Raw genomic sequence first — 72,089 nt, 5'->3', positions numbered from 1 at the left:
TTCGTCAAAATTAATAATTTTTATGTGATTATCCACATTTTAAACTATAGGTTATATACCACACAATTTTAGTGGAGTCTTGGAAATGCTTATAAATATTTAATTAACTTCGAAACCACATGATATTTTGGTTACCCGATTAAATAGACAATAACATAAGGCTTACTAAATTCATGTACATTAGAATGCCAGTTGAACATCATATTTTCGATATGATACTCGAACTCACAATATTACGTCAGTTTATACCATATATGCGTTGCAATCGTCTAAAGGTCTTGAATTTCAACTTTTAACTAAATTTACTTCCAATATTTTATAAATTTCACCATTATTTTTCTCTAATACAATTTTCATTTTCATATATATATATATATATATATATATATATATATATATATATATATATATATAGAGAGAGAGAGAGAGAGAGAGAGAGAGAGCCTAGTTGGTGTTCTACAAAAATATGTAATATAAGAGAAAAGATAATAGCGAAATTTCAAAAATATTGAAAGTAATCAAGTTAAGATTGAAGTTTAACAACACTATAATACAGAGATGGTACATAACAACGTATTATGATTGGTTTATGTTTATGCGTTTATATATCTTGAAGGGTATATTTATTTTTGTCTCATATATATATATATATATATATATATATATATATATATATATATATATATATATGATTGTGACATGTTTATATCAATATATAGATTAAAAAGAGATTATCTCAATAATATATTCAGATTGATACGAAGCATTACGTAATAGTTATGACAGAAAATCAGACGGAATGCTTCGTATCAATCTGAATATATTATTGAGATCATCTCTTTTTAATCTACATATTGCTATAAACATGTCACAATCATATATATATATATATATATATATATATATATATATATATATATATATATATATATATATATATATATATATATATATATATATATATAAAAGAGACAAAAATAAATATACCCTTCAAGATATATAAACGCATAAACACAAACCAATCATAATACGTTGTTATGTACCATATATGTATTATAGTGTTGTTAAACTTCAATCTTAACTTGATTACTTTCAATATTTTTGAAATTTCGCTATTATCTTTTCTCTTACATTACATATTTTTGTAGAACACCAACTAGGCTCTCTCTCTCTCTCCCCCTCTCTCTCTCTCTCTATATGTATATATATATATATATATATATATATATATATATATATATATATATATATATATTCTAGTGTATACCTTGTGTACCTACAAATAATGATCATATCCTTGGAATTCTATAAACTTATATAACTATAACTAGTATACATGATTAGTTTGCTTAAAACCTTAAAAAAGTTAGGTGGTGTCAACAAGATTTCTAGTTATACTATAATCACTTAATTAAATTTCACAATAACCTTATGTTGGAAATAGTATATAAAGTCATTAATTGTTTTGATAATATTTCTAATAATAGGAGGATTTTTTAGATTGACCTCATAACCCAAATAAGATAAAGAAATGGAGATAAGTAAGTTGTTAATTTATTAAGAAATTAATAAATTATTTAGAAGTTATTTTGGCAATTAGTTAAAAGGTTTTAATTAATTAAAATGTTTGAATATTAATTAATCAAAAGGATTAATTGGAATATCCAGAAGCCTATAGAGGCTCTATGGGGACGATTTTGGTGTCCCTTGGATAGAGATGAGACTTATTGGACTCAGATAAGGATAAACCTTAACTTTTGTATCCATTATAATTATTTTTGTTACATATAAATAGACTGTTAGGGGTAAAATCTATAGGGTGCTTATTCACTGTCCTAAAGTTGTCCCTACTCTGCCTCTTTCTCTCTTTGGGCAAGATTCAAACCTCTATCCTAGGGTTGGTGATTTTTTGAGTAAACCTTACTCTTTGGGTTCTTTTTTTGGTTTTGGCGTCGTACGTCTGAATCCATTAGAGGGGTTCTACGTTGGATCATTCATCATTGCAATGAGTTGGCTCGCACAAGATCACACACAAGCAATCCATACATTAGTAACTCTTTCTATTGTTGATTTTTAAAGTATGTTGTTATAACTAGAAAAAACTAGATTCTAGGATACATGTATGTGCACTTAGATAAATCTTTTGATTATTCTGCTATCTTCTAAATAGTGTACTTGATGCATATAATCTTCAACAATGGTATCAAAGCGTAATTGGTTTTATTTAATAGCACAAACTTTGTAAAAATCGAAAAACAAAAGAAAATGTCTAGTTGTAGGTGCAACACATTAACATGCTGGCCACGACGCGTCAATGAGGTGGACAAATTATTTTTTGAATTGTTGGGATAAGCCTCTTGATTAAAATATTGTTTTAAGTATTTAAATCTGAATATACGAATTTAGTAATTAACTTGAAATATTGTTTAATTGAAATTGAAATTTGAATATCTAATTAGTTAAATTTGAATATTATTTAAATATGGATTAAAACATGAAAATTTATCTTGAACTTTTTTTAATAAGAGAATTAAATCAGAAAAACAATATTATATATTTAGTAGGTTTAAATTTAGTAGATGGTATAATGCAACTATACATATTGCAATTGTATCATATGTGTCCTCACATATTAATAAAAACATTATCGTCGAATCAAGACTAGACTAACCCACTGTAACGTCATGAAAATACAACCTAAAATTTTGTGTTTTAACATTACTAAAAAACACAACGCCAAATGTTATATAGTAAAACCATGCATTATATGTCTCAAAATGTCATATTAAATGTATCAAATAAAAACTGAAGTCAATATCATATCAAAATATCTCAATAAAACTCCCAGGATAAAACTGCAATAATGGTGTGGGTCATGTCATCATCCCGATCTCTTACCCTTGCTAGTGGAAGTACCTAAAACCAAAACTGAAACTGTAAGCACGAAGCTTAGTGAGCTCCCCCCAAACTACCACATACCATACAATAACATATAAAGCAACTACTGGGTCTTGCCCACTGCATCAGACCGAAGTCACGAACTAACCAGGGCCTTGCCCTCTGCATCAGACCGAAGTCCGGAAACTGCATTGGACCGAAGTCCGGAACTAACCAGGGTCTTGCCCTCTGCATCGGACCGAATTTCGGAAACTGCATCAGACCAAAGTCCGGAACTAACTGAACATAGCATAGCATAGTCATAACTACTAGCATAAACACATATACTGCATATTGCATCGGACCGAAGTCCGGAACACATAACACAGAGACAAGCTTGAATCACAAAGACATCAAGCACACTGAACTACTGTATCGGACCGAAGTCCGAAACTACTGCTAACTAAACGGGTCGGCATTGTGGCCGTAGACCCGTTCCTACTGGAAGGAAACTCACCTCGTAACGTTGGCTGCTGAGATGCTAAATCTGAAACTGGCTGTCTGCTGCTCCGGAGCTCCCCGACTACAAATCCTATAAACACTAAATCAGATATTGGTAACTGTTCTCAGGGTAAAATGACCAATTTACCCCTGGTCAATGTCAACCTCCTGGTCAAAGTCAACTTTCAGTTGACCGGACTCGCCGAGTTGGGCCGCCAACTCGCCGTGTCCCTAACACCTTTTCTAATCCTCTACTCGCTTCAACTCGTCGAGTTTGGCAACAACTCGATGAGTTCTTCTTTCGTACTAACATCGAATCTAACTTCATCCGACTCGCCGAGTTGTATGAACAACTCGTCGAGTTCTCCTTCATCATAAGAACACGTCCAGATTGTGACTTGTCGAGTTGTATGAACACCCCGTCGAGTCTGTTCTTGAGGCAAGAAGATTGCCTTGGACTCGCTGAGTTGAGCCGCCAACTCGCCGAGTCTCCTGCATGCCATTACTATACAATCGATTCTAGTCGATTTCAGTGCATCCAATTCATAGATCTGGGCTTTTAGGGATGGTTTTGCACGTAAAGTTTCCAACTTTACGTGCATGCACACGAGAAGGGGGCTAAAACATTAAAATCATCCAACTCTAAGGACTTAGGGTTTAGAACAAGGCTATATTTGCATAAAGGTAGTTATATTGAGTTTCTAGAGCTCAATAACATTCAGATCTTTGGTCTCCATTCAAAGGAGAGCTCAAATCTCGAGTTTGAATCATATAAAGCTCCAAAAGAGACATAAACAAGCTTAAAAAGGGTTTAATAGAAGAATAAGCAAGGTAATAACTTTATTACTAGAATATGAAGCAGATGGAAGCTAGCTCTTGGATCTCCTTTCTCTTCTATTGATCTTCTTTCCTTCCTTTTCTTCTACAATTCCCAAGCTATCACAAAACACTCAAGCTCAACAATGGGGACTAGGGTTTTATAGAGAAATGCTCTAAAGGTGCTGGAGGCTGGGGTGGGAGGCTATAATGGCGTTTAAATAAGGTACAAACCCTGGGATTTAGGGTTTCATCCAGACTAGTGGACTTGCCGAGTTCGGGATGCAGACTCGTCGAGTCGCCTACTAAAGACGAGTGCAAAACCCGTTTGTACTCGACGATTCGGGCTAATGACTCGTCGAGTTTCTCTTAAGGAAGGAAAATAGTATATTAAAATTACATACCAGAAATTGGGCGTTACAATTCTCCTTCACTTATCTTAGACTTCATCCTCAAAGTCTGCAGCTACTGGTCCTGAAAATAACTTCGGATAGTGCCCCTCATCTCTTCCTCAGTCTCCCACGTCCACTCTAAACCCTTCCTGTGTTGCCACTACACCTTCACTAACTGAACCACCTTGTTCCTCAAGGTCTTCGTTTTCCGATCTAAGATCGCAACTGGTCTCTCGATATAATTCAGGCTGCTATCAGCCTGAATATCCTCCAATGGAACCACTGCTGACTCATCCTCTAAACACTTCCGTAACTGAGAAACGTGGAAATTTTTGTGGATCTGGCTAAGCTCTGCTGGAAGATCCAAACGGTAGACAACCCGACCCACCCGGGCCAAAACCCTAAAGGGACCAATGAACCTAGGGCCCAACTTTCCCATCTTCTGGAACATGATGACACCCTTCCAGGGTGACAGTTTCAGGAGGACCATGTCACCCACCTGAAACTCCAAGTCCGAACGCCTCCTGTCGGCGTAACTCTTCTGCCGACTCTGCGCAATCTGCAGTCTGCTACGGACCTGCTGGATCAACCCTGTGGTCTTGAGCACCACCTCAGTGCTCCCGTTGACCTTCTGGATGACCTCGCCCCAACAAATCAAGGTCCTAAACTTCCTCCCGTAAAGCATCGCGAAAGGAGGATGGTCAATACTGGCGTGGTAACTGTTGTTATACAAAAATTCCACTAATGGAAGATACGTATCCCAACTGCCACCAAAATCTAAAACACATGCCCGCAACATGTCCTCGAGAGTTTGAATCGTCCTCTCGCTCTGCCCGTCCGTCTAAGGGTGGAAAGCGGTGTTGAAGTCAAGACGAGTCCCCATCTCGTCATGAAACCGCTTCCAAAACCTGGAAGTGAACCAGACGTCTCGATTTTATACTACTGATACAGGCACTCCATGCCGTGCCACTACCTCGTGCACATAAATATCGGCTAGCTTTTCGGCCGATATGCTCTCCTGAATCGGTATGAAATGCGCGCTCTTGGTCAGCCGATCCACTATGACCCAACCAATAATCGGGTCGAAGATGTCTGTGCATCTTCGTCGCCCCTGGGTGGACGGAGAACCGAGACTTGTGGGCCTCATCCATCAGCACCCGTCGTACTCCTCCCCAGTAAGGTACCCAAACTCTCCCATGAAGGGTCAAAAATTCTCGACTGCCATAGTTAAAGGAAGCTACTCGGCCAACAATCCTCTCACACTTCTGCCTCTCCTCCTTCAGGCCCTCAACCTGTGCCTCTCTAATATGCTCCAACAATGGAGTAATCACTGTCATCCTCAGACAAATATCCATGATTGGGGCAGCTACCGCTTTGCGGCTCAGGGCGTCGGCCACTACGTTGGCCTTGCCCGAATGATAAAGGATCTCACAGTCATAATCTTTTACCATGTCTAACCATCGGCGTTGCCTCATGTTTAGATTCGGCTGATCCATGAGGTACCTCGAACTCTTGTGATCCGTGTAAATGATACAGCGGACCCCATAAAGGTAATGTCTCCAAGTATTGAGGGCGAACACCACTTCCCCCAGCTCTAAATCGTGCGTTGGATAGTTAGCCTCGTGAGGTTTCAACTGTCTAGAGGCATAAGCTATCACATGCCCTCGCTACATCAACACTGCTCCCATACCTGTGATCGAAGCATCACAGTAAACTATAAAATCCTCTACTCCCTTTGGTAGGGTAAGAATCGGCGCTTCGCACAATCTCTGTTTGAGGGTCTCAAATGTTGCCTGCTGCTCATGTAACGCCCGTAGATCCGGGCTAGTCAATTTAGAGGCAATAGGGGTCGAAAACGACTTTTTGACAAAAGATTATTAAGAATAAATAATCTCAACCAAGTTTTAATATATGTTACAAGGTTTTCGTACATATAAAGAGCGTCGAAATACGAGTTATAACGAAGAAGTTATGACCCGTCGAAGTTTCGTGACGGAACCGACACGATACCGGGAGGCGTAAATAGTGAATTTACGATAGAGCGAGATTTAGCCTTAGCGATCTAAACGAAATTCATAGTATATGTTAAACCGATAGTGTGCATAAAAAGAACATCCAAATCTGACTTCGTATGAGGAGGTTATGATTTTTCTAAGATTTAGCATAGCAGTGCACAACCCGAAATCTGATTTTTAGATCGGTCGATTTTTAGCCAAAATAATCTAAACGATAAATGAAGATATCGTTAATAGGAGTTAAACGATAAAAAGACAGTCGAAAACGAAGCTCGTATGAGAAAGATATGGACGAAGCTTAGTCCCTACTCTTCGAGCGTTGCGAATTCGATACAGTTTTGTAAATCTGAGATAGAGTGAGAATTAGCCGGCAGGATCTAAATGAAAGTTGTAGTACCCGTAAATACCAACGCATGGATATAAAGAACGTCGATAATAGATCTCGTATGCGAAAGTTATGGACGAAGCTTAGTCCCTACTTTTCAAGCGCGGCGAATTCGATACAGTTTTGTAAATCCGACATAGAGTGAGAATTAGCCAACGAGGTCTAAATAAGAGTTGAAGATATCATTAATAGGAACTCAATGGTAAAAAGACAGACAAAAACAGAGCTCGTATGTGAAAGTTATGGACGAAGCTTAGTCTCTACTTTTCGAGCGCGGCGAATTCGATACAGTTTTGTAAATCCAAGATAGAATGAGAATTAGCCAAGAGGTCTAAATGAAAGTTGAAGATATCATTAATAGGAACTCAACGGTAAAAAGACAGACAAAAATAGAGCTCATATGCAAAAGTTACAGACGAATCTTGGAGACTACTTTACTATACAATTCCTATAAATAAGAGATGAACTCTTCATAATTTCCTCACACCTTCAAACCTTTCTTTCTCCCTTTAACTTATCTCTAACCTCCCTAAACCCCTCCCAAGTATAGGGAACCTCCCTATCACAAGAAGAAAGCCCCGAAGCGCCCGACGGCTCCGAGAAGAAAAGCTTTTGGCTCGGAAACGCTGCTTCAGCGAAACCCGGTTTTTAATAAAAACCCGTTGTAAGTGAGTTACGCCTATACTATATTTAATATAGCTTTTATTTAATTATAGTAACATTATTAGGACCATAAAATAATTATTTGGGCTATTATTATGAGTTATATTGAGTGTTATTTAACGCTTATATAATAGTAATAATAGCTAGACTATTAATTAGTCGCGATTAACGTTAAAACTAAACTCTAGTGGTATTAATACTAGGTTTTGGTCAAGGAAAAATTGTTTTGAGTTAACGAAGTGCTTTTCAAGTACCGAGTCACCACCTAATCAAGTGTGTGCATAATTACTTTCATCTTACACATAGATATGAAGCATTTTATATAAATTACATGCTAAGTGTGCATATTATTTGAGTACTTGTTGTCTATGTTGGATGAACGTTTTTATGCCTGTTTTAAAGGTTTTAAACTGTATACGTATTTTATATATACGAATATGTTGGGTATGACATGGGTGGATGAACGATGAGAGATAAAAGATGATGTGAGTAAACATTGGCAGCTATGGACTTAGTGCCTAATAAACATCGGCAGCTACGGACTTAGTGCCTATTGGACAAACACCGGTAGCTATGGATTTAGTACCTGCTAGGAATTGGTAGCTATGGACTTAGTATCTATTAGATAAACACTGGCAGCTATGGATTTAGTACCCGATGAATAGACTATAGCAGTTGTTGAATTAGTGCTTTACGAACGAACATTGGCAGCTATGGACTTAGTGCCAGTCCTATAACCCTGGAAGTAAGGGACTTCGGAATAAACAAATGCAGGATAGATGACTCTTAGGTTAAATCCTTAAGAGTAAAGAAGATAATGGGGATGGGTAAATGGGTTGATTGTTTGATTGTTTAAACATAATAATTATAATATTGTGGGTTAAAAACCCTATGTACTCACCAGGTTTCCCAACCTGACCCACTCAGTTTATTTATATCACAGGTGTTGATACGAAGTCACATTACACTGAGGGATTAAAGAGATGTAGATCATTAGTGTAAATAAATGTAAGTTCCGTTTATGCTTATGTTTATGTATTGACGATGACATCCCAAACATTTTAAAATGAATAAAATACGTTTCTTTGAAAATGTTTTGATAACGTATTTATCGTGTTTTTCTGGGAACAAATTCCGCAACCTTTTTATGAAATGAAGTACTTTGATTTTTATAAAGCATAAACAAAATCGGTCTTTTCTGGCCGTGAAAATTGGGGATGTCACAGCTCAGGCCTCCAACGAAACACCACCGACTTCTTAGTCAGTCGGGTGAGTGGAACTGCTATCTTGGAGAAACCCTGGATCAATCTCCTATAGTACCTTGCTAGTCCTAGGAAGCTCCGAATCTCAGATGCAGACCTCGGGACCTCCCATTGCATCACGGCCTCTATCTTGGTCGGATCTACTAGTATACCCTTCTGGTTGACGAGGTGTCCAAGGAATTGCACCTCGCGCAACCAAAAGTCTCACTTGGAGAACTTCGCGAAAAGTCGCTCCTTCCTCAACGTCTCTAGCACCTCTCTCAGGTGCTCCTCATGCTGCTCCAGAGTCTTGGAATAAACCAAGATATCATCAATGAACACTATCGCTGACCGATCCAACATCGGTCTGCATACGCGATTCATGAGATCCATGAATGCGGCTGGAGCATTGGTGAGCCCGAACGACATCACCACAAACTCATAATGACCATAGCGGGTCCTAAAAGCGGTCTTCTGCACATCCTCATCCCTGACCCGCATCTGGTGATATCCTGACCGAAGATCAATCTTGGAGAACCAAGATGCTCCCTGAAGCTGGTCAAACAAATTGTCTATCCTTGGGAGTGGGTAACGGTTCTTCATTGTTACCTTGTTTAGCTCCCGGTAATCTATGCAAATACGGTGCGACCCATCCTTCTTCCTCACGAATAGGATCGGGGCTCCCCATGGTGAAGTACTCGGTCTGATGAACCCCTTGTCCAGCAGCTCCTGCAGCTGCGTAGACAACCCCAACATCTCTAGAGGAGCCAACTGATATGGTGCTTTGGCTATCGGAGCCGCACACGGAACCAGGTCAATCCGAAACTCAACCTGTCTTTTCGGAGGTATCCCAGGTAAGTCCTCTTGGAATACGTACGGATACTCTCGCACTACTGGTACATCGTCATATGTCACCTTACCCTTCTCCCGGGAATCTATAACATAAGTGATGTACCCCGCGCAGTCCTGCTGAACGTAGCGTCTCGCTCTCGCTGCTGAACAAAGAACTGCTCCGTGCTGTGGTCTCTCGCCCTGAATCACTAACTCCCCCCCACTGGGAGTGCGAAACCTCACTAACTGATGCTCACAATCAATCAATGCCCCATTGGGGCTCAGTCAATCCGTACCCACTATAACCTTATTCCTTCTCAGGGGAATAGGAACCAAGTCCACTGAAAACAGCTAATCAAATAACTGCAGCGAACACCCCCTATGTAATCTCGCGACCCTGACGGTCCTATCATCTGCTATCTCAACCTCGAGTAGACAATCCATCTCCACCGGAGCTTTACTAAACCTCTTGCTAAGCGCAAGTGAAACAAATGATCGGGTGGCCCCCGAATCAAACAATACTGTAGCTGAAATGTCGTTCACTAAGAACGACCCTATAGGAAAACATATAACTGTGAGAAACAAAAAATATCAAATAAGTGACAAGAGGAAAAATACATACCCGTCACCACATCAGGAGTTGCTCGCACATCCTCTGTTGTCATCTGGAAAGCTCTACTCTTCGCCACTGGCGCCTCACCCCGGCCCTGACAGCCATCTGTAATCCTCAATGTAGCAGGGGCAGGTGCCGCCACCTTCCCTGTTGCTGCCAAACTCGGACACTGGGACTTTTTATGTCCCCTCTGATTGCAATGGAAGCAAATCAGATCAGATTTTGCGGTAGTGGTGGGAGTAGCCGTACAATCTCTGCTCATATGCCCGGTCCGGCCGCACTTGTAGCAACTGGGACTCCCTGCCTTGCACGCCCCATTGTACAATCTCCCACACTTTCCACACTGACTGTGGCTATGCTGTCCTCTAGATCTGTGATCCGATACCTTGGGGTTTTTGCCCGAACTCCCTGTACCAGATGCCGCCTCTGGCTTCCTCTTCTTCTGCATCTCCAAATCTCTTTCTCTCGTCCTCGCAATCATATCATGCAGCATTTTACAGCTGGACCGGCTCACAAACTGGCGGATATCACTCCGCAACATCTCATGATAGCGAGTCTTCTTCATTTCCTCATCAACTGCGTACTGAGGAACAAGAAGAGCCCTCTCCCTGAACTTGGCGGTAATCTCTGTCACTGGCTCTGTAGTCTGGGTGAGATCCTGAAACTCCCTAGCTAACTGCTGCACCTCAATAACCGGTGCAAACTCGGCTCGGAACCTGGTAGTAAAATCAGCCCAGGTCATCACATCAAGAGCTGTGTCATCTCCGATAACATGCCCGATCTCCTACCACCAATCTCGTTCCCTGTCCGTCAGAAGATAGGATGCTAGTCTGACCTTGTCCCCCTCAGAACATTTGCTGGTGTGGAACGCATTGGCAACATCCGCCAACCACCTGGTACTCACAATGGGATCCCGTGCCCTATGGTAGTCTGGAGATTCAAAAGCCCGGAACTCCCTTAAGGTGAGTGTGCGCGACCCTATCATGGTCGCCACCTCAGCACAGAATGTGCTCAACCTCTTTTCCATCAGCTCTAAAATACCCTCCTTGATCGAACCGAAGATCACATGAGTCTACTCAAGTATGGTGCGAGTAACCTTTGAAGAGAGGAACTTTGTGGTCTGCTCATCTAGATGCTCGGCCCCCGAGCCTAATCCTGATCCCTCGCCGACTCCTGAACTGCCGACTGCTGGCCTAGGGCGTAAAACCACTATTCTGAAATCACATCATGATAAGCGTCAGAAACACTGATATATCTTGAGGGATCGCTACTACTTACAAGCTCCCTGGTCTCATCTCAGGCTTCCTTGGTTCAAGTACAAATCCAGAAATCCTCTGCTTTCAATAGTACGGGCCCATACTACCTTCCACATCTATCCGTACTTTCCTCAAGAACTCCTTGACGCCACCAAGTCACTTCTACTGCTACTGATCTCTGTTACTCTCATCCTAGGCTTGCCCTAGGGAAATCTCTGACCTCACCCAACCCAGTCCTCAGCTGCTGAAGGCCTCCTTGTATTGCCACTTAGCCATCACCTGAATACCATCACATGTGACGAGGCTCAAATAATCCTTCGAGTAAAAGAATCGTCCCTACAACAGTTAGACTCAGACAAGAGCTGCATAATAGGGCCAAATCCAACATTCTGAGATTATTCAACCCTGATCACATGTGACGTGACGTATTCACCTATGGCTAACTCCCATCACTCAGAGTCCCACAAAGCACAAAGCGAGCAGAATTCAGACACAGGAAACTTCTCCAGCAATTCTATCCTCATAACAAAAATTGTACTAGCATACAATGCTAAGCTCATACTATCAGGCATAACCTAAACAGTCTATCCTACTACTGTCTACTCAATACTAGCATGCAATTCTCATAAAGCTGAAACAAATATAGTAGACACATAAGGCATCCTCCGAGATCCTTAGTCCTATTCTAGCATGTTGTTCTACTGAAACTGAAACTGATAATCATAACATAAACTTGTATGGGTAATTTGGGAGTACTTACTAGAGCTCGGCTGATCGCATGCACCACACCCTTTTTTTCTCTTTTTTCAAAAACTCTTTTCTTTTTAAGTTTTCTTTTTCAAAAATTCTTTCGAAAACATTTTTCTTTGGAAAATCTTTTTACCATTTCCTTAGTTTGAGTCCAGTCACACCCGAGAGTGTGCCTGAATCCCTCAAATCAAGGCTCTGATACCAACTTGCAAGGTCCCGAAAATACAACCCAATTTTTTTTGTTTTAACATTACTAAAAATCACAACGTCAAATGTTATATAATAAAACCATGCATTATATGTCTAAAAATGCCATAGTAAATGTATCAAATCAAAACCGAAGTCAATACATATCAAAATATCTGAATAAAACTCCCAGGATAAAACTGCAATTGTGGCGTGGGCCATTCCATCATCCGGAGCTCTTCCCCTTGCTAGTGGAAGTACCTAAAACCAAAACTAAAACTCTAAGCACGAAGCTTAGTGAGCTCCCCCAAACTACCACATACCATACAATAACATATAAAGCAACAACTAGGCCTTGCCCACTGCATCAGACTGAAGTCCGGAAGCTGATCAGACCAAAGTCCAGAATTAACTAGGGCCTTTCCCTCTCCATCAGACCAAAGTCTGGAAACTGCATCAGACCGAAGTCTGGAACTAACCAGGGCCTTGCCCTCTACATCGGACCGAATTCCGGAAACTGCATCGAACCGAAGTCCGGAACTAACCAGGGCCTTGCCCTCTGCATCAGACCGAAGTCCGAAAACTGCATCGGGCCGAAGTCCGGAACTAACCAGGGCCTTGCCCTCTGCATCGGACCAAATTTCGGAACTAACTGAACATATCATAGCATAATCATAACTACTAGCATAAACACATATACAGCATACTGCATCGGACCGAAGTCCTGAACACATAACACAGAGACATGCTTGAATCACAAAGACATCAAGCACACTGAACTACTGCATCGGACCGAAGTCCGAAACTACTGCTAACTAAACGGGCCGGCATTGTGGCCGTAGACCCGTTCCTACTGGAAGGAAACTCACCTCGTAACGTTGGCTGCTGAGATGCTAAATCTGAAACTGGCTGTCTGCTGCTCCGGAGCTCCCCGACTACAAATCCCATAAACACTAAATCAGATATTGGTAATTGTTCTCAGGGTACAATGACCAATTTACCCCTGGTCAATGTCAACCTCCTGGTCAAAGTCAACTTTCAGTTGACCGGACTCGCCGAGTTGGGCCGCCAACTCGTCGAGTCCCTAACACCCTTTCTAATCCTTTACTCGCTTCAACTCGTCGAGTTTGGCAACAACTCGTCGAGTTCTCCTTCATCATAAGAACACGTCCAAACTGTGACTCGTCGAGTCTGTTCTTGAGTCAAGAAGATTGCCTTGGACTCGCTGATTTGGCCCGCCAACTCACCGAGTCTCCTACATGTCATTACTATATAGTCGATTCTAGTCAATTTCAATGCATCCAATTCATAGATCTGGGCTTCTAGGGCTGGTTTTGCACGTAAAGTTTCAAACTTTACGTGCATGCACACGAGAATGGGGCTAAAACATCAAAATCAACCAACTCTAAGCACTTAGGGTTTAGAACAAGGCTATATTTGCATAAAGGTAGTTATATTGAGTTTCTAGAGCTCAATAACATTCAGATCTATGGTCTCCATCCAAAGGAGAGCTCAAATCTCGAGTTTGAATCATATAAAGCTCTAAAAGAGACATAACAAGCATAAAACAGGGTTTAATGTAAGAATAAGCAAGGTAATAACTTTATTACCAGAATATGAAGCAGATGGAAGCTAACTCTTGGATCTCCTTTCTCTTATGTTGATCTTCTTTCCTTCCTTTTCTTCTACAACTCCCAAGTTATCGCAAAACACTAAATCTCAACAATGGGGACTAGGGTTTTACAGAGAAATGCTCTAAAGGTGTTGGAGGCTGGGGTGGGAGGCTATAATGACGTTTAAATAGGGTACAAACCCTGGGATTTAGGGTTTCATCCAGACTAGTAGACTCGCCGAGTTCGGGATACAGACTCATCGAGTCGCCTGGTAAAGATGCGTGCAAAAACTGTCTCTACAAATCACATTTAGCAAAAGATGTTAATTTTTTGGTGCATTAACACTAAATCACATTTAACATAAGTGGTTGGTTTTTTGTTGTTAATCTTCATAGTGACTATATGTTCATATATTTTACCTACATGGTATGTGTTTGGGTTGCAATTAAGGTTTTCATTCATTTCTAGGGGCTATCTATTTCACTACAAGATATCGTATCGACATGAGACATGGATTATAATCATTCTCTCTGTCCAAGGTTTGTTTCTCGACTTCCGACTTATGACGATTGATTCAGACTAAAATTGAAGATTTTATGATTAACTTCCACTTAGGGAAACATTTCTATATTCCCATTTTGACTATCACTTCTTTACAAGAGTTACCTCTTTCTTAGAACATGTCAATATGGTCCTTCCAAAATCATACTATACTTCCAACTGTCCATAAGCGAACAATCTTTGGTAAACCTCATATTGTCCTCGAGAATTGCTTAACTATTTTAGTCATATCTTGTTCTAGTCCCATTTTTCCTTTCAACACCCTAGGCATTTGGAAAATGAGAACATATTAATATTATAGCATAACATAATCAATCCTATATATCAAGCATATGGGATTTGATACATAATGTCTCACATAAAGACATGATACTTTATGAGTCTCTTGCTACATTTCCATATATAGAATTTCCTTATGTCGAATCATTTCAACATAACATTCATATATATATATATATATATATATATATATATATATATATATATATATATATATATATATATATATATATCCATGACTAAGTTCAATTAAAATTTCAATCTAAGCTTTTAAATTCGAAATGAAGTATGAGTATCCTCTCCCTATAACCTTTTATAGTGAAACAATATCCAAACTTGCAACTTTGCAAATTTGTAACTTTTGTTTCCTATAAATTGTATTACAACCTTGCAATACTTTGTATAATGGTTGTGCTCCCACTAGCTTAACAATTATACTCTTTCTAGCATAACAATTACGCTCCTACTAGCTTTGACATGTACCCAGAAATCAGATGGACTTCTAGAAATCAATACTTATTGAATTTCTTACCAAAGTTCAGATTTTTGATATTTAAGCTTCTCAAGCTTATACACCTTTCATTAGAAAGCTCATATGTGTGTCTAAACTATTTCAGAAGCTAGAGCAGTAAGTCCCAAATGTTCTGACTATTTGCCATTTTCTCACAATTCGAACTATGAAGAGGGATGTTGTAATCATATTCGAATTCGGGAACGCAATTAACACAACTGCTAACTCCTTAAAATCTACTTAGTGAAAGCATTTCCTGATAATCATTTTCATGAAGTGGAGAGAAACCTTTTTCCACTTAGATTTTATGGTGTATGTGATCCTATCCATATAAATATGTCATTTCTAACAACTATCATATGGCAAGTTTTATGACAAATTCAAACTCATATTGACTGAACTTGTTCAAGCTTAATTTCTTTCCATCTGGTAGCACGAGGGTCCTACCATTGCTTCCAAGTTATTTAGCAGCTCACCCCTACAGATCAATGTACTTTCCACTGATTAAGGTGTTTTGCCTTATGCGTTCAAACGAGAACTCATAGAACTCACATGTATAGTTATCTTAAATGGAATGACACACAAACAAGAATATGTCAATCACGATAGGTTTTAAACCTCAGATAGTGTGCTAGTGATAACTTTAAGTTTATTCCTGATTAGTTCTTGAAACTATTCTAGACCATTAAGACTCCCACTGGACTCTTGACATATAAGATTCTCTGTCAAGAAACATTCCGTAACAAACATATATTCAAGATTTAGTGTGAGATCTTATCAAGACAAAACTCCATGTAATCAGTCTTAGTTGATCTTTTTTTTTTGTCCAAAAACATTACAACTACCAATTTCAGATGTGGAAAAGTAAAACATTTCTAGTCCACATTTCATGATGTGTTATAAACCTACTTAACATGTTACTCAAGGCACAACTTGATGCAACTAGATTATGACTTGTAATCTCGATTTTGGAACGAAGTATGATTCATCTTCTTCATTTAACCATTTCAACAATTCTTGATTCCTCTTCTTAGCCATACAAGTGTACTAAGGTGTTCTTAGAGGATTAACTGTGACATGGTTCCATAATCAATAGGATGATCATAAAACACGATACAAAAGTATTCTCCTTTCCTTTCAGATTGGAGAAACTTTTATCTTTCTGCCTAATTTGATTCTTCTTATTCGTTCTGCTATACTTTGAATTTTTTCAAGGTATCAGAATTATACTTAATCTTTTAAAGATAATCATATTTACTGAGCTTTCAGTAAATCATGACGAATAGACTTTATCGTCCTTTGTGGTGTATCTGACCATTTCACATCAATGTGTACTAGATCATTTGGTCTTTCACTTGACTTACATACATATGTAAACAACGAATTAGTCCCAATTTTCCCCAAGTACCAAGATTTCCATACATCACATAATTCAAATCATATGATTCCAAGTTTCTGTCCAATTGAAACTTGGGCGATGAGAATCTTTCCTTAGAAAATTACGACACTCCCACAATCGATATAGCTAAGAATCAAATATTTTCAATATTTCTATTAATAGAAACATATAAACAAAAATTTTCACTAATTCCATTGAAAGAAAACTTAAAATAAAATAAAATCAAATTTTCTTTATTTATAAAATGCAAAAAAACTTGTCCTTACAACGCAAATACATATAAAAACTATGTTACTAAGTATTCCTAAGCAATTTGTCATAACTCTAAGTAGTAGCTTCAAAAATCTGATCATCAAACCATGAGATCGAAATCCATCTCTTCACGATCAGACTCAGCTTACTCTTCCTTTAAGCTTCATTTCTTTTCTTCGATCGTGCAAAACATCAAAATGTAATCTTATCGCATCATGTATTAAGAATCTATGAAGAGGAACTTAATAGAGTTAGATAGTGAACTTACCTGAAGTAGAGCCATACAATTTGACGTTACCATCTCTTAGATCTCTCAGGTAGTCAGGGCAGCTTCGCTTCCAATGCCCTTTTTTTGGCAATAGAAACATATGGACTCTTTAGGAATGACAAGAGGGATTATCTCGGAATTTGCCTTTCTCTTATGATCAAACTTTTCGACCATGGCTGATTCTTTCCCTTAAGAGAGTAAATCCTTTATGGGATATCATTGGGATTACCAATGTCCATGGAGGTTTAGTAAAGCCCCCCTTTATATATCATTTTCTATTTCCAGCTTCTTCCCCAATGTTCTTCACTGTTCTTCCACAATGACTATTTTCTTCCATTTCTCCTTGCTAGCCTGTAATCGACCAATGGTGGTTTGTTTTTGTGGAAAGGTCGATTTGGTGAAAACGTCTTGGACACCACTGAATCCCGGAAGGAGGTTTTATGCGTATCATACTAAGGATTCTATTTGTGGGTTTATTTGATGGGTTGACCCACCTATGTGTGCTAGGAGTAAAATCATCATACCTGGTCTTCTAAGAAACATCAATATGTTGAAGGAAAGGTGTAATGGGCTGGTAAGAAGTATCAACGTGTTACATGAACAATGCAATGGACTTTTAAATAGGAACAACATGTTGGAGGCAAGGTGTGATGCATTGAAGGATGAAGGTTTCAAGTTGCAAATGTATTTATGTGCAAGTTGGTTTATGTTTGTGATTGCTATCTTTAGTATTTGGTCTATGTAAGGGATAGGGTTAGAAAAATGTGGGGTTTTTTGTTGATCAAGTGACGCAGGGTAATGAATTCCAGTGTATTGGTATAAAAATGGTATCATTTTGTTGTAAGTTGACTTCATCATGTTTGTAATGAATTCCAATGTTGTTAGTGATATAAATGATAATGTAGTGTTAAAATGTGTATCAATAGTCAAATATAAGAACATAAATAGATCCAAAATGTAACAAAAGTACATTACCAAAATACGTGTCATAATTTGACATTGCATCTTTTTTCCTTGCATCTAGGATGTCTGTTGTTGTAGGTGTTAGTGGACCTTTAGCCTTCTTCATTGCCTTCATGACATTGCATATCCTCTTCATTAGATACTCCCTAATGAACTCTAAACATGAAATTACAGGTTTGTCCTTGCCTTTCTCTATCTTCCCATTAAACACTTCACACATGTTAGAAATCAACACATCAGAAACTGCTCTTCTTGTACATTACAATATGCAATTAATGCTGATAAATAACTAAAACACACAAACATGACCATATGGAAACATATACAATTACCTGAGAAATGACTATTCGCCCAATGTACAGGAGGAATCTGCTTTAACCTCTGACATGCCTCTTTATCATACTCACTAAACTCCTTCATCAATTGCTCAAACTCAGGAATGGTGGTTGCTGATGCACTCATGCACACCTCCATAAGTGGTCCCTATTCTCAGTTTCCCCCACTTCTTTCTCATATTTTCAAGAATATATCTGATACAATATCTATGCTCAACATTGGGAAACAATTGATCAACTGCAATTTGTAAACCTTACATGACTCAAAAGTCAATAATTAGAATTAATTAACAAAAAAACACAATCTAAATGACCAATTGATGAACTGAAATTTACCTTTTGACTGTCACTTATGAAAGCATAGTTTGAGTTGCTCCCAAGCTCCAAGTCATCTCCAAGGTTTTCTAAAAACCACTTCCAGCTAGATGTGTTTTCAGACAATAATTGCATAGGCCAAGGGATAAATTCCATTGTTGGAATCTAAACCAACTGTTGTAAGAACCTGACCAGGGAATGGGCCTTTCATGAAGGTATCATCCAAACCTACTAAGTCCCTAAGACATGCCTTGAAACCTTTTTTCAGTGGACCCAAGCATACATAAATCCTTCTAAACTGCCTTGTTGGGGAAGTGGGGTTGCCATTAGGACACACATCTATTTTGACTGTTGTGTATGGGTTTGTATCTTCAAGTTCAAGAGCATAGTCCCTCAACAATTCAAAGTGTTTTGTGTAGTCCCTATTTACATGCTTTCTTGCCATATCTTTTGCCCTACACACCTTGTCCATTGAAATACCCACCTGGTAGGTCTTTTGAAAGTGATCTTGTATGGCTATCAAATGAATCTTTTGATCTACCTCAACTTGATCTATGATTTTCTTGCAGATTAACGAAGCAGTACAATCCCTGAGTTTCCTTGTTTGTAAGCATGTATGAGTTTGGTTTAAAGTCCTTATAAACCACTCAGATTCGGGGTTTGACCTAGATGCATGTATATACCAACCATATGTTGCTTTTTGTGTCTTTACTTCTTTGCCCTTGCTTTTTGAAGTGGTAGGTTGAGTTCCCACTTGACCTTTATTGATGACAGGTACAACTCCTCTACACTGTTCCCTAAGCCTTACATTGTCATTTTTTTTAAGAATAGATTCCTTATTGTTTCTAGTGCATGCACATCAATTAGCTCTTTTAGTTCTTTTTTATTTTTACACTTTTGTCCAACTGAGAATGACTGTATATGTATTGACCAAAGGCTCCATCTTTTTTCTTTTCCCAAATTTTTTATAAGAGCTCTTCTTTCTCTGTCTTGGTTTGATCCTTCATACAATGATTCAAACTCTTCATTGTTGATCACTTCCATATCTTCAGGTTCATGACCATGAACATCATTAATACATGCTCCTTCAACGTCAGTTTCAACATTTAGACAAAAGTCTGCCATGTCCACATCAAAAAACTCGAGGTTTGGACCAAAACCCCAAAAAATGCATAATGCATACCATAGGGACCATTTTTGCAATTTTGTCTATATATATGTAGTTTGGTATATTTAGTTGAATCGGCCCGAGTTTGATCTATTTGGATTATAAAAGAAACATTTTCCTTTCACTACATACATTTGAAACTCCCATGATTTTTCAAATTGTTTCCAATGATACTTTAAAAAAAGTTACATAATGTTATATAAATATAAAAAAACATCTACCCAAAAATAAAATTATAATTGTTTGAAAATTCGATTTGATCAAAAGCACGAAATATATATGCAGATTATATTTTATAAATGAATTCTTTTTATAATGAACTTTTGAATCTTGAAAATACATATAAGCAAGCTTTCTATATTAAGTAACTAACTGAATTTACGATTTTAGAATTGAACAAAAAGTTATCCAATAAGAACTTACTTTTTTGGATAGCAACTTACGAGATTATAGAAAAATAGAACTATTAAACAATAAAGAAAGGGTAAACAAGAGAAAGGGTGTTTTACTAAATAAGTTGAATAATGTTTTATTAACAAAAAAACGTGTTTTATTATGATGTTTTCATCCCACATTGATGGTGAGAGTAAACAAGAGAACGTTTCCTCTTCTATAAACAGGAAAGGTTGTGAATTGTTTCAAAGGGACCAAACCATGAGAATTTCCTTATGCCTACCTTTTTAGGATGTTGAGGGTATTTCTTGGTGAGATTGTCTTTATTGGCAACTGTCCATCTAAGTTTCAAAATTCCGAAAATGGTTTTGAACTATATTTTTTTAGGTTCAAACGGAGTTTCAGATGAAAAACCGTTATGTAGTTTGGTATATTGAGTTGAATCGGTGTGAATTTGATCAATATGGACTGATTAATGAAGCATTTTCCTTTCAGCACATACATTTGAAACTCCCATGATTTTTCAAATTGTTTCTAATAGTATTATAAATAAGTTACCTAAACATAAAATTATAATTGTTTGAAAAATAAATTTGATTCAAAAAAACAAAATATATACAAACCGGGTTTCAATAGAAAAAAACGTTATGTAGTTTGGTATTATTAAGCTGAATCGGTCCGAGTTTGATCAATTTGGACCGATAAATGAAACATTTTCCTTTCACCACATATATTTGAAACTCCCATGGTTATTCAAATTGTTTATAATAATATTATAAGTTACATAATGTTATATAAATATAAAAAAATCTACCTAAACATAAAATTATAATTGTTTGAAAAATCACTTTAATTCAAAAGCACGAAATATATACTCGATTATATTTTATACACAAACTTTCTATATTCAAAAGCACGAAATATATACTCGACATTTTGAATCATGAAAATACATATACACAAACTTTCTATATTAAGTACCTAACTGAATTTATGATTTTAGGATTTAACAAAAAGTTATTCAATAAAAACTTGATTTTTTATAGCAACTTACTAGATTACTGAAAACTGTAACTATTGAACAATAAATTTTCTGGATAACGTTTTATTTTTATTGTTTAATATTTTATTTAACAAAATGAAATTATTGGAAAATAAAGAAATGAGTTTAATTAAAATGTCTTTTTCCTACATTGATCGTGAGAGTAAACAAGAGAATGTATTCTCCTCTATAAGTAGGAAAGATTGTGAAATATTTTAAAGGGACTAAGCCATGAGATCTTCCTTGCATCTAACTTTGTAGGACGTTGAGTGTATCTTTGGTGAGATTGTCTTTGTCGACAAGTGACCAATTAAATTTCAGAATTTCGAAAATGATTTTGGATCATATCTTTTAGATTTGGATCGAGTTTAATAAGGATCCGAGTGTCTTCTCGCTGAGTTAGGCAAACTCGCTTCCATTAGAGGCCAAGTTTAAGTAACATGTCGGGTATTTGGTTGTGTTAGCCAAGTTTTACAACCATGTATGTAATACAATTTAAAGTTTTAACCTTATAAAAGACGTCACTATTATCATATGTTCTACATAATTATGGTAACATTTATGATACAAAACATTTTTTTTACTATTTAAGATAAAAAGTTGTCTCTATTATCATATGTTGTACACAATGATAAAATTTAAGATAGATAAAAAGATGTCTCTATTATCGTATTTTCTACATAATGAAAATATTTAATATAAACATTTTAATTTAATACGAAATTATTATTTAATAGATAACAATAACAATTTATTTATTTTTAAAAATCATTTTTTTTTTCTATTTTAATCATATAACATTGTATATGCAAAACAATTTCAAGTTCCAACTTTATCTCTTATAATATAGTTCAACATAATAACAATACTAAAAATCATTTTTTATATTTTTTATGAATTTTTTTTAATTGTTAATAACAATGATTTAGTTTTTTTTTTAATATAAAATATTTTTTTATATCCAACGCAACGCGTGGGCATTCGCCTAGTATATATATATATATATATATATATATATATATATATATATATATATATATATATATATATATATATATATATATATATATATATATATTCCAATCGAATGTTACAACTCTCCAACTTTGTTAATTGCATTTAAGTATTAATTTAATATTCCAACACTTCAAAATCCAATTACATGTGTTTAGAATTAAATGAAAAAGGTTTCGAATTCATTATACTTAAATAATGATACTTTGATACTTAATTAATTAAGATTAAAATATTCAAATTATGTTTATTCAATTAAATCAATAATAATCATTTAATTTCTAGTCCAAATATTATATCAAAATCCTTCAAACCAATTACTAAAAAATTAATTATGTGTCTTTACTCTTTTGTGTGTATTTATTTATATAAGAGTGTGTAACGACTGCGTTTCTGGCTAAGCATTATTATAATGATGTCATAGTTAAGGTCAACAATTGTAACATATTTTATGTAATTGAGAAGAATTATTTGAGTATTATGTAATTTATTTGCAATATATGTGCTCACTACTAGAAAAACAGCCTTTTACGACGCTCATTGCGCGTCGTAAAAGGCTCAGACGACGCGCAAATGCGCGTCAAGGAAGGCCCTGTCATAAAGAGAGACGACGCGCTTTTGCGCGTCGTCTATAGACGACGCGCATTTACGACGCTCATTTACGACGCGCAATTACGACGCGCGTTTACGACACGCAATGCGTATCAAGGAAGGCCCTGTCATAAAGGAAGACGACACGCACTCGCGTGTCGTAACCTTACGACGCGCGTGTTAATGACACGCAATGCGTATCAAGAAAGCCCTTGTCAAGAAAGGCCATGTCATAAATGAAGACGACACACATTTTTGCGTATCATAATTTTAAATGTTTAAAAAAAATATTATTTATAGATTTACTTATTTTCAAATTAAATTTTTATTTAGTGTTTCATAATAGAAAATAAAATATCATATACAAAAAATAGAATCCATTGCATAAATTTAATGTCATACAAATAATCGTTCCATGGAAAGATAAAACAAATCAATAGAAGTTGTAACAAAAATTTACAAACGAATTAGATACAAAAAATACAATCCATTGCCCCTTTGCTTATTCAAGATCAACCTACAAGTAGCTAACTAATATGTACAAATTCACCTTTGTTTCTAATCAATTTCTTAAATACTTTACAAACATAATTCATCCATAGTACCTGAACTATAGTTGCAGCCTTGTTTCTTCTTCTTCTTCTAAACTCATCTCTTGCAACCGTTGCTCTAAGCCTAGTCTGAATAGATACAATAGCTCCTTGTCAGTTATGTGAAAAAGAGAATTGATTTGTAGAGAAAAGGGATGCATAATTAACAGCAACACATAAAGGTCTAGGAGCATAGATTAAAAAAAAGAGGCATCAATCTCTCCAAAAGTGCCTTTGACAGATGAAGAAGTGACTTCTAATATTTTGTCAACAACAAATGAACATTGTGCATGCTCATTACAACATTCTTTGACAGTAATCTGAGTGAATAATCTTATAATGAAAATCATGCAAATCAGATTTATATAATATATTTCATCATATTTTCTTGCAAAATTTATAAAAATGTATGTTAGACTAAGTTACATTAGAACCAGAAGAATTATCAGTCAAAACCTTATAAAAATCAGATTTACTTTCCTTTTTATCCAGAGTGACAATTAATCAGCACAAAACATACCACCAGACCTGGAAGGCTGCCCTAGCACATAAGCACTGGTTGAAAATGAAATCTTTTTGTCCAACACATTCATACACATTGATTATTGGTCATTAGATCCATGTTGATAAGATTAAGAGGATAAAAGTGTTACTTGCCTCTTCCTATGCATACTGATCTGCCCAAGAGGTAGAAGAAGGGCCTACATTTTATTGCTAATGATATTCATTTGCCCAATCCCCACTTGCAGGCTTGACCTGGTTATCCTCAATAGTCAATTCCCCATGACTCATCTTTGAAACAAACTGAAGGAACTTGCAGTTCTGCATATTATTTGCCAAACCAAATAAATAATATACTGATTATAAAATAAAATTAAAAAAAAGCATTTTAATTCAAAGTAAGTAAATTAACCTGAAACTTTGGATTGGTGTTCTGAGCTAAAGTGTGTGCTAGCATTCGGGTCTGCTCCATAGCAGCCAAAGATGGAATGTTTGCACCTGCCATTCGGTCCACAGACATCATCTGCGTTTGCTCCTGAAATCAATAACATAAGAATTAATAGTAAGTCAACATTTAACTATTATTTTAATTATTGATGTGAAAGAGCTCATTAACATGCTGGAATTTAAAAGCCCAACCCCCAGTACCATGTTGTCGCTCAAAGGATAAAGCCCAAGCATTTGAGTCCCCACCGTGTTGTTGGGAAAATTCATCAGCCCAGCAATACTGATCCAGCTCTGCATATCTACCAGGCATGTGCTCCCTAACCAACCCCCCATGATTATCGATCTCTAAAGAAGATAACAGAGCATTCACCTGAACAAGTATTTTAATGTAATAAACAAAGAAATGAAAGTAAAATTGCTATTTCTTGCATTTAATTATAATCTTTAATACCATGTTATTGTTGAGTTGGAGTACTTCATGGACATCATAAAGGAACATGATGTCTTGTGAAATTGAAAAGAATTTGGTGAAACATACAGAGAGAAAATGGTTTCTTGTAGCATCGATTCCCTGAGCCAAAATCACATCTTCAATGCTATCTGGATGGCTTCTTTCCCAATCAATCATATAGACCTGAAAAAAGACATGTCACTTGCAATGAAAAAAGACATGTCGTATCGACGAGAAATCTCACAACTTAAATCTTATAGACCTGAAAGAGGGTATTTAATTTTTTTAGTAAAAGAAAAAATCATTTTACTATTTTTTTTAAATAAATTGACATTAAGCATATAATACAGGGTTTTCATTAACCAAGAAGATTACCATACTAAAACTCAAACACCCCACCCATGCAAACTTGTAAACAGCCGAGTACCCAAATACCGGAAATACCTGAGCTGATTTGATAGAGTCGCGATGAAACTGACATACTTTTCCTAAAGCATAAACCGCATTATCATATGCCATTATATTATCAGGCTGGAGGGCATTTGGGTGTCTTATTACAAAATTTAGCCTTGAAATAACCTCTGAAAAAATCAATAAAAAAGTCAACAAGTCAATATAGAATGGAAAGAGAAAGGATTTGCAAGATCTAATTTACCTCCAACAAGAGGTTTAATTACAGAGCCGCCATGTTCTGCACACACGCCAAGTCCATATAAAGTTGCCTAAAAAAAGTCAGCAAGTTAACAAGTGTAAAATCGTAAATATGAAATTATATACACAAATTCTGACCTGTCGGATATCTGGATTCTCATCATTGCATGCGTCAACAAGGAAAGGGATCTATGTAGCATAATATCTGGTTTGTAATTAAAAAAAATATTAAAAAAAATATGAAGGTTAAAAAGGTAATTATGGTAAGTACTATGCAAGGTAATGTACTTTAAAGCTGTTTGCGACACTACTCTGCCATGTTATCAAAGATTCAAATAGCAATTCATCTCTCTTCTGTTGTCTTATCCTTGCCCTTCAAAACATTAAAAATAATAAATCTAATTGCTTTAAAAAAATGTATAATCAAAATAAGAAAATAAAAAATGAAATTGGGATTAGAATACTCAATACTTACCCACATGGGCATTATTTAAGATGATAACTCATCAAAGAAAGGTAAAAAGGAAGCTTTAAATGTTTCCACTAAAGTTCCCAAAATTTCACCAACGTCTTAACAAAAAATAGTCAAACAGATAAGGTTTATAAGATTCATGCCAATAGTAAAAAAAAATGGTTATTTGTTGGGAAAAAAGAAAAGTCAACAAACTTGGTCAAAGACTTCTTCTTCTTGCTCTTTTTCTTCTTTAAGAAGCCCTCCTTCTTCTGCATCAAAATCTTCAGCATTTGTCCTTTCAGCTCTTTCTTTTTTTTCTGCTTGAACTTGCTGTAATCACCTGTTTTATTTCATCAACAATGCTTCTCACTTGATTTTCATCTAAAGAAAATGTCAAAAATTGGAAAAAAACATAAATCTAATGTTTAAAAATTTACCTGTTCTTGCAAGCCAACCACAAGCTCTCTGAGCATGAACTCACCATGTTTCTCTCTCAAGAAGGTAAGACCTGAAGGAGACACATTGATGTTAGATCCACCCAAAAGTAAATGTAAATCACATAGGACTTTTCACAGCTTATCTAAGAAAAGTTTATATAATTTGTGGTTCTTTATTTATTACTAATGATAGATAGCCAACTACAGTCGACAACTTTATACTTTCCTCTTATAAACTTTCATCTAGTGAAGATCAATTTTAGCTGATCATATGAATGATGTGTTTTTCATCACTTACACAATAAATTCAGTTTTCTATCAAGTACATAAAGTAAGCTTTTTTTATGAGGAAATGAAATTCAATTGTATATATAGTACATCAATAGTGACTATTAATTCAAAAAACAACACCTATCAGAGAGAGAGAGAGAGAGAACCTTTGAGAAATAATAACCTTCAGGCACAAATATTTGAAGGCTTAAGTTGCCCTCATTGGAAGAGCCACCATCAACTAAAATTGTTTGTGTGTCAGCTGAATTTCATTTTCTAAGGTGAATTGGAGATCTTGATTTTGGTACAGGAGGCTGAACTCCTTTTAGCTCAAGTGTAACAACTTATGCATCTTCTTTGTACAGATCCAAATATCTAATGAGACTGTTGTTTGCATCAGCTATGAATAGTCTCCCTGACAAACAACATTAAAAAAGTTTAATGATATGTACTCTATAATTAGACTGTTGTTTGGAGACTTCAGATATAATAAGAAATCAATTGAACTTGGGAATTAGGAGAAAGAAGAAAAGAACACAAACCTTTGCATAACAGTTAAGCTACATAACATCTGGAATATTCCTTGAGCATGAAAAATTCCCAACATAATCAAACCCTAACTTACAGAACCATGAAATCAAAAATAATAGAGATGCAAAATGAGTATATTCAAAAGAAATTGAAGGATTTCCAGTTAGCAATGGAGTAAATCGTACCTGTAGATGTCGTTATTTAGATATGTAGAGAAGAAGAGAGGCAAGTCATGGCGTGTGAACAGATAAGCCGATATTAACATAGAATCTTCAAGAGGATTACTCGGTGGAGAAAACCTAAAACTATCGATGGAGATTTTTGTGAGGAGTGATAAAGATGGAATCGGGGAAAAGTTGGACCAGGGATTATCGTGAAAGTCAACCGTTAATTCTCCCATCCTTCTGCTTGAATTTGAAACCTAAATCGTGTTTGAACTGGGTGATATGGAAATGTTCAGACAAAATATGGAGAACAAAGGCAAAAGAGAACGAGATAGGGTTTTCAAAAAAAATGGGATTTTACTTTTTCCCCTTTCTACTACCGAGTACAACAAGGGAATCAAAGCCGTTGCAGACATAGTTATAAATCACAGAACAGGGGAAAAGCAAGATGGAAGCGGGAAATACTATATCTTTGAGGGTGGAACTCCAGATAAACGCCTTGATTGGGGATCTTCCTTGATTTTCAAAGACGACGACTATTGTGTTGGCAATGGAAATATCGACACAGGAGATCCCATTACAGGTTCCCCAGTCATCGATCACGTAAACCCTATAGTCCAAAAGGAGTTATCTGATTGGATGAATTGGCTCAAGATTGAAATAGGGTTTGATGGGTGGCAATTTGATTACGTAAAAGGGTATTCCTCGAGTTTCACCAAGATCTACATGACCAACACCTCTCCCGATTTTGCAGTTGGAGAGCTATGGAGCTCGTTAGCTCATGGGCAAGATGAAAAACCATATTAAAATCAAGATAACCATAGAAATGAACTTATGAAGTGGGTGGAAGAAAGGGGGGTTTTGGCAGGGATGATCTAGGGTTTTCAGCCAGTGGAAACAAAGCGGGCTTTTTAATTTTTGGATTTCATTTCCCCCTTGGAATGAAACGCGCGTTTCATTAAAATTTATAAAGCGACATGGTTAGACGACGCGCATTTTATTTAAGGTGCCCTCCGTTTTTTTATTAGACACTAATTTTAGGGCACGCAAAAATGCGCGCCCTCTATGCTTCATATTTTGGAAAACTGACATCAACTTTTAGGGCACGTTCAAATACGTGTCCTCTATCAGCGCGTGTCATTGATTGCGCGTCGTAAAAGGCTGTTTTTCTAGTAGTGGCTTATAATGATATAATAAAATAGGAATAAAATATGCATCTAAAAAAAATTATAATTAGACCCAATATATTTGAATAAAGTTGAATTAGTCGTAACAAGGATTCTAGAGATATAAGGAATGCTGAAATCCGACTTATAACGACATTGCTCCGTGTATCGTAAAAAGTAAAATTTTTATGAATTATTTTTTAGCCTTAGCGATCTAAACCAAAATCGTAGTAGACGTTAAACCGAAAAATGTGCATATAGAGAACGTTCAAATCTGACTTCGTAATAGGAAGTTATTATTTTTCGAAGTTTCAGCGTTACTGTATTCAACTCAGAAATCGAATTTTAGATTGGCAAATTATTAGCCAAAATGATATAAATGAGAATTGAAGATCTCATTAATAGGAGTCAAACGATAAAAAGACAGTCGAAAACGGAGTCCATATGTAGAAGTTATGAATTTTACACGGTCGTTAACATTATAATCTTCTTAGACTGTTAAATTTAAAATTGGTTGAGAATTAGTCAATAGGGTGAAAATGAAGGTTGTAGTACTTGGAAATACCTACGCGTGGATATAAATAACGTCAAAAACGGAGCTCGTATGCAAAAGTTAAGTATTTTCTAAGATCAGTTGTTTTACCTGCGTCTGGTGCCACGTGTCAGCACCAGACGAAGCCTTGGTGCCTATGCAAGCTCACGACGTGAGAGCCATGTCTCACGACGTGAGAGGCCCCTGGGCAGCCTATAAATACAACCAAAATTCACTCGCTTCTTCACACCTTTCTATCCAACTCTCTCCTAAACCCCCAAGGTCCTAAGACCTTTTCTCTAGCACTTCCTAGGTATTAGTAGCGAGCCCGGGGCGTCGGAAGGCCCCGAGAAGAAGAGTTTTTGGCTTAGAAGTTCTGCCCATGCAGAGCCCGATTCCTCGCTAAACCCTCTGTACGCGAGTTATGCTTACCATACTTTAAGTATAACTTATGTTTAAGTTCATTATCGTTATTATGAACCTATAAGCAAGATTTATCAGTGATAAAGTCGTTATACTGATTGATCTACTTATGGGAGAGGTGTCTAGAACGGTCAGGTTGGCTTGGTTGTTGGATTTCAGAAAGGCTATACGCTGAAATGGTCCTACATCCCAACTGTCCTACCTGGCTGATCCTTACTTGATAGATCTTGAAGTAGACTTTGAATTAATGATGAATCTAGACTAATAATTAGTCCTAATAAATAATAGACTAAGACTTAGTGATAATGATACTAGGTTTTGTCAAAGGAAAAGACAATTGTTAGAAGCGAAACGCTGCCCGAATTTCGAGTGATCACTTTATCAAGTGAGTGCATAGTTACTTTCATCTTACACATAGATATTAAGTATCTAATATAAATAATGTGTTATATGCGCCTATTATCTGTGTTCTTGATATCTATGTTGAATGAACGATTTATACAGGTTTTATTTGATTTAAACTGTATATGTATTTTATACCTATAAACATGTTGGATAAAAATGGGTAGGCGAAGGATGATGAAAAATAAAATATGAGATAAATGATGAGAGGCCTTGATGTTAAAACTGATCCAGTCGTCTAGCGGATTATAGATGACGACCACGAACTATTCTAGACAGTCCAGTGGAACGCTGGCAGGCTCACAACCTGTAGGTGTCTGTGAATGATGTGTTCACCAAGTAAACTCCACCCCCTCATGGTTGTCTTACATACATATATTGTTGAGGAATGCCCTAAGCATTATTGTCAACGCTGAAGATAATCCTTAGGCTAGGTCCCTTAAATTAGATGCTTTATGGACAGAAAGTGAGGATAACGGGAACAAGTAATATGGTTGGAAGATTTGATGAAAATAAAGAATTTAATTATTATGGGTTGAAAACCCTATGTGCTCACCGGGCTCCCAAGCCTGACCCATTCAGTTTCTTGTATTACAGGTAGTAACACAAGAGCACATGTGTGATGAACACATGCGAGATTTTTGGACTATAAGCCAGTACAATAATAGATGTTTGCAAGGCCTATGTTATTTCCGTTTATGCTTATGTAATGTGTATTGAAGAAGACAACCCAACGTTTTCAATATAATTAAAATACATTTCTTCGGAAATGCTTTGGTAATACCTTTATCATATTTTTTGAAACAAATTTCGCAATATTATTCTTAAAAAGATACATATACACAATAAAAATTTGATCAAACTCCAATTTACTTACATTCAACATCTTCATCATATCATTTTCATATAACAAAAAGAATATACAATAACTTTTAAGAATATCGACATGAACATAATGAAGACTATGAACAAATGACTTAGCTTATACAAATTGACATCTTCTTATCCCTTTCCCATTCAATGTAAATACATGTGCCACAAATAGATCTTTGTGTGTTCTCAAATCATATTTATTTTTATATCATTCTCTAAACCCAATATATATATATATATATATATATATATATATATATATATATATATATATATATATATATATATATATATAGAGAGAGAGAGAGAGAGAGAGAGAGAGAAAGAGAGAGAGCTAGGTTCAGGTGTTTAAACTAATTATTGTATTATTGTATGCATAAATGTGGGCCAATCAAAATTAAATAAATAATTTAATAACTAAATAAATAAATAAGGTTAATAAAGTAATTTTGTAAATAACTTCCACAAATACTTCTTATAATTATGCTAGTTATTTTGACTTTGACCTAATTTCTTCTCATTCTTATATACGACGTTCACTATCAAAAACCCTATTCCAGCATAAAAATCTTCTATCGACGACCACCCCCTCGATTTACAACAACGCCTCACCACTTCCACCGATCCCCATCAACAATCTTCTTTGTACCAAAGATCATCATCGCCATCGTTCATAATCTCGAAGAATAGAGGAAGGTCAGAGTTGGCTTCCATTGCCGACTGAATTGTTGCATGTTGTTGTTCTTCACACACTCACCCCCTAAACTCTCTATTTCATCCGTACCTTTTATCTCCACAGTCGGCATGGCGTCGATCGACATTTGAGGTGTTGGTGGCTGGTTTTCCTTCCTCATCAGATCGTTCATCAGGGATTCGAAACCAGTAGTTGCGCCACCTCCGATCACCACCATTCCTTGCGTCATCGGGTTGATCAGGATGATCGAGTGACGAACCCTGATGATGAAGACTGTTTGTAGATTCGTGATCTGGATGTTCGGAATCGCGACTTGAATCCGATTCTGGCCTGGTGGTTGTGAAGCCTGAAAGGAAAGGCATCTCCATGAGCCTCTCGATCAAACGAGATACTAATAACTCTGGTTCTGAAGCCATTTGAGCACAAATTTGTAGTGTTTAGTGGGTGTTTGAGTGTTTCTGCTACTAGATCAAAATTGAAAAAAAACAGTAGAAGTGGAAGTTGAATTTGAAATGGGTAATTTTTTGGGAGAGCTTAAAAACGAAGGGGAAGAAGGGTGTAGAAGGCTCTCGAATGTTGTGTGCAGACATGTTTTTTTTGCTATAATACGCCAAGGGGTTTGGTTAACGCTTTGGATAAGATGAATGATGATATTTTTGTTGGAGTAATCCAGTGTGGTGGCGTGCTGTTGGTACAAACAAAGATGATGTGGAGGAGGTGTGACAACCCGAAATTTATTCCGTCACTGTAACCCATTTATGTTAGTGAAATTTACTTTTATTGAAATTTTTCCGTTAACTTTTGGGTTAGGCAAATCAGTTAAGATTTTTATTATGATTTCTTAAGTGTCGGAACGAAATAAAAACACGTGTAACACCCTCGATATCCCTTGTAAAGTTTTTTTATAGTTTCAACCAAGTCGGGTTACGACCATTTAATCGGGTACGACCATAAGCTCCGTATAACGTCGGTATTGGGTAGATCCCCACCTAGCCACAAACTCAAACCCTATATAAGGGTTAAGTGGTCATCTTTTGAAGCCTTTTGCCCACCCTCATAGCTCCCTCTCTCTACAAGTCGATTTTGATCCAAAAACGCCCCTTTCGAGCTCCAAAATCGTAAGTAATCCTTCCTAGCTTATTTTTTAGCTTGGTATTCATGCAAATTCGTGTTTAAATCATCCAAAACACTCAAAATCATGTGTTTACGGTTGAGGAACACCCTCAAAACCGTAAACACCCATAAGTGGGTTTTGAAGCCCCAAAACCCTTCCAAATCACTTCTAGTGCATAGCTATGACTTAGGGACTTGCATGAATGAGTTTAGAACACCAAAAACATGACATTTAGGGGGTAAACATGATTTTACATCCCATGAACATTCATGGACCGTAAACACCCATTCATGGAGCGTAAACACCTTTTTAAAGTGTTAAATTGCCCTTAAACACCTCCTATGGCTTGGATTAATGTCTAGAACCAACCAACATCGAAGTAGGGACCTTAAACATCAAAGAAACCAAGAACTTAATGAGATTACGGCTGTAAACCCCCAAGGAATTGGTCCCTTGGCCGTAAACTCCTTAAGGAGGTCAAATGGTTCCCTAACTTCCCTCCATGGCTTGTATAAAGGACTAGAAACATGTATGCTTAACCTAGAACCATCAAAGCATGAAATGAGGGGGAAAGTATGAGTTTACGGCCGTAAAATCTATTTTTACAATCTTGAACTCCCCTAAATGGTCCATTTGAAACCTTAGTCACTTACTATGCCCTAGAATTGAACCTAGCTTATTTCCTCAAGTGATATAAGACCTTTGAGCAACCAAAAACATCCCACCCATGAGTTTATGGCCGTAAAATCATGGGGATATTATCTTTGGGCCATAATCTTCCCTAAGGGTTTACTCTTGAAGAGTAAACCCCTAACTAAGCCATACACTCCTTAGATGCAACCCGTATCACTTCCAACACTTGAGACAAGGTGTTTTCGAGCATCGGAGTGTATTATCTTACTTAATTAGTGGTTCAATGTCTAATTAGATACAATTATGTATCACTTCATGTTACATAGGACCCTCGCGTGTGTTCAAGCCCTAAATTGACACCTAGAGTCCTACCCGACACATCCTCGTCTGGTGAGTTCATACCCCTACACCTTTTTCCGTGTTTTTCATGTTTTCAGGGGGGGGGGGGGAATACAAGCAAAACTACAAGGGGAATTGTACTCAAAATCCTTTTATTTCGTATTAAATGTTTACATGTTTAGCATGCTTTTAACATAGGAAACCGTATTACCAACCGTTTAACTTGTAGAGTTTGTTTTCGAAACTAAAACAGAGGAACTTGTGAAACTCATTATAAAATGATATATTTTATATTTCGCAAAGGATTTCATGCCATTCATAAAACATGATTTTCCATATTATTACTTGTAAATTCGTTATTCTTAAGATTGGAGACACGTCCTTGGTAACACTTCCCCGGATTTGAGAGTGTAGGACTAACCTTGTAACCAGAATCTCCTGGAAGGAGAACGTGACTTGTGTGTATAGATCTATACGGGACTTACTACCCTGCACCTTGCTGCTAGCTAGAGTGGGACCGGCAGGTCTACGGGTGACAAAGTCATAAAGCGATACTGGCCCTATTACGTGTCATATCTAGTTTATTGTATGGTTATAGAACTCGCAACTTAGATAATGGAGATTTACTCTTAAGTGATAATGAACCTAGTGAACTAACCTCAAAGTAATAACAGTTTTGATTACTAGAGGGTATCGGTAATACCCTCAGGTATTAGTTCACAACTTACTGATTAGTTTCATATAAGTGTTAAAACTAATGTACTTATCAAGGATAACCAAACTTTCAGGGAAAATTTGCCTAACGATACAAGTATGGTAGATATTTGTACATTTCATTCCGTATCGATAAACAACCACCAACTTTTAAGGAAAATAAGGGTTTTTCCTGGGATAACATAACTTTTCATAAACAGGCTATTTAACATATGGGTAACCAAACTTCTTTTGTAAGAAAATATGGGATTTTCTTGGGAAACAACTTTTCGTAAACTTAAAGGAACATTTTCTTTCACCAGAAACAAACCACTTATGAACTCACCAGCTTTATGCTGATATTTCTAAAACTGCTTGTATTCTCAGGTTCACGTTAGACAGGTATCCCGCTTTCTTTTGGAGAAGATGGAGTGTATAGAAGTCTCGTCTTTACTTTTGTTAAACTGATGTATATATAAAACATGTATTACTTTGCTTTTAAACAAATGTAAATATCCCTATGTAATGTAATGGTTGTGTTTACTATACTTACTATGTACATTGGTTGTGATACTTTACATGACGTCCTCCGTCCCGGAACGTTTCCGCCATCGGTTTCGGGGTGTGACAGGAGGCTATTGCCATGGTAGGTTTATTTCAGATGACATAAACTGATAATCACAATCCATATTTTTTTTTTCCTTTGAATTAAGTTGATAAAAACGTTCATTTTTGATGTTTTTGATTAGGTTGAAGCTTTATCAGGTCAATTGACACAAACGGAAGGAGAGTTGGTTCAAGAAAAGGCTAAGCTTAAGAAGCTTGCAAGTTTTCTAAAGCAGATTATTTTGACCACTATAATTGTTTACATTTTACTTAATGCTTTTTAATTATTGAAAGCTTTTTATCATATTCTATTATATTATGATAATGTTGTGCAAGACTATCCATTGTGTGGGTTCCTAGAAAGACATATTGAAATAGATGGATTTGATGTTTTATTTAATATGTTCAATTTGAAAGTGTTTGCAGGCTTTGACAAAAACTAGGCTTATGAGGTAATTCCAATTTGTTTGGCTGCATTTTATGAATTGATTCATATTACAATTTATGTTTTTTTTTTTCTTTCTGGTTTAACACTTCATTTATGTGGACACTGTAGGATCTTGACAAGGTTGAATTCTGAAAAGGTATCAAGTATGTTTATGTAGATGATTCAATGGATGATATTGGTGAGATTCCAATTCTATTGGAATGGAATCACGTATTCCAATTCTGTTGGAATGGAATCACGAATTCTTATTCTGTTGGAATCATATAAGTTGATGCTTGAAGAACGGACCACAAAATTGAAACGGACCACATTATTCTTTTAGAATGTATTAGTCGTTGTTAGATTTTGATGTTTTCTTTCCCGTTTTGAAAGTTTTTTAGTTTTATTCTTTAACGATAAATGTAATTTTTAACAATTTTTACCCGTATTCTAAAAAAAATAATGTGTTTTTTGTTTTTATTTTTCAATTTATTGTTCAAGAATTTGTTATTCTACAAGAAGTTTTTAAATTCATGATCAACAATTAATTCAAAAATATTTTTATTATTTATGGTTCAAGAATATTTTTATTTTTGAGTAAATAATCAAATAAATAAACATACTCTGTCAGAATGTCCGAATTAAAATAGTTATAATTCATAAAATCGGATTTTTAAAATTAATAGAATCTATGATCCCTTAAAATATGCAATTTTCCTTTATTAAATCTATATTAATTGACTAAAATATTATTGTAATTAAATTAGATGATATTTTTTAATTACATTTAATTCAATAGTATATATTAATCACTTTCTTAAAATAAGTAAATTTGATTGGCTCACAGTTATGCATATAATAACACAATAATTATTTTAAATAGAATAACCTAGGCCGATATATATATATATATATATATATATATATATATATATATATATATAGAGAGAGAGAGAGAGAGAGAGACCATTCATGTGTCATAAGTACCAATTAACTATCATAAGTTGAAAAACTTTAGAGTTATATTATCACTAGGCGAATGCCCGCGCGTTACGCAGAAACACCTATATAGTTGATGTCTTTACAAATATATGGTTTTTTTTAAATATAACAATAACGTTGTTGTTAAATTTGATATAATAATTTGTATATACTAAGTTGATATAACATATTGATTATTTTGAATTATATGATAATATATACATTTATTATAACTTCATAATCTCAATTGTTTGAATGACTTCTATCCGCGAGTTACACATGAATAAAATTAAATATAATATATGATTTGATGTTATTTATAGTTGTTTTTATTGTTAATTGATTTTTTTTTAAATTTATTTGTTTAATGTTTTAATTTCTATCATTATAATTATTTAAAACATCAAACATTGTTTTTTTATTTTAAAGCTAACAATGTAATCATTTATATAGAGTTGTTTTTAACTATTGTTATTGTAAGTTATTTTAAGCTAACGATTATAAAAATATATTTAAGAAATATTTTAGTTAAATTGAGATTACAATTTAGTTTTTTTTTTCTTTTATCACCACAATTTATCACTTTTTCTTATTTACAAAATATTCTTTAGTTTTTTAAATGAAACTGAAATTTATATTTGAGTTGACATTGTAATGCGCAGAAACACTTATATAGTTGAAGTCTTTACAAATATATATATTTTAAAATATAACAGTAACGTTGTTGTTAAATTTGATATAATAATTCGTATATTAATTTGATATAATATATTTATTATTTTGAATTATATGATAATATATACATCTATTATAACGTTATAATCTCAATCGTTTGAATGACTTCTACTCACGAGTTACACATCAATAAAATTAAATATTATATATGATTTAATATTATTTATAGTTGTTGTTATTTTTAACTAATTTTTTTAAATTTATTTGCTTAATGTTTTAACTTCTATCATTATAGTTATTTAAAACATCAAACATTATTTTTTGATTTTAAAGGTAACAATATAATCATTTATATATAGTTATTTTTAACTATTGTTATTATAAGTTATGTTAAGCTACTTATTTGAAAATTTTTAACGATTATATAAATATATTTAGGAAATATTTTAGTTAAACTGATATTCCAATTTAGTTTTTGCATTTATCACTATAATTTATCACTTTTAACTATTTACAAAATATTATTTGGTTTTTTAGTGGAACTGAAATTTATATTTAAGTTGACACGGTAATGTTATAGTTAAATTAACAATTTAAGTATTTTGTCCAAACTGTTTAAAAGTTGTAGTTTTAAACTGATAATTGTTTACATCCAACAATATTTTAAATCAAATAAATTAAGTATAATATGTTAAAATTTAAAGACATAACTTGATAAATAGAAGTAAAAATATTATTTTAAAATTGAAATTTAGTCTATTTATGATTACACTTTAGGTTTGATATTTATTTAACCTTATTAACCAACTTATAATCATTATTAGAAAGACACTACAATTTATCACTTTTAACTATTTATAAAATAATCTTTGGGTTGTTTAAGTTAAATAAAATTTATATTTAAGTTGAGCCTATAATGTTATATTTTAAATAATAATTTAAGTATTTTATACAAATTGTTCAAAAACTATACCTTTAAAATGATAATGGTTTACATCCAACAATATATTAAAACTAATAAATTAAGTATAATATGTTAAAAGTTAAAAAACATAATTTTATAAGTAGATTTAAAAATATTATTTTAATATTGAAATTTAGTTTATATATGATTACACTTTAGATTTGATATTTATTTAACCTAATTAACAAATTATAATTATTATTATTATAAAGAAATTGAAAAGTCATGGAAGTTTTAAATGAATGTGGTGAAAGGAAAAAAGAATGGGGGTTTCAAATGCATGAGATTCAAAAAAAATGCTAGTTTTATAAGTATATATGATTTAAGTGACATAAGTTGAAAAGTTTGGGAGTGTCAAATGAATATGGCTCAAAATAGATGATCTATCTTAAAACATATTCATTTGAATGATCTCGTTTATAAGAGATGGATATATAGATAGATTAGAATCAAACATAACTCTCCCACTTGATTAAAAAAACATATATCTAACTTTATTGGTTCGTCATCGCCCACTTTGGCCTTCGATATTGCAAGGATTAGGGGATGAGTCACATCTGGCGATGAAACAAAGCAGTCCCTTTCGACTCGTCGCTATAGCTAGGTTAAGGGGAGAGGACTCGCCTTTGACTATGATACTAAGTAACCTCTATCACAACTACACCGCATACCATTTTTCCTACCCACCTTTGATTTTAATACCCAAAGTTTAAACTTGAGACATCCCTTATAGGATTCCCAAGTGTTACTCGATGAGACAGTAAGGTGTTGGTTGCCATATATCTCACATCTCACTTTGTAAAATAATATATGATATCACAATTATCACTAAACTAACAAATAGGTTTTTTCTAATAATTATAAGTTATAATCAAGATCTCGAACTTTTAACGCTCAAAATTCACACAAATGTTTTCGTTCTTTTTAGCTTCGGTTTTGTAGTTGTACATAACCTTAGCTAAATTTATCATTTTATATTATATTTACTATTAATTCTTTAAAGTAAAATTGGCATATTACGCATTTTCTAATAGAAATAAGAAAATTTGCAAAAAACATGTTAAAACTAAAATTATCTATTATGCAAGGTATGCTCAGATTCTTTTGGGGAGCATGCAGTGCATTGTAGAGAGTTTTTGGATTTGAAGTGCTGACACGATATGCTTAGGGACATTCTTGTTGACATATGTAGGTGAATCGGGTTTTCTACCAAGAAAGAGATGCCTATAAACTTTTTGATTGAAATGTTGCAATGAAGATCAATACTCATACCAACCCACGTTTTAGTTTTTGGATGGTAGAACGGAAACACACGTGTGTGGATCTAACATGAGTTTACTCTCTCATTGACTTTAAGAATGAAGTTTTTATAGTGGGACACGTTGCTTTAAGCGTTGCCTAATGTAATTTAACAAAACATGAGAAATCGTGCATTAAAAGTCAACAAACATTTATATTTTTCGTGTTTGATACTTTTAGTTTCATTGTATCAGATGTTGTGGAGCCCCTCAATAAAATTTAGCAGGTCATTCATGGTAATTTTATTATCCAAAAACTATAAATACGGTTTTTAAAAGAATTAGTTTGATCCTCCAAAATAGGTTAACGGCATAACCAACTACTTCTATATAAAATTTTATATATTATTTGCAACAATTTCCAAAGATTATAACTAAAAGAACTTTATTTTGACAAAATAAAACTTAAACATGATAAACGATATGAAAAAGTATGTACGAAATTAATATATGATTATTGTTTTTTAAGGACCATATACGAAACATTATTTTAATTTACTTTATAAGTTAAATTTATTGGGAGCATTAAATTATAGACCCAAGGAAATTGGGTTCGTGTTCACACGTTTTGTGGGGGGAGAAACAGACATCCATCTATTTTCTAGCTGTCATTTTTTTTTTCTTATTTTTAATGTAAATTGTAATAACATTTGTTTTTTTTTAAATAGCAAACTGGTTTTATATTTTAAGTTAATTAATACATCTATTAAAATACATAATCATTTTACCATCGTACTCATAATATTATATTATCACGAATGACCATTAAAAATTGCTCCGGTTTGTTCATTTCATCATACTTTAGTGGGTCTTAATGTGTTTGCATTAAAACAAATAATATAAACTTTCGTTATATACAATAATTTTTTATAACACAATTCATGTTTATAAGGATTATACCGTATACAACAAAAAATTATCATTATTATGTATAAGTAACACAAAACTTGTTATTAATTAATAGTAATATAATATATTATTCATAAGGATTTAATAATTGGTCAATTTGACTTGATTCGAGTTTATAGTAATTTTTTCTTTTGATAGTAAATAATTAACATATTACGTATACTTACAATATTATATTGTTTCAACCATAAGTAAAAAAAAATTACAAAGGGGTGTAGAAAGTTTTATCCGAATAAACTTTCAAATTTCAATTGTCTTTTTTAGGTTTATCCATTTCTTTTTAACAAATATCACACATAATCATCATGTTTGAATTTTTCCAAATTTCGAACTTCATTGGCCCATTATTTTTGCCACCTTTTTTTTTTCTTAGTTTTTTTGGCATTTCAACGGAAAAAAAATACTGTATATGATGGTTAGACCATCTCTTTGAATATGCGTTCTTTTAGAATATAAAATTGATATGTGATCGAAAATTTATTTGCATACCGGATCATCGAGCAAATTATTATTATTATTATTATTATTATATATATATATATATATATATATATATATATATATATATATATATATATATATATAAATAAGTTGTTGGCTTTTTGTATATAATATCTTTATTTAAAACAGAAAATCATCAAACAACTTATGAATCTTTAAATATATATATATATATATATATATATATATATATATATATATATATATATATATATATATATATATATATATATATATATATATATATATATATGCATTATAAAAACATAAATCCTAAAACAATACATTGTCAACCAACTTTTATCTTTGATTATTTTTCTAACACTAGTGGGTGTTCTAACCTCATTGGTTTTCGGCTTGGTCAATGGCAATATATACTCACTAATCTTTTTTATTGCTAATCAACCAAAACCCATTTTAATATGTTAATTATGCAATAATAATTATTTGTGTGTGGGCACCTTATCCAACAAATAAAATAATCACTAAATAAGACATAGTTACAAGATAAATTTGTTTATTGCATGAAATATCAAACACAAATGACAAATCTTGTTCTATTTGTTAATTAAGTGTGATTTGTTCATAGGTTAATAACAGAATGGGCGAGTACATGTGTAATTGTACGTGAATAACTTGAGCTATTTATACTTGACTTAAAAGATTACCAAACTTTATAATATTCATCAATAAACTCAACCACACATATTAAATACATTTTTCTCATGTTATTCATTAAAATCCACACTATTCATCATTGGGTATAATCACACATTAAATAAATCAATCATAAAACTCATAATATTCATCACGTAACCCCGTATTATCATGAATACATACATCTTTTTCTTTTCATAATGGTTTGCAAACCCATTATTCATGTTCCTTTTCCGTTAATATTTCGTAGGTGTGCCTTTCATTTTGTGTCAATATCCTTGTCATCACATAAACTGTCGATCCATGTCTTTCATTTCAATGATATTGTCCTTTTTCCAAACTTGTCTTCACGTAATTACCAAACATTAGTAATTATTCACTATTGAATACGACTGAAATTTTGTTAACAAATAGCAAAAAAAAAAAAAATCATACATAACACATATAACAAAGAATAACAACATAATTATATAAAAATTTGAACATGCATTTACCTTCTTTTCTCAATTCTAAGATTGAGGGAGAGTGTTGAAAAGTTAATGCTTATTAGCACTCTTAGCATTGATCGTTTAGTTGATTTGGCTAATATGTAGCAAGTTAAAGGCATATTCAACACAGACATTATGAAAACTTTTGTGAATTTTTAACATTAGCTTTTAAGAAAAAAATTGGATAAAAAGTTATTCGGTAGTAGGAGCTTTTAATTTTTAGTTTAAACGAAAAACTCATAATAAGTGTTTAGCTTTTGAGACTTTTTACATTTTGGACTTTATGTAATTTTAAACATTTAAAAGCTAATATTACAAATAAAAGCTAAAACTTCTAGCTCTCAATTTTAAACTACCGGCTATCAGTTTCCAGCTAGTTTTGCTAAACAAGTCATTAATTTTGAAGTGAGTTGCGATCGTGTGGAATGAAATGCAAGGAATGTTGTTTTTTTTAATTAAGTTTGTGTGCTCCTTTAATCAAAAAGAGCTAAAGGAATGAAGTTGTTGCACATAAGACTTGAGGGTTTTGTGTGTAAATACCATGAAGTACGTATGCGCCTACTCTTTAAATAGAGTCGTACTCACTGAGTTGTCATGCACGATCTAGATAGTTTCTATCATTCTCTTTGATCAAAATGAGAAGAGTTTCTTTGTATATAAGGTTTTTGTTCATAAGCTTCACTTTTTAGAGTTTCATTTTGTAGATTGTAACTTTTGCTTTTGTATGTTATGTTTTGTTGTTCATTTGTGTAATCCTAATAGTGTTCTTTATAGTTTTGTTGTTTTGGTTCTTTTATGTAATAAAGGTATCCATAATCCATTGAATTCTATAAAGTTCAACAAATTGTCATATCATCATTCTATATTTCATAGAATCAATTAATTTTCCTACAATACATTGAGTTTAACGAAACATATTCAAATATTTATTTAAAAATTAGAATACTTACATTTTCCCAATGAATGGTTCAATGATCATTAAACTCCAAACTCATTAAATGTCAATGTGAAATTTTACAATGGTAAGTTTAATCCATTGAATGACACTTAGGTTCACCACTCCATTCAACTCTCCTATTGAACTTTCCGTTATACATAATCTAAGTTTTGTCAAATGTTTAGATCGTAAAATAGAGTTTCTATATATTTATGTTTATTTTCTTATTAATATATAAGATTTAATATAACATATTCAAATTAAATTAACATTAATATAATATATTGATACAATAAATGATATTGTAAACTTATAACAAATGCATTAATTATGTTTAGGGCAAATGTCATATTAGCCCATCGAACTTATCGTGTTTGTTTTAAAAGGTCACCCAACTTTTTTTGTACATCAAGCGAATGAACTCTCGTTTAACCTATTAAAAAATTCACTTAACCCACTATAACATGTTTTAATCTCATTATAGCCTCATCTCCTCCAACCTCCTCTTTGTTGTTATATGTGTCCACCATTACAAGTTACAAAATAGTAGAAAATGGATAACACTCCTAATCTAACCAAAGGACAGTCTTCAGAAAATGCCCATTTGGTGTTAATCTTGAATACTTAAACACCAGAGAAATCATAATTACAGATGGGTTCATCTTGAGTACTTAAACATGATTGTGGTGGAGGTGTGGTGGTTTGATGATGCCAGTAGCAATTTAAGTAATGAAGTTGAGAAAGTGAAACCATTGCCAAGAAAAGGAAACAGAATCAGAGATGAATCCAATAATGGATTCGAAGAAATTAAAGGGGAAACTAGAGATGAAGAAGATGAAGAAGCTTTAAAGATACGATTTAGATGTATGCATAGACTCCCTCAAGAAAAGCCATCGGACTCCATGAATCCATCTGCAACAAGGTAGTTGAAGGTGTGTATAACCCTCAGTGCATCTTATACAAGCCTCAGATGCATCTTGTTCCCCTGTGAAGAACAAATCATACCTAAATTCCAGATGTGACACTGTGCAACGATTTCAGACCCAAATTCCTCCCTCCATAACCACCGTCAACCTCCCAAGCCCTTGTTGAATCGTTGGAACCCAAACCCAAATCCTAAATCACTAACCCTCAATGCATCTTATACAAGCCTCAGATGCTTCTTGTTCCCCTGTGAAGAACAAATCATACCTAAATTCCAGATATGACATTGTGCAACGATTTCAAACCCAAATTCCTCCCTCCATGACCACTGTCAACCTCCTAAGCCCTCGCTAAATGGTCGGAACCCAAACCCAAATCCTAAATCATTGAATGAAAACCCTAAATCTCTCAATCTCCCAACCCAAACCCTAAGTATTTTACTTATCTTATTTTGCTTCATGTTATGGACTGTTGAATCCACATATCGAGTTCGATTTTGACTCCACGTGTTCATGCAGTCAGACTACCAAAAATAGGAAGAAATGTATCAAACCTTGGGTGCTATGAAATTTGGGTGACCCGATTTGGATCAAAGGGGTGGCTATAGGAATCACCATTCGATAATTTGGATGGAGAAGTTAGGGAAGAATAGGAGGGAACATGATAATCTATTTGATCTGAAAATGAAAAGAACTAGTTGAGCTGATCAAGAAGGGTAGATATGGAAGTATACTTCAATGGAGGCGTAGTTGATGGTCAAACGATGGTCATGGCACACATTTTATAGGCTTACCCGATATCATGTCACATAAGGATATTTTAAAACAGAAAAATGAGAGTTCATTCCCTTAATGTACAAAAAAAAGTTGGGTGACCTTTCAAAACAAACACGAAAAGTTCGATGGGCTAATATAATATTAGACCTCACAACAAAATGCTCAATGCAGAAAATCACTTAACAATTAAGAAAGGGCACACGTAACCTAAAAGGATCTATATCTTACACTTTGAAAGCAACATATTTTGAATAACAAAATCAATCATAAACCCTAGTTATTTCGAAATTCATACAAGTGTTATGATTTACATACCTTAGAATTGTTATTATAAACAATCCCTTGAATCCCTTCCTTTGTGTCTTTAGAAAGAAAACATCAAAAGTATGATGCCTCTAATGACTCACACCCAAAACCCTAAAAACCCTATAATGAAGAGGAGAAAGAGGAGAGGGATAGAAATTTTGTTTCTAAGCTTTTAGGTAAAGGTATCCACAAAATTTGATTCCTAAGGGGTCCCATTTATAATTTAGGTAATTTGCAAGAAAAGCCATATTAGAATTAATTAAATAATGGATTTAATCACAATTCAAATCCTTTACTTACTAGCATCCACGAGGCTTCTGGAAACCCTATATGAGCTCCCAAAACCGTCCACCTTTAGATGGTTAAAGAACTGCCTCTTTTGTTCAGCTATCAAATAATTACAATTCACCCCTTGCATGTTTAACTAATTCTATTTAATCCCAAATTAATGCCAGATTAATTCTGAAATAATAATTAATTAATTCTAATTGATTTCTTATTAATTTATTAACCATATAAATTTAAAAAAACAATTATTTAACTATTGATCTCATATTAATTTATTAATCACATAACAAATTAACAGATCAACCATCTATTTCCAATTGATATATTGATCGTATAATAAATTAACAAATCATTTCTCTCTCTCCTAATATCATTTCTAGCTTTTTATGGTTATGATGGCAACCCAAAAGGACTTTGATTTTATTTTGCAAGTTTATACAAATCTAGTTATGAAATTAGACACCTTAATCCAACAACAACGGGGTGAGGTACTGGTCATGAGGCACGTGCCAGTTGACCATTGATCGTTGACTTTTTGACCAGTTTGAGTGTTGGTCAAATTGGGAGTTTTAAGCTATATATTGAGGTTTATCATATGATTGGTTTAGGTGGTGAGTGTAGTTTATTTTGCGGGACTTTGGGCAGTTAGATTCAACTCCTTGATCAGGTGTGTCTTTTCATTATATTACTTATCGCATGGTTGCTATTCCATGATGGTATGCTAGACTAGTAGGGCCTTGTTTAATGTTTGTATGATTACATGCTTTGTAGGGATGGGCCCCTAGGGTTCAAATATACCCATGGACTAGGCCCATTGGGTTTAAATATACCCATAGGGATGGGACCATTAGGTTGAAATAGACCCCTGGGGTTGGGCAACTCAGTTGAAATAGAATCCATACCATAGTGTATGGATATTCTATATTGTAAGTGGTACTTTGGAAAACTTAATAAGTTTGTGCTTACATTTTTAAGTTTAAAATTTCCAGTTGTTCTGGTAGCAAGGCGAAGAGCACGATGTCAATGCATAACATCCTTGAATATGTTTTGAGACTTTCACACTGTTTATTTATTATCTTTATATGTTGACTGTTGTTTTGAAACAAATGGTTTTTATTAAATCTTTGAGAATGGAAATGGAACAAATGCTTTTGTAAGTGGAAAATTTATTGTGAAAATTGGGACACGTTGGTGTCAGAGACTCGGTTTGAGGGATTCAGGCTAGCACTGGTGTTTTGGTAAAAAACTACACAAGTATTAATCAACCAATTTGAATGAGAGGTTGTGATGTTCAAATTAGTGTAATGGTGAATGATAAAAGAAAGCGACACAATGGTTTACAAGGAAAGCCCTTGATCCTTGCTAGGATCTCTGACATAAAACCTTAGGAGGTGATAATGATCACCAGCCTTGATGATTTTATTGATATAAAATAATGATTATAGTGAATTCTTAGTAGGAATAAGTGAATAGTTTCATAGAGTAAGCTTAGACTAGAGAACATTGTGTTGTGTGCAGAATTCAAGTGTCAATTTATAGTCTAACTAGCCAACAAGATGTCTGATATTTCCGGGATCCTCTATGACCAGCTTCATCAACATTATTTGACCAAGTATTCTGAGTCTTTAGCATAGTTGAGATGATTCTTCGTTGAGAATTGGTATTCCCTTGACTACTTATACACACGTGTTAGTTATAGACAAAATATGACCGTTATAAATATTAATAAAAATAATAACGGTAATTAGCCGGGATCCTGAGGTAGCTGAGGATCCTGGATATTTGAGGATCTTGAATATTGTAAGGATCCTGGCCCTAACAATTTCCCCCAAGTTATTCCTGAAAATATAGGAGTTAGTTTCGTAAATATTAAAGGAACAACTTAAAGTAAATAGATAAAAGGAGAGAGAATAGTAATTTTCAGTTTTAACCCTTAACGGCTAGGTAATTTGAAATCCAACGGATAGTTTACTAGCCGTTAATGGTCAAATCATATTCATTGGTCTAGTATAAATATGAGTGATCAGTTCCATAATCTTCTATCCGTTCTTCTTTTCTTTTCTCGTGCTATCTTGCGATTAGAAGGTAATTCTTTCTTCCATGCTTTTATTCTTTCTACCATGGGTCGAAAAATGGATGTCTCTTGTAAAAGCATTTTGGCCCTTCCTGACGATAACTTTATTGACCAATGGAACATCTCTTATAAGGAGACATGTTCTTTTGGAGATGATGACATTGAGTCTCTAAGACTCAATGGAGCCTTTCCTCCTGAAGTTGTTTTCATTCCCTTCGATCCTCTCATTCAACATGATTTCATTTATCCCACTTGGGTGTGCTTTCCTGAGTACCCTTTCTCCTTAGGCTTGAGATACCCTTTCCCTGGGATCATCTCCGCATTTTTCAGGGCAACTGAGATTTCGTATATCCAGGCCATGCTAATTGTCTGGAGGATTCTATATTGGGTCGACCAGATAAATCAATCAAAAGGTATGGACATAGGCCTTTTTGAATTGGCCTGCAGATACGATCTCACAACCTTTGGGAATTCTCATTTCCTCCTTAAGGTAAAAACCCTAAGATCTTCTCTAGTCTTAAAAACCAAGCACAATGATGGAGTTTGGAAAGGGAGATACCTCTTTGTGAGACGTGACTCTGTTCCCAATGGGGATGTCTTACCCACAGATTGGGTTAAGAAGGTTAGGATTTCAATACTTTTCCTTGTGATCCTGGAATCTTATTCTTATGTTGTTTGTTTCTTTGCAGCGTTCAAATTCGTGGAAATTGTTCCCATCGCTGAGGATTCTGAAGAGAAGATTGAGAAGTTCTTGGCCTTGTCTGAACTCGAGATATCCTTCCGATTTGATCAAGCCATCCTGCAAGAAAGCTCCTCCACCATTGAAATTATGTCGATAGGTAAGGATCCTTAATTTTTTCATGTTTGTGGTGAGGATTCTTAATAATCTTTTGCTATGTATAGGATCCAAAGTCACACGCTCCAATGCTTCACTCTTGCTGATCTTGATACGACCATGTCAGGGGATCAGCTGGTGGTGAAGAAGGAGAAGAGTTCGTCCTCTCTTCTTCCTAAAAGATCAACCGTGGATTTGACAGTGAAGACTCTGGGATCCCGGAAAAGGAAAACTGTTGAGTCCACAGGTTTATCTTTGGAGAGCCTTGGAGATGAGGAAGCACTCCGAAAGTTAGTCTCTTTCTCCCAAGCTGTAAGTGTTAACTTCTTTCTCGCTCCATTTTCATTTCATTTTTTTTCAGACTCATTATACCTTTGTCATAGGTCTCTGATCATGTTTCTGCTGGTCTAAGGATTCGGGCGAAGAGGGCCGAACAAGCCCTTCAGGGACAGGAGAGGATGTGGAAGGCAACCAATGAGGATCTTCTAAAGAGGGTGGAGCTGCTCAGTAAGGAGAAGGCTGAGAGAGAGGATGATCATGTACATGAGATGGAGGAGGTGATCTCCGACACGAAGGTCAGCGTTGCGTTGTCTGTTTGGGAGGCCAAGATTCGTCTTGCAGAGGATCTTAAAAATACAAGTTCCTGGGACATGGACGGTTGGCATGAGGCACTTGCCAAGATGACTGGCAAGCCTGCTGCCGGCAGCCAGGATCTTGTACTGCAACTTACTGGGGGAGGGGTGAAGAAGGCCGATGATGACCAGGCTATGGTCTAGGCCTTTTTTGGGTGAATAGGGTAGTTTTTTTATGTAACCTTTCGGGTCCTGTAGGGCTGTAAGCCTTTTATTTCGAATATAATGGCTAATCTTTGTTTTGTGTTTCTACCTTTCCTGCATAATACAATACTAAGATCTTTGCATAATTAGGATCCTAAAAACAATGGATAATTTTGAAGACGAATCGGTTTGATAACGATTGAAACAAGAACTGACTTTTTAAGTAATTTAAAAGTTTCTTCAGAAGTTGATGATTAACTCGTAATCTTTAAAACTGCTTTAAAGATATCAATTTAAAGTATGAAAGTTCATAAATCAATGATTGATTTAGGATTTTGGAAAGTTTAGGATCTTATATTTTACTTAAAATTTCAAAGTTAAGAACAAGGAAATATGGAACCTAATTGTCTTCAAGTTTTTCTTTAAGCTTCATACGTCTTTGAATTTTAGAATTTACTGAGGATAAATTCCAATTTAGGAGAGAACTTTTGTTTACTGCAGAAAATGAGTTTCTTTACCAGTGAAGGTCGATGAGCATCCTTAAGGGCAAGGATCCTTACTATCAGATATCCTTAAAGATAAGGATCTCAGGTCGCATGTGGAAAATCTCTCCTTAGGATAACCTGTTTATGTTATGGACTTTGACAAAATACTTGTGTAACACCATAGATTCAATAGATAACATGTGAATGTTATATTCTTGGGAGGATCCCAACTTGTGATATAATTCATGGGAGAGATCCTTACTTAAAATAAAATTAAAATGTTACAATTTGATTGAATTCTCTAGGGAAAATTCCCAACGTGTGATAACATGAAGATGTTATAGATCTTATGTAATTTATGGGGCAAGATCCCAATCTTTGATAACATGAAAATGTTATAAACCTTAAGTAATTACTGGGGTAGGATCATGATTTTTGATAACATGAAAATGTTATAAACCTTAAGGATCTCAACTTATGTTAAAAAATAAGAGGGTTGCCAAGCCACTGAATCGTGAAATGGTCCCCTTATCCGTTTCCCAAAGTTGGATATCGCGCGTCCAAGCGAGGTGTATAAACCCTAGTTCGTGTGAAAGAGGTAATTATCTCTTTAAACCTTATAGGGGATTAAGTACCCTTAAGCGTAGGAGAGATGATCAGTCACTGGCTTATAGTCTAAAAATGACACCATTGGTATAACGGGGCTTATCAAATGTTAAGATACTAAGATCTTCGTACATCAAGATCCTCATGTTTCGAGACTTTCATCCTCGAGGATCCTTATATTATGAGATCCGGGGGATCCTTGGATTTCAGGATCTTCGACCTTAAGGGTCCTTCTTGTTTCAGGATCATAGCTTACAGAGATCCTTAGTTGTGTGTTGTTCTTCACGGAAAACGTTAGCTAGAGGTGGGCGTTAGTCTGGCTAACGCCCCTCCGATTCTTAAGTTAGTAATGTAATCGAGGAGAAAATAAGTAGCAACAAAAATTTTAAGGTAAAGAACATGTGTACCTTGGTTTTGGCATGGATCAGTCGACCTAAATTAAATGTAGTATGCTTTGAGGTGTATAGCATTCCAGGATCTTGATAAAATGTCTCATTCGAGTGTTGCTAGCCAATATGCTCCTTTCCCTGCTTCAGCATCTATAAAATACGGCCCTTCCCATTAGGGAGCCAATTTACATGCACTGGGATCCTTGGTGTTTTGGAATGTTTTCCTCAATACCAAGTCATCTATTTGAAACCTTCTGACTTTTATGTTTTTATTATAAGCATTGGTGATCCTTTGTTGATGGGTAGCCATGCGTATTTTGGCAATATCTCTGAGTTCATCAATAGTGTCAAGATCCTGAGCTAGGATCCTATCGTTATTCTCGTGGTGTCGCAGTAAGTATCTTGTCGTCGGGATCACTACTTCAGTAGGGATTACTGCTTTTGTCCCAAACATCCACAAAACGAAAGGAAACTCTTATGCCCAGCTTCCCTTCTTTTTGTCAGCCTTTTCTTCAAATTGTTAACTATGATTTTGTTGCTAGACTCCGCTTGACCATTAGCTTGGGGCTGCACAGGAGTGGACATTATCATTTTGATTCCCAAGCTTGTGCAAAAGTCTCTTGTCCTTTTGCTTATAAATTGGGATCCATTGTCGCATATGATTTCAGTCGGGATCCCGGTCAAGATATTACGTTTAATAAATGATACTACCTCTTTGTCTCTCACCTAAACAAAGGCTTCAGCTTCGATCCATTTGGAGAAGTAATCAATCATCACTAGCATGAATACTTTTCCTCGTGTGGCCACTGGTAATTTTCCTACTATGCCCATCCCCCATTTCATGAATGGCCATGGAGAGATAAAAGGATGTAGAGGTTTTGCTGGTTAATGTAGGATGTTGTTGTCTCTTTGGCAAGCATCACACTTTTGGGCATGTAGAAAGGAATCTTTCTTCATGGTTGGCCAGTAATATCCAGTTCTTAGTATTTTGGAGCATAAGGATCTGCCCCCGGTGTGACTGCTACAATCTCCTTCATGTATGTCCTTCAAGACTTCTACAACTTCAGGATCTTCCAAGCATCTAAGATATGGACCTGCCATAGATTTTTTTATAGAGTTTACCTTGGATTAATACGAATCTTGAGACTCTTGTTCTGAATGCTCTTTTGCTTTTTTCTTTTTTTTCGAAATCTTGCCATTTTTGAGATACTTAATAATGGGTTGGGTCCATGATTGCAGACTTCTTCTAGGATCCTATTCGTCGAGGTCCCTTTGAGGAGGGATCCTAGGTTCAGGATCTTCAATAGCTGCTACGCCTATCGGACGTTTATGATCTTCTGGTTTGTCGAAGAGGATTTCTATGGATGGGGTTATTATATGGGTTATAGAAATTTTCGTCTCTGGTGGGATCCTAAGAGAGGATCCCAATTTGGCTAACACTTCTGCTTCTATGTTTTCTTCTCTGGGAACTTGAGTTAGGCTAAACTTTTCGAGATCATAAGTGAATTTTTTGAGGATCTCTAAATATAATGTTAATATTTCACCTTTCACTGCATAAGATCCATTGAAGTGATTGGTTAGTAATAAAGAATCAACAAATACCTGAAGATCCCTGATTTGAAGATCCTTAGCCAATTGTAGTCCCATGATGAGTGCTTTGTATTCTGCTTCGTTGTTGGTATTGTTGAATTCACAACTAACTGTCTGGGGTATAATGTCCCCCTGTGGCGACTTTAGTATGATCCCTAGCCCTATTACTTTTTTATTTGACGTGCCATCTGTAAACAATGTCCATTTTCCCAGGTGTTCATCTTCTAGGAGTTGCTTGGCTTCCATGTCTACTTCATTTTTAAGATCATCACTAAAGTCAGCCACAAAGTCTACTAATGCATGTGATTTTATGTCGGATCTTGGTTCATATCTGATGTCAAACGTGCTTAACTTCACCGACCATTTTCCATCCTTCCTGACATTTATGGTTTTCTCATGACATTCTTAATAGGATAATTAGTTTTTACATGTATAGTGTGTGTTTCGAAATAATGTCTTAATTTAGTAGAAGGAGTTACTAAGGAAAGAATTAATTTTTCGAGGTGAGAGTACCTGGTTTCAGAATCCAGGACACTCTTACTTATATAGTAGATACGATGTTGCTCTCCGTTAAGATCCTTAGACAAGACAGCACTTACTGTGTTTGAGGATACTGAGAGGTAGAGGAGGAGTGGTTCCCCGTCTATGGGCTTTACCAATAACGGCGCGAAACTCAAGTATTTTTTGAGCTTCTGAAAGGCTTTTTTGTCATCTTCAGTCCATTTGAACCTTTTGTTCTTCTTCAAGATGTCGTAGAAGGGTTTACATCTTTCTGAGTATCTTAAAATAAACTTGTTGAGTGACACTACCCTTCCATTTAGCCTTTGGATGTCTTTCGTTGTAGATGGAGATTTCAGCTCGATGATTGCTTTGATCTGTTTCGGGCTTGCACCGATTCCTCTCTTGGTTACCATATATCCAAGGACCTTGTTCGACTTCATCCCAAAGTGGCATTTGAGTGGATTTAACTTCATGTTGTATTTTTCTAGGATGTCAAATGCTTCTTTAAGATCCCTGAGATGATCTTCATCTTTCATTGACTTCACCACCATTTCATCGATAGAGACTTCCATGGTGTGCCCCATCTTGCCTTTAAACATCCGATTCACCAATCTTTGATATGTTGCACCTGCATTTGTAAGACCAAAAGGCATTGCGGTGTATCAATATATACATGTTGGTGTTATGAACATTGTATCTTCTTGGTCAGATGGTTCCATCTGAATTTGTTAGAATCCTGTTGAAGCATCCATGAAGGTCAGGAGTTCATGGCTAGCCGTCGCATCTATCACAGAGTCAATATGTGGTAGAGGGAAAGGATCCTTAGGACAAGCATTGTTGAGATCTTTGTAGTCTACACACACTCACCACTTTTCATTTTTCTTTTGTACGACAACCATGCTAGCTAGCCACCTTGGCAACTTCACTTCCTAGATCATTTTTGCCTTAAGGAGCTTCTCTACTTCTTCTTGGATAATCTGATTCCTTCTGGGTGAAAACTTCCTTCTCTTTTGATGTATTGGTCTGAAAGAAGGATCAATATTAAGTTTGTGAGAGATAATACTCTTGTCTATACCTGTCATATCTTCGTGTTTCCATGCAAATCTCCTGCTTCCGGTTCTTAGGAAATTCAATAGATCTTGCTCGATCTACTCGGGCATTGAGGATCCTATGAGGACTTTAGCTTCAGGATCCTCGATGCCCAGGGGGCACTTCCATCACATCTTGTACCTTTGTTTCTAGGACGTGTTGTGCCCCCTGCTTTAATTGCTATGCTTGTTGAGGTATGGTCGTAGATTTCATAGAGTTCTTCTAACATTCTTTTGATTCTTGTTGGTCTACCATGATCTTTACTGTTCCCCATGGAGTAGGCAATTTTACACATTGATGATAGGTTGATGGCACTACTTTCATCTCGTGGATCCACGGTCTACCTAATATCACATTATAAGAAGATAAGGTGTCAATAACACAAAAAAATTGTATAGAGTTTACCCCCTCTATGTATATTGGTAGCTTTATTTCTCAAATCGTGTGTTTCGTTTCCCCACCAAATCCTATGAGGACCGAGGATCTCTAGACTATTTCTGCTTCTGGGATGTTCATCCTTTTTAGTACATCTAGGAGTACGATGTTGACCGAGGATCCTACATCGACAAGGATCCTTCTTACGAAATGGTTGGCAATGTATAGTGTTATCACGAGTCCGTCATGGTGGGGATCCTGAATTCCTTCCCTGTCCGTCTTGTCAAACATGATCTCCTTCTCACTGCTAACCATGGTAGTCTTATATGGTCTATCTTCTTTTTTTGTTTTAGAGACCTTGGCGTGTCTTTTAGCCTGAGAATAAGAGATACAACAAATGTTAGATTTGCCTGAGATAACGTTAATTATCTTAGCGTCAGAGGGTGGAGATCATGGTTTCTCTGGGATCCTGTGACGATCCTGGCTGTTCTCCTTGGGTTTTTCTCTTTTTCTACCGAGGATCTCTTTGAGTTGTCCCATACTAAGGAGGTAGCTGATTTCTTTTCTTAGGGCTATGCAGTCCTCCGTCACGTGGCCAAAGTCTTCGTGGTAAGCACACCATTTGGACTTATCTTTCCAAGTGGTGGACTTGTTGTCTCTCTTTGGCCATCTTGCTTTGTCTCCGAGATCCTGCATAACATGAATTACACCTGAAACATCCACAGAAAACAATACTCAGTAATCTTAGGAAGTTGTTCTTCTCCCTCATCTTCGAGGGCATTGACCTTGTGATGATCTGGTTTGGAATAGGGCTTCAACTTGTAGGATCTTGAATTTGAGGATTCAGCCTTTCCATTGGGATTCTCATATTGATTCAAAGGGTTGCTTCTCTTTTGGATTTCTCTATCCTCTTCGAGCCTTACAAACCTCAATGACTGACACCTGACTTCATCCAATCTTTTGCATGGGATCATTACAAGGTCTTCATAGTAGGGTGTGTCCTTTCTTAATCCCATTTTAAAGACATCTACAGCGGTGGCCATGTCGATGTTGGGGATGCTCTGAGCTTCCTTGCCAAACTTGTTAACAAAGTCCCTAAGTTTTTCCTTAGGATCTTGGACCATCCGGTAGAGATAACTAGTGATCTTCTCGAAGTTTCTGCTGTAAGAAAACTAGTTATTGAAGATATTGACTAAGTGTGAAAATGAAGTAATAGAGTATTGGGGAACGTTTAGCAGCCATTTGAGGGTTGATCCTGTAAGGTCGAACCAAATCCTTTTCATAGGCAAGCTTCCTTCAAGTGCTCTGGGACGGGAATGATCTCCATCCTTTCTCTGTATTTGGCTATATGCCCTTCAGGATCTGTAGTTCCATCGTATAGTTTCATGCTCGGAGTTTGGAAGCGCTTAGGAACTTCGGTATCGGGTATTACGGGAGAAAATATCGAGATCTTGTGACTTGTTGGAGATACTTCAGGTATTGGTTGGACCACACTGGGTACGTTGGACATCATTTTCCTCGGTTGCTGAAGTTCCCTGGCCATCAATGTTAGTATAGTTAGTATTAATGATGTGTGTAAAACCAACTAGTTTTAAACCTACTTTTAATTATAAAATAAACACACAAAGGCAGTGGACCTATCAATTGTGGTAAAACTAAATAAGTAGGGTATCGAACACAGGGAACGGTAAATTAAAACTAAAGACTAATTTTATCTAAATTAAATAATAAATATGGGTTTTCTCTAATTTTACAAGACTAGAAACTTACTAACTATCACTTAAACTAAAAACTAGAAAAAGCAAAGATTCAACTAAATTCAATGACGAAGGGAACTTCTGCTTAGTTCAACTCAATTGATCCTATGGTTGATATTATGGTAATAGTGCAATGGATTAATTCTTCAATTGGCTACCGCTTCAAGTGATTAGCTTTGCGTTCGCTGCACTAATCCTTAGAGAACAAACTAACTCAAATAGTGATCAATTGTCTAATTTAATTTAATTCACTAGATTATTTATTCGGGTTAATTTAGACTTGTAATAGCTAACTAATTTAGTCCTTTAGTTAACCTCTTGTTGATGGTCATCACACAAGCTTACACATGAATTTTCCCAATTTTCTATTAATTCTAGTTTCACGTTCGTTATTCCTGGACATATGATAAAGTGGTCACATAAACATATGAGGTTGACAATTAAAAGATGTTCATACTATTTAATTATCTTCCTATCAACAGAAAAATAGTTATCACTCACACATAAGGTTATTTAACAAGCTAAAATCAACAAAATCACCAATATTGAATTAATCCTACCATAAATCAAACCATAGTTTCAATATTGTATCCCCAAACAGAAGTTTAAGAGTTTTAGCTCATGATTGAGGTAGTTAACAACAATAAAACGAATTCTAATTGTCTAACCATGATTGAAAACAATAGATTAAGTAGAATGATGAGAATTTGCCTCAAATCTCCTTCGGAATTGAATTCTAGGTTGTATCTTCGTTCTTTAGATCTCTCCTAGCTCTTATTCGCAACTTGCTTCTCCCCAAGGGTTCCAAAATCTCTTGTGTCAATCTGGACAGCTGTTTTTATAGATTCGAACCGACTCGTCGAGTCGATGACCGACTCGCCGAGTCCATCCCTTAATTCCCGTACACGGTAAGTCACAGAGTCTTTATCCTCTCGAATCTTCGATGCTACTCGTCGAGTAGTCGACCCTACTCGCCGAGTCCCTTGAATTTTTAGCCTTTCTCTTCTTTGTTCAACTCCCAAGCTCCCAACCGCTTCTCATGCTTCCTTTTGCTTCCGAGCTTCGCTTTTGGACTGAAAACACAATTCAAACACTTTTAAGTATCTTTTGTCCATGATATGCAATAATTAGAAAATAAATGATAAAAATCTATACTTATTATGAGGCTAAATATGCAAATATAAATTAACAATATTTTTGTTTAAGAAGTTAATAGAATCGAGGTTTCTAGGAGTATTGAAAGGCTCATTGAGATCATTGATCATAAATGCCCAGTTGTCCATAGTTGTCCCCCAGGGTGACGCCACAGTGGCAAGAACTGTGTTCTTCTGATGATTCTCTGAGGATCATGCGTCGCCAAAGTGAAGGGTTTAGAGCACAATAACAACCTTATGGTACACATGCAACCCTAGATGCTTTGGATCTATGTTTTCTCTAATTATACATTCAATTTGTTTTTCCAAAGCATACATCCTAAATAGCATACAATTTGACAATTAAACAATATAACTAGTTAGATAACTTACCTCTTAGTAGGAATTGTAGTTCTTGGCCTTCAAAAGCTTTAGTACCTCAAATGTGATGCCTCTAATGTGTCACAAACACCAAGTGCAAAAGGAGGCTTGAGAGAATAAGTTATTTAGCACAAAATCGGTTCTCACTCTCTAAGAATGTGTTAGTCGTTGATTTTGGATCTAAGGGGTTCCTTTTATAGTGTGACAAATGCTAGGGTTACATCTGTTGAATTAGTGTCTAAGCCCATAACTATATTTGGTATGTACTTGACCCGACTGTGCATGGTCTGTAACACCCATTCCTCGAGGTATTATTTAATTCATTGAGTTAATATTTGTTTTGGACTATCTTGGACAATGGATTCTTTTGGAGTGGACTTAGGATATGGGCCGAGAAGATGGGCCACCCATGAGTCGTACGATGGGCGTAACCTGGCATATGCAGGGGGTAATGGCCATTGGATTTGAGGGACGTGGGTACGTACGCCCAGCGTACCAAGAGGTACGCCCATCATACGCGGGCAGATGCTAAACCCTAATTTTAGGGTTAAGGACCTATAAATACATCATTATAGCCTCCCCATTTGGTTTCCTCAACTGTCCATCACCCTCAGAGAAACCCTAACTCGTTCATACTCTTCCTTGTGTGTGTGTTTGACATTTTTGAGCTTATTTTGGCAAAGAAGGACTCGGAAGAAGAAAGGAAAGGTTGGAGAAGAAGCCCTTGAGTACCTTGAGCTCAAGGATCTGGAACAAGCTCACCATTTGGCATCAATAGGAGGTATAGAGCTCCTATCATTCCTCTTCAAAGTCTAGATCTAGGGTTTTGAAGATTTGGACCTTTTTAGGTCCAAAGATTTGATCTTGACCTTGCAAATTCGATTTTGAGCTTAGGGTTGCCACCCTTGAAGCTCAATAAGTTCCTTTAGCCAGAAAGTTGCAAGCTTTGAGGCTTTTATGAAGCCATGCAAGAGATCTAGCCATTTTTATGGAAGTTCATTGTTATTCTTAGTGTTGGGCTCATTTGGTGGGTTGCAAGCCACCAAGTGATCAACTTTAAGGGTTATGATGAAGCATGGGACTCAGATCTGTAGTTTGGACGTAGGGTCTTCAGGGATTAAGTCATTTAGGAGAAAAGTGCTTAACAGGAGAGTACGCTTGGCGTACACACCGGTACACGCAGCGTACAAGCCTTTTCAGCAGTATGCATAACGTACGCCCAAACGGTGGACTTTTGTTATTGGGTCTTGGTTTGGGCCAAGTCCTGGATATAGTAGTAAAGGGATGTGATGGGCCTTTAGGAGTCAGTTAAGGGCCTAAGGATTAGTGGGCTTGGTAGGAAAGCCCATTTGAATAGTCGGGCCCAATTTAGAAAATTAGGCCATTTGGGGACTTAATGGGCCTTAGTGAGGACTAGAAGGGATTGGGCCTTGGTCATGGCCCAAAATAGATCATAGGGGTAGAAAAGTCATTATACTCATGGGAGAGTCATTAGTTTTTGACTAAATGTTTATTTGGTAATTATAGCCGGGGAGTAGCTAGAGCAGCCGACAGACCTTTGCACGAGATATTCAGCAGTCGGTTTGAGAGGTGAGTTTTTCCTCCAGTAGGAACGGGTATAAGGCACCAATTCCAGCCCGTTTAAATAGATATGGTATGTCAGGGTAAGCCCAATTTCGGGGTTAGCCCGATGCAATTTATATGTTTCCGGACTTCGGTCCAATGCCAAGGTGGTCCCGAGAAATAACTATGTATGCTTGATGTATCTATAATTCATGCATGTTGCATGTTATGTATTATATGTTCTGGGCTTCGGTCCGATGACGGGGTAAGCCTGATGTATGCTAGTTTATTTGTTATATATTATATGTTCCGTGCTTCGTACCGATGCCGAGGCAAACCCAATGCAGATTATATGCTTATTTGTTATGGTGTGTATGTGTCGGGGTAAGCCCGATGCCGGGGTGAGCCCAATGCATTATACGGTCGGATGTCGGGGTGAGCCCGATGTCGGACAGGAGTCCGATGTCGGGTTCATCCCGATGTATCTAGGCGGTGTCCCGTCGTTGATTTATGTGTGATATATTATGTATATGGTATATGGTAGTTTGGGGGAGCTCACTAAGCTTCGTGCTTACAGTTTTCAGTCTTTGTTTCAGGTACTTCTGGTAGAAAAGGGAAAAGCTTGGGGTGATCGCATGGCACACACCACAATCACAGCCTGGGAGTTTACTCTGATGTTTGGTTATGAGATTTGGATTTGAGACAGATACTATGATGTTTTATGATACATGATTTATGATTTTACTTATGATTAGAATGGTTTATGATTTTAATAATAATTTGAAAACGAAATTTTTGGGTCGTATTTTAGGGATATTTCAAGTTGGTATCAGAGCCTTGGTTTGAGGGATTCGGGCGCACTTCCGGGTGTGTCTGAACTCAAACTAAGGAAGTGGTATGAAATTTTCAAAAGAATTTCATTTTTACAAAAAAAGGATTTTGAAAATAGAAAAGAACTTTGAAAAGAGAAAAGGGTGTGGTGCATGCAATCAGCCGAGCTCAAGTAAGTACTCCCAAATTACCCATACAAGTTTATGCCATGTTATGATTATCAGCTTTATTAGCACAACATTCTAGATTAGGACTAAGGATCTAGGAAGGATGCCTTATGTGCCTGTTATATGTGTTTCAGCTTTATGAGAACTGCATGCTAGTACAAAATTGTCAGTAAGATAGCCAGAGTAGTATATGCTTGATTATGTGTACTCAGTGCTCGAATGTTGCTTGCTTTGTGCTTTTAGGGGTCTTAGTTATCTCTTACTAACTAGTAATGGAATATGTTACGTTACGTATTGCGAGGATTAAATAATTTCAGAAGGTTAGGTCTAGCTCTATTGTGCAGCTCTTGTCTGAGTCCAACCGTTGTAAGGTAGGATCTCTCATTCGAAGAATTATCTAGTCTTAGTGATATGTAATAGTATTCACGAGCTTGTTAGGGGAGGTAGCAGGGTCTTCTTATACAGCTGATAGCAGAGAGTGGGTTGGTGGTTACCCTAGGGAAAGCCTAGGAAGAGTTCAGTATGAGATCAGCAGTAGTAGTAGAAGGAACTTGGTGGAGTCGAGGCAGTTCTTGAGGAAAGTACAAATAGATATGGAAGGTAGCATGGGCCTGTACTACTGAAAGCAGAGGATCCGTACATGAATAAAGGAAGGTTGAGATAAGACCAGGGAACTTGTAGTGTATGAGATCCCTCAAGTTATGTTCAGTATTCTGATATTGTTATGTTGTGTTTCTTTAGAGTGGTGGTTTTATGCCCTAGACCAGCAGGCGACAGTTCAGGTGTCGGAGAGGGATCAAGTTCAGGCTCTGGAGCCGAGCACCTAGATGAGCAGACCAGGGAGTTTCTCTCCTCAGAGATCACTCGCGTTATACTTGAGCAGACCCCGGTGATCTTCGGTTCGATCAAGGAGGGTGTTTTGGAACTTACGGATGAGAGGTTGAGTGCGTTCCGCACCGAGATGTCGGCCATGATGGGGTCGCACACGCTTACGTTTAGGGAGTACAGAGCATGTGGAGCTCCTGACTATCATGGGGCTCGGGACCCCATTGCGAGTACCAGGTGGTTGGCGGATGTCGCCAATGCATTCCGCACTAGCAGATGTCTCGAGGAGGACAATGTCAGATTAGCGTCCCGTCTTCTGAAGGACAGGATACACGAATGGTGGGAGGAGGTTGGGAGAGCCATTGGAGATGACACAGTTCTAGATGCGATGACCTGGGGTGATTTCACGACCAGGTTTAGGGCTGAGTTCGCACCTATCGTTAAGGTGCAGCAGCTTGCTAAGGAGTTTCAGGACCTCCAGCATACGACAGAGATTGCGGCGGAGATTACCGCCAAGTTTAGAGAGAGGGCCCTTCTCCTTCCACAGTATGTGGCGGATGAGGAGATGAAAAAGGCCCGATACCATGAGATGCTGAGGAGTGACACTAGACAATTTGTGAGCCGCTCCAGCTGCAAGACTCTAGAGGACATGATCGATAGGGCTCGGGAAAGGGAGTTGTATTTGGAGATGGAGAGGAAGAGGAAACTAGAGGGGGTTCAGTCAGGAGGTTCGGGAAAGAAGCCCAAGGTATCTAATCACAGATCTCGAAGCCAACGGAGCCACGATCATTGTGGCAAATGCGACAGGATGCACGAGGGGACGTTCAAGGCGGGGAGTTCGGGCTGCTACAAGTGCATTCGAACTGGTCATATGAGCCGAGATTGCATAGCCACTACCACCACCACCACCATGGAAATAGCATATCTGATTTGCTTTCAGTACAATCAGAGGGGACACAAGCACTCCCAGTGCCCGAGTTTAGCAGCAGCAGGGAAGATGGTGGCACCTTCTCCTGCCACATTGAGGATTACAGATGGCCGTCAGGGCCGGGCTGAGATGCCTACAGTGCGGAGCACAGCTTTTCAGCTTACTGCAGAGGAGGCACGAGAAGCTCCTGACGTGGTGACGGGTATGTATCTTTCTCTTATCTCTGTATTTGATATTGTTTATTGCTCATGTTTGCTTGTTTTATTACAAGATCGTTCCTAGTGAACGGTATATCAGCATTAGTACTATTTTATTCGGGAGCTACCCGACATCTTGTGTTGCTTGCACTTAGCAAGCGATTTAGTAGAGCTCCGGGGAAGCTGGATTGCCCACTCGACATTTAGATAGCCGATGACAGGACCGTCACAGTCACGAAGGTTCATAGGGGATGTACACTGCGGTTGTTTGATGAGCAGTTCTCAGTAGATTTGGTTCCTATTCCTCTGCGATGGAATAAGTTTATAGTGGGTATGGAGTGGTTGAGTCCCAACGGGGCAGTGATCGACTGCGAGCAGCAGCTACTGAGGGACAGTACTCCTAGTGGGGGAGAGTTAGTTATACAGGGCGAGAGACCACAACGCACACCGATCTTTTATTCAATGGCGAGAGCGAGGTGCTACTTCCAGCAGGTTGCGCAGGATATGTCGCCTATTTCATGGATACCCGGGATAAGGTAAGGCGACAGTCGATGATGTACCAATGGTGCGAGAGTACCCGGACGTATTCCCGGAGGATTTGCCGAGGATACTTCCGGAGAGACAGGTTGAGTTCCGAATTGACCTGGTCCCTAGTGCGGCTCCGATAGCCAAGGTACCATATCGATTGGCTCCTCCCAAGATGCAGGAGTTGTCTACGCAGCTGTAGGAGCTACTACACAGGGTTTTTATTAGGCCGAGCAGTTCGCCATGGGGATCCCCGATCCTGTTTGTAAAGAAGAAGGACGGGTCGCACCGTATATGCATAGATTATTGGGAGCTGAACAAGGTAACGGTGAAGAGCCATTACTCACTCCTGAGGATAGATGATTTGTTTGACCAGCTTCAGAGAGCATCTTGGTTTTCCAAGATTGATCTACAATCCGGATATCACCAGATCCGGGTCAGGGACGATGATGTGCAGAAGACCGCTTTTAGGACCCGCTACGGTCATTATAAGTTTGTGGTGATGCCGTTTGGGCTCACCAATGCTCCATCCGCGTTCATGGACCTCATGAACCACGTGTGTAGACCGATGTTGGATCAGTCTGTAATAGTATTCACTAACGACATCTTGGTTTACTCCAAGACTCGGGAGCAACATGAAGAGCACCTGAGGGAGGTGCTAGAGACACTAAGGAGGGAGAGACTTTTCGAGAAGTTTTCAAATTATGAGTTCTGGTTGCGCGATGTGTAGTTTATTGGGCACCTCGTCAACCAGAAGAGCATTCTAGTAGATCTGGCCAAGATAGAGGTCGTGATGCGGTGGGAGATTCCGAGGTCTCCATCTGAGATTCGGAATTTGCTGGGTTTGGCAGGGTATTATAGGAGATTTATTCAGGACTTCTCCAAGATAGCTGTTCTGTTGACCCGACTGAAGAAGAAGTCGGTGGTGTTTTGCTGGGATCCTGAGCAGCAGACAGCCTTTGGGACACTCAGGCAGCGATTGTGTGAGGCGCCGATTCTCACCCTGCCAGAGGGAGTAGATGACTTTATAGTCTACTGTTACGCTTTGATCACAAGTATGGGAGCAGTGTTGATGCAGCGAGGTCATGTGATAGCTTATGCTTCGAGACTGCTAAAGCCTCATAAGGCTAACTATCCGACGCATGATTTAGAGTTAGGTGTTGTGGCATTCAACCTTAAGATTTGGCGGCACTACCTCTCCGGGGTCCAGTATACCATTTAAACAGACCATAAGAGTTTGAGATACCTCATGGACCAGTCGAATATGAACATGAGGCAGCGTCGATGGTTAGACGTGGTGAGGGATTACGACAATGAGATCCTTTACCACCCGGGCAAGGCCAATGTGGTGGCAGATGCCCTGAGCCGCAACGCGGTGGCGGCCCCGATTGGAGACATCTGTTTGAGGATGACAGCGATGAATCCATTGCTGGAGCAGATTAAGGAGGCGCATGTAGAGAGCCTGAAGGAGGAGCGCTAGAAGTGCGAGAGGTTGGTGGGCCGAGTAGATTCGTTTGATTACGATAGCCGAGGGTTGTTGACCTTGCATGGGAGGGTTTAGGTACCGTACTGGGGCGGTGTATGGCAGGTATTGATGGATGAGGCCCACAAGTTCCGATTCTCCATCCATCTAGGAGCGAAAGAATATGTACAAAGATCTTCGTCCCGATTACTGGTGGCCCTGCATGAAGAGGGACATAGCTTGGTACATGGAGAGATGCCTGACCTGCAGGAAGGTCAAGGCGGAGCACCAGAGGCCTCACGGCAACATGCAACCGTTAGACATTCCCGTGTGGAAATGGGAGGACATCACTATGGATTTCATTACTAATCTTCCAAGGACCGCACATGGGGTCGATTCAATATGGGTCATCGTGGATCGGTTGACCAAGAGTGCTCATTTCATACCAATCCAGGAGAGTATATCGGCCAAGAAGCTAGCTGAGATTTATCTGTAAGAGATAGTGGCACGTCATGGAGTGCCTGTCTCGGTGGTGTCAGACCGAGATGTCTGGTTTACTTCTAGGTTTTGGAAGCGGTTTCACGACGAGATGGGTACTCGTCTCCATTTCAGCACCGCTTTCCACCCCCAGACGGACGGTCAGAGTGAGAGGACAATTCAGACTCTCGAAGACATGCTACGCACATGCGCATTAGATTTCGTTGGAAGTTAGGATACATATCTTCCGTTAGCGAAATTTTCGTATAACAACAATTACCATGCCAGCATAGACCGAACTCCCTTTGAGATGCTCTATGGGAGGAAGTGTAGGACCCCAATCTGTTGGGGTGAGGTCGGTCAGAGGGTCATGGGGAGTATGGAGGTAGTACTCAAGACCACATAACGGATTCAGCAAGTCTGAAGCATGCTACAGACTGCTCAGAGTCGGCAAAAGAGTTACGCCGACAAGCGGCATTCGGACATAGAGTCTCAGGTGGGCGATACGTTCCTCCTGAAAGTGTCACCCTAAAAGGGTGTTATCAGGTTTCAGAAGTGGGGCAAGCTAAGCCCCAGGTTCATTGGCCTGTTTAGGGTTTTGGTTCGGGTGGGTCGGGTTGCTTACCGGTTAGATCTTCCAGCAGAGCTCAGCCAAATCCACAACACCTTCCATGTTTCCTAGCTGCGGAAGTGCTTGGTGGATGATTCATCAGTGGTGCCATTAGATGATATTCATGTTGATGATAGCATGAACTACATAGAGAGACCGGTGGAGATTCTGGATCACAAGACTAAGGAGTTGAGGAACAAAAGGGTCGAGCTAGTAAAGGTGCAGTGACAGCACCGCAAGGCTTCGGAGTGGACGTGGGAGTCCGAGGAGGAGATGAGTGAACATTACCTGGATGTGACAACAGCAGCAGCAGACTTCTTGGAAGAATTTTGATTCAAGTGGGGGTGATTTGTAACACCCTTTCCTTGAGGTATTATTTAATTCATTGAGTTAATATTTATTTTGGACTATCTTGGACAATGGATTCTTTTAGAGTGGACTTAAGAAGTGGGACGAGAAGATGGGCTGCCCATAAGCCGTACGTCGGGCGTAACCTGGCGTACGCGGGGCGTAATGTCCATTAGATTCGAGGGACGCGGGTGCGTACGCCCAGCGTACCAAGAGGTACGCCCTGCATACGCAGGCAGATGCTAAACCCTAATTTTAGGGTTAAGGACCTATAAATACATCATTATAGCCTCCCCTTTTGGCCTCTTCAGCTGTCCATCACCCTCAGAGAAACCCTAACTCGTTCATACTCTTCCTTGTGTGTGTGTGTTTGACATTTTTGAGCTTATTTTGGCAAAGAAGGACTTGGAAGAAGAAAGGAAAGGTTGGAGAAGAAGCCCTTGAGTACCTTGAGCTCAAGGATCTGGAACAAGCTCACCATTTGGCAACAATAGGAGGTATAGAGCTCCTATCTTTCCTCCTCAAAGTCTAGATCTAGGGTTTTGAAGATTTGGACCTTTTTAGGTCCAAAGATTTGATCTTGACCTTTCAACTTCGATTTTGAGCTTAGGGTTGCCACCCTTGAAGCTCAATGAGTTCCTTTAGCCATAAAGTTGCAAGATTTGAGGCTTTTATGAAGCCATAAAAGAGATCTAGCCATTTTTATGGAAGTTCATTGTTATTCTTAGTGTTGGGCTCATTTGGTGGGTTGCAAGCCACCAAGTGATCAACTTTAAGGGTTAGGACGAAGCATGGAGCTCAGTTTTGTAGTTTGGACGTAGGGTCTTAAGGGATTAAGTCGTTTTGGAGAAAAGTGTTTAATAGGAGAGTACACTTGGCATCCACCGCGGTATGCGCATCGTACAAGCCTTTTCAGCAGTATGTGCAACTTACATAGAGGTACGCCTAGACAGTGGACTTTTTTTATTGGGCCTTGGTTTGGGCCAAGTCCTGGATATAGTAGTAAAGGGCTGTGATGGGCCTTTAGGAGTCAGTTAATGGCCTAAGGATTAGTGGTATTGGTAGGAAAGCCCATTTGAATAGTTGGGCCCAATTTAGAAAATTGGGCCATTTGGGGACTTAATGGGCCTTAGTGAGGACTAGAAGAGATTGCGCTTGGTCATGGCCCAAAATAGATTATAGGGTAGAATAGTCATTTTACCCATGGGAGAGTCATCAGCTTTTGACTAAATGTTTGTTTGGTTATTATAGTCGGGGAGTAGTTAGAGCAGCCGACGGTGTTACCTTTGCACGAGATATTCAGCAGTCAGTTTGAGAGGTGAGTTTTTCCTCCAGTAGGAGCGGGTCTAAGGCACCAATGCTGGCCTATTTAAATAGATATAGTATGTCGAGGTAAGCCCAATGTCGGGGTTAGCTCGATGCAGTTTATATGTTTCCGGACTTCGGTCCGATGTCGGGGCGGTCCCGAGAAGTAGCTATGTATGCTTGATTTCTCTGTGATTCAGGCATGTTGTATGTTATGCATTATGTGTTTCAGGCTTCGGTCTGATGACAGGGTAAGCCTGATGTATGCTAATTTATATGTTATATATTATATGTTCTGAGCTTCGACCCGATACCGGGGAAAAGCTTTGGATAAATTTGCATGTACAATAGAGAAACCTAGATCCAAAGCTTTAGGGTTTTACACGTGCACATAGGATGTTTCTTTTGCTCAAAACCCATCAGTGGTATCAGAGCCTTGCTTGGCTTCTGTTGTATTTGATGCATAATGTGATTGTCCATTGCTAAAAATCGAATTTTGTGCAATCTGCTTGACAGACTCGTCAAGCCCAATGAGGTACTTGGCGAGTCCTGCAAGGGGCTCGGCGAGTCGGACTGTCAGACAGACATATTTTCGGGATTTTTACTGTTTTTGACTTAGGATAATTACCATAAATGTTTCTAACTGATAAGATACAAATTTTATTGATTCCTTACGATTATCCTTGTCAAAATAAAAAGATTTTGTCATTTAGTTAGATAATTATTACCTTATTTGATAAATATTAATTATTTGAATTATTTGATCATTATATTGCATGAAAATTGATAGGTCAAAATTAGATAACCAGCAAAATTAATTGTTTAATTGTTTATTTGAATTTTGATCTATATAGTTTTGAAATGTTTCAAAACTTGCCCTCAAGTTTTGGAATTTAAAGGATTAAAAGTTTAATTTTGAAATTGTTAAATTCCAAACCGTATAATTTTACAAGTTTAAAATTCACTTTATACTATTATACTATTATAAGAATAAGTATTATATATGTATAACATAAATCCTAGTCTTACCGTTAGTTGGCCTCATTCACGAAGCCGATCTATAAGGGGGTATAAGGTTATGGCCTATAAAATGGCCATTTAATGGGTGTCCACTCTCAACCACCGCTTCCTTGATTGGTGGAGGGTCGTTAGCCGAACAGGTATGATAGGGCAACTCATTGCTCATTAAAAGTATAATGATTAATAAAGTAACTAAATGTTTTTTATAAAATTCCCAATCTTAGTTACTTTACGAAAAATGTGAATTTAATGCTATTCCATGAAGTTACACTTTGCACCCTTGCTAAGACGTTAGTGGAGCATGTGTGGTTAACCGACACACTAATTTGGCTCTAAGCAAAGGTGGCAAATGGTGACTCGATGTTTGTTATAGATCAATGGAGCGTGTGTAGCTAACCGGTACATTAATTAGGTGACTGTAACATTGGGGGTACCATGTACATTTACATGGTTATTCACACCCTGTTTGTGATCCTCGATATCCCATTTACAAACTTGAGGGGCAGATCGAGATTTAAACATGCCATTGAAAAGTTCAATGAATCTCAAAAGATCTAGGAGTTTCAATACATTTAAAACTTATCTTTTAATTTGTTTTTCATGGTGGAAATTAGTGAATCGTGATTCACTTACCTTCAAATTATTTGTTGTTTAGATTACGACATCCCTCTTCTAAATTGCAAACAATGTTGTTGGATCCTAGCCCTAATTTCTCATTTGGGTGTTTAATTAGGTATTCTTATCTAATCAATGTTGTCTCTTTTTCCTTTTCAGATGTCGAACTCAAACAAAAACACTTCAGACTCAAACACCTCCGGCTCATTCTCACTCATGAATTTGTGTGGGAGGATGATCTTCGACAGAAACAATTTTAACGATTGGATTTGCAACATAAGGATGGTCAACCGTTACGAGGACAAGGAGTATGTCCTCGACAAGAAGCTGAAAGAGGTGAACATCAACACTGCTACTCCCGAGGAGATTGCTGCCTTTGAGGCCCATGAGCATGATGCCACGAAAGTCCATTGCATCATGCTAGCGACCATGACCGCTGAACTCCAAAAGTCCTACGAGGACTTCTATCCCTATGAAATGCACCAGGATTTGCTTGAAAGGTACCACCAAACTACAAGGCATGAGAGGTACGAGATCCTCACTTCGATGATCACGACCAAGATGAGAGACGGAGAGTCTGTCACTGCTCATCTGCAGAAGATGCAAAGATATGTTGACTGCCTGCTGAAGTTAAATGTTAACTTTGATGAAGAGCTGGCAATTAACATCATTCTTCATTCACTACCACCCTGTTTCAACCAGTTTCACATGACCTACCACATGAACAAAGAGGAGGTCACGTTGAGCATGCTTCAAGGCCTATTGAGGACTGTTGAGAGCAACCTCAAGGATAAGTTTGTTGCAAAAACACCTACTCCTACAGCTGCCCCCGTCTTGGCTATTGGGCAGGGGAAGGGTAAGAAGAGGAAGGCTCCCTCAAAGAGCCACCATAAGGGAAAGTCCCTTGATGACACCTCTTCTAGTGGAACCAAGGCTGGTCCCGATGCACCTAGATCCAAAGCTTTGGATAAATTTGCATGTACAATAGAGAAACCTAGATCCAAAGCTTTAGGGTTTTACACGTGCACATAGGATGTTTCTTTTGCTCAAAACCCATCAGTGGTATCAGAGCCTTGCTTGGCTTCTGTTGTATTTGATGCATAATGTGATTGTCCATTGCTAAAAATCGAATTTTGTGCAATCTGCTTGACAGACTCGTCAAGCCCAATGAGGTACTTGGCGAGTCCTGCAAGGGGCTCGGCGAGTCGGACTGTCAGACAGACATATTTTCGGGATTTTTACTGTTTTTGACTTAGGATAATTACCATAAATGTTTCTAACTGATAAGATACAAATTTTATTGATTCCTTACGATTATCCTTGTCAAAATAAAAAGATTTTGTCATTTAGTTAGATAATTATTACCTTATTTGATAAATATTAATTATTTGAATTATTTGATCATTATATTGCATGAAAATTGATAGGTCAAAATTAGATAACCAGCAAAATTAATTGTTTAATTGTTTATTTGAATTTTGATCTATATAGTTTTGAAATGTTTCAAAACTTGCCCTCAAGTTTTGGAATTTAAAGGATTAAAAGTTTAATTTTGAAATTGTTAAATTCCAAACCGTATAATTTTACAAGTTTAAAATTCACTTTATACTATTATACTATTATAAGAATAAGTATTATATATGTATAACATAAATCCTAGTCTTACCGTTAGTTGGCCTCATTCACGAAGCCGATCTATAAGGGGGTATAAGGTTATGGCCTATAAAATGGCCATTTAATGGGTGTCCACTCTCAACCACCGCTTCCTTGATTGGTGGAGGGTCGTTAGCCGAACAGGTATGATAGGGCAACTCATTGCTCATTAAAAGTATAATGATTAATAAAGTAACTAAATGTTTTTTATAAAATTCCCAATCTTAGTTACTTTACGAAAAATGTGAATTTAATGCTATTCCATGAAGTTACACTTTGCACCCTTGCTAAGACGTTAGTGGAGCATGTGTGGTTAACCGACACACTAATTTGGCTCTAAGCAAAGGTGGCAAATGGTGACTCGATGTTTGTTATAGATCAATGGAGCGTGTGTAGCTAACCGGTACATTAATTAGGTGACTGTAACATTGGGGGTACCATGTACATTTACATGGTTATTCACACCCTGTTTGTGATCCTCGATATCCCATTTACAAACTTGAGGGGCAGATCGAGATTTAAACATGCCATTGAAAAGTTCAATGAATCTCAAAAGATCTAGGAGTTTCAATACATTTAAAACTTATCTTTTAATTTGTTTTTCATGGTGGAAATTAGTGAATCGTGATTCACTTACCTTCAAATTATTTGTTGTTTAGATTACGACATCCCTCTTCTAAATTGCAAACAATGTTGTTGGATCCTAGCCCTAATTTCTCATTTGGGTGTTTAATTAGGTATTCTTATCTAATCAATGTTGTCTCTTTTTCCTTTTCAGATGTCGAACTCAAACAAAAACACTTCAGACTCAAACACCTCCGGCTCATTCTCACTCATGAATTTGTGTGGGAGGATGATCTTCGACAGAAACAATTTTAACGATTGGATTTGCAACATAAGGATGGTCAACCGTTACGAGGACAAGGAGTATGTCCTCGACAAGAAGCTGAAAGAGGTGAACATCAACACTGCTACTCCCGAGGAGATTGCTGCCTTTGAGGCCCATGAGCATGATGCCACGAAAGTCCATTGCATCATGCTAGCGACCATGACCGCTGAACTCCAAAAGTCCTACGAGGACTTCTATCCCTATGAAATGCACCAGGATTTGCTTGAAAGGTACCACCAAACTACAAGGCATGAGAGGTACGAGATCCTCACTTCGATGATCACGACCAAGATGAGAGACGGAGAGTCTGTCACTGCTCATCTGCAGAAGATGCAAAGATATGTTGACTGCCTGCTGAAGTTAAATGTTAACTTTGATGAAGAGCTGGCAATTAACATCATTCTTCATTCACTACCACCCTGTTTCAACCAGTTTCACATGACCTACCACATGAACAAAGAGGAGGTCACGTTGAGCATGCTTCAAGGCCTATTGAGGACTGTTGAGAGCAACCTCAAGGATAAGTTTGTTGCAAAAACACCTACTCCTACAGCTGCCCCCGTCTTGGCTATTGGGCAGGGGAAGGGTAAGAAGAGGAAGGCTCCCTCAAAGAGCCACCATAAGGGAAAGTCCCTTGATGACACCTCTACTAGTGGAACCAAGGCTGGTCCCGATGCACCCACCTCAAACCCATAGGATGCAGAGTGCTATCACTGCCACGAAAAAGGGCATTGGAAACAAAGTTACCTGAAATATCTGCAAGATATCAAGGATGGAAAGATCAAGTTGTCCTACACAGGTATTTATACTATTCAATCTAATGATTCATCACATGTTTTTTCTTATGGTTTTCGAGCAATACATCATTCCTATGGTGTACATGCAAACCCTAATAGCTTTGGATCTAGTTTGTCTACTAAAGATGCAATTGATAATCCAAAGCCATAAACCCTAGATCTAATAAACAATAACTGAAATTAGGGTTTAGATCTTACCTTTGATTGTTATATAGCAATAACAATCAATCCTTGGCTTCAAAAAGCTTAGTGCCTCAAGTGTTGCACCTCTAATGGAGTCACAAACACCACTAAGCAACTTGGATGAAGAGGGAGGAGAGAGGAGGCACCAAAAACGGTTGGAAACCCTAAAGGAACTCTTAGCCACTTTTTTGGGGCATAAGGTCCATTATATACATGAAGGCTATTAGGGTTTGCAACTAGGAAACCCTAATCTGACTGCTTAGGCCCTAAGCAGCCCATGGACTCCTTTAACATATCCCTTGGACGAATTCCTTATGGGCTTCCCATAGAATTCGTCCAACCTATATATTATTAGGTCATCCATAGCCCAA

General features: G+C 36.9%; 1 protein-coding gene across 1 annotated transcript; it reads left to right on the top strand.

Annotated features, from left to right (window-relative positions):
- The first annotated feature begins 28,029 nt into the window (after positions 1–28,029).
- LOC111887312 (alpha-amylase-like) lies at positions 28,030–28,533 on the top strand. Its single transcript, XM_023883474.2, has one exon. The coding sequence runs from the start codon at positions 28,030–28,032 to the stop codon at positions 28,531–28,533; it is 504 nt and encodes a 167-aa protein (XP_023739242.1).
- The last annotated feature ends 43,556 nt before the right edge of the window (positions 28,534–72,089 follow it).

Source organism: Lactuca sativa, chromosome 4 (assembly GCF_002870075.4).
Source record: "Lactuca sativa cultivar Salinas chromosome 4, Lsat_Salinas_v11, whole genome shotgun sequence".
In the NCBI taxonomy this organism is placed as follows: Eukaryota; Viridiplantae; Streptophyta; class Magnoliopsida; order Asterales; family Asteraceae; genus Lactuca; species Lactuca sativa.
Note: the sequence above shows the minus strand (reverse complement) of the source record. Positions and strands in the feature narration are given on the sequence as shown.

What these genes read in the sequence shown, in the direction of transcription:
- LOC111887312 (XM_023883474.2), top strand. Translation starts at nt 28,030, where the DNA reads ATGGAGAACAAAGGCAAAAGAGAACGAGATAGGGTTTTCAAAAAAAAT.